Source organism: Ranitomeya imitator, chromosome 8 (assembly GCF_032444005.1).
Source record: "Ranitomeya imitator isolate aRanImi1 chromosome 8, aRanImi1.pri, whole genome shotgun sequence".
Lineage (NCBI taxonomy): Eukaryota > Metazoa > Chordata > Amphibia > Anura > Dendrobatidae > Ranitomeya > Ranitomeya imitator.
In genome coordinates this window covers 104,509,096-104,570,043 of record NC_091289.1, presented here as the reverse complement: position 1 = coordinate 104,570,043, position 60,948 = coordinate 104,509,096, and the positions used below count along the sequence as shown (strand labels likewise).

Below are 60,948 nucleotides of genomic sequence, written 5' to 3'. Positions count from 1 at the left end.
TCTAGCTAGTAAATTAAGGGGTTAAATGGCGGAAAAAATTGGCGTGGGCTCCCGTACAATTTTCTCCGCCAGAGTAGTAAAGCCAGTGACTGAGGGCAGATATTAATAGCCTGGAGAGGGTCCATGGTTATTGGCCCCCCCCTGGCTAAAAACATCTGCCCCCAGCCACCCCAGAAAAGGCACATCTGGAAGATGCGCCTATTCTGGCACTTGGCCACTCTCTTCCCATTCCCGTGTAGTGGTGGGATATGGGGTAATGAAGGGTTAATGCCACCTTGCTATTGTAAGGTGACATTAAGCCAAATTAATAATGGAGAGGCGTCAATTATGACACCTATCCATTATTAATCCAATACTAGTAAAGGGTTAAAAAAAAACCACACACACATTATTAAAAATTAATTTAATGAAAAAAACACAAAGGTTGTTGTGTTAATTTATTCTACTCTCAATCCACTCACTGAAGACCCTCGATCTGTAAATAAAAAAAAAAAAAATAAACCAAGAATATACATACCTTCCGAGGATCTGTAAGGTCCAACGATGTAAATCCATCTGAAGGGGTTAAAATATTTTGCAGGCAGGAGTTCTGTTAATGCAGCGCTACTACTGCCTGCAAAACCCCGCAGAATGTAGGTAAAGTAGGTCATTGACCTATATTTACCTGCATTTGCGGTGAGGCGCCCTCTGCTGGCTGTTCCTAGATCGTGGGAACTTTCCTAGAAAGCTCCCTGGCTCGAGTTCATATGAGGACAACCAGCAGAGGGCGCCCTCTTATGATCTCGAGCCAGGGAGCTTTCTAGGAAAGTTCCCACGATCTAGGAACAGCCAGCAGAGGGCGCCTCACCGCAAATGCAGGTAAATATAGGTCACATCCTGCTCACCTCCCCCTTCGTTTGTATCCCGATGCCATGAAGATACGATGGTTGTAATCTTCGAAATAAAGACTCAGACCGCACAGGACCGGTGAGTGTTGCCGCTTCTTTCTACACAGTACAAATATAGGTCATTGACCTACTTTACCTTCATTCGCTGGGGTTTTGCAGGCAGGAGTAGCGCTGCATTAACAGAACTCCTCCCTGCAAAATATTTTAACCCCTTCAGATGGATTTACATCGTTGGACCTTACAGATCCTCGGAAGGTATGTATATTCTTGGTTTATTATTTTTTTTTTATTTACAGATTGAGGGTCTTCAGTGAGTGGATTGAGAGTAGAATAAATTAATACAACAACCTTTGTGTTTTTTTCATTAAATTAATTTTTAGTAATGTGTGTGTGTTTTTTTTTAACCCTTTACTAGTATTGGATTAATAATGGATAGTTGTCATAATTGACGCCTCTCCATTATTAATTTGGCTTAATGTCACCTTACAATAGCAAGGTGGCATTAACCCTTCATTACCCCATATCCCACTGCTACACGGGAATGGGAAGAGAGTGGCCAAGTGCCAGAATAGGCGCATCTTCCAGATGTGCCTTTTCTGGGGTGGCTGGGGGCAGATGTTTTTAGCCAGGGGGGGGGCCAATAACCATGGACCCTCTCCAGGCTATTAATATCTGCCCTCAGTCACTGGCTTTACTACTCTGGCGGAGAAAATTGTGCGGGAGCCCAAGCCAATTTTTTCCGCAATTTAACCCCTTAATTTTAGTAAATTATTTACTAAATTTTATTTTACTTATTTTACTAACTTATTTTACTAAGTTTAGCTAGAACGGCCAAATTTTGCATATACACACTACTAACATTAGTAGTGTGGAATATGCAAAAAAAATGGGGATATGAGATGGTTTACTGTATGTAAACCAGGTCTCATATCATGTCGGGTTTTAGGAAGGAGAAAGCAAAAGACGGTAATTGAATTACCGGCTTTCTGCTATATCGCGCTGGATGAAATATTAATATATATACATATATGTGTCTCACTGACATATATATATATATATATATATATATATATATATATATATATACCTATTCTATGTGTACACATTTATTCTACCTATTCTACTGTAAGCTGTCAGTGTGATTTTACTGTACACCGCACTGAATTGCCGGCTTTTCTCTCTAAAGGTATGTGCACAAGATGCAGATTTAGTGCAGAAAAATCTGCTGCAGTTCTGCACTAAATCTGCATCTCCTGGCAGAATCTGCAGGTGCGTTTTTGATGCGTTTTTTATGCGTTTTTCGGTGCAGTTTTTGGTGCAGATTTGAAGTGCGTTTTTTGTGCGTTTTTTGTGCGTTTTTTGAGCGTTTTTTGAGCGTTTTTTCATGCAGTTTTGTAAGCGTTTTTTAAAGCTAAATTAATAAAGTTAAAAAAAAAAAAAAATTGTCCATGTCATGATGTCATTTCCTAGTCCAACCTCCGTTTTGTTAAAGCCATAACCAATTTCTGACAGGCTTCACCATGAGTGCTGGTAATGAAGAACGTAGCCCACCGCATACAGAACAGCATGTTGAAACGTCTGTCCGGATACGCAGGCCACAGCGCCTCCAGATGCTTGGGGTTTTACTGGAGTATCTGAATCAGCAAAGATTGCAGGTAAGGCTTCAGTTGTTTGGCGTCAGTCAGCTCCGACATAGTGACGGATCGACGGATCCGTCACAATTGTTGAGAAAACGGTTTTAAGGCTACGTTCACATTAGCGTTTTGCGTGTTTGCGTCGGGCGACGCAGCGGCGACGCATGCGTCATGCGCCCCAATATTTAACATGGGGGACGCATGGACATGCGTTGTGCTGCGTTGTGCTGCGTTGTGCGATGCATGCGTTTTTTTTGCCGCAAGCGTCGGGGGCAGAAAACGCAACAAGTTGCATTTTTCTTGCGTCCAAATTTCGGCAAAAAACGACGCATGCGTCGCAAAACGCAGCGTTTTTGCGTGCGTTTTGGTGCGTTTTTATTTGCGTTATGCGTTGTGTCACCGACGCAGCGGCGCACAACGCAAATGTGAACATAGCCTAACTGATCCGTTTTTTAGACGGATCAGATACTTGGGGGTTGTCTGGGAAAAGTATCTACTTTTTGGAGTATGGACAATTGAAAAAGCGGATTGGGGCGACGGATCTGCCGAAATGACGGTCGCGATGGATCCGTCGCCCATAGGCGGCCATTCTATTGAATGGCGGACGCGACGGATCCATCGTGAACCGCCATTTCGGCACAGACAAAAAACGTAATGTCCGTCAATGTCTAGATGACGTACGCCAAATCTCGATGGATCCGTCACATGATGGATGAAACGGACGACCATCTGCCACAATCCGTCGCTAATGTATGTCTATGGGAAAATAGTGGATCCGTCAAAAAAAATAGCGGATCCTATTTGAGGAAAATGGCGGTTTCAGACTGACGCCAAAAGACTGAAGTGTGAAAGAGGCCTAAGCTACTTTCACATTTCCGGCTTTTGGCAAGCGTTGCAATGCTTCGTTCTGTGGAAAAAACGCATCCTGCAATGTTGCTCGCAGGATACGTTTTTTCACCATAGACTTGTATTACCGACGCATCGCTACGTATGGACACATGTTCCACATGTTGTGCACTGGATGCATTGGTATTCAAGGGAACAGTTTTTCATACGTCGGGTCCTGCAATAAAGTGCACAGACGCTACTGGAACTACAGCCCCTCCTCCCTCGGACTTAAATATGGGCTGCAGATGTGTTGAAATGCTGCGTCTGCTGCCCACGTTGCACAGAGTTTGCACAACATGCGTCAGTACGTTGCGCTGACGCTTAGCGACAGCCGCGTACTGACGGATGTGTGAAAGAAGCCTTGGCTACTTGCACATTTCCTTTTTTTTTTACCCCTCACAATGCGTCCTTTTGGGAAGAAAATGCATCCTGCAAATGTGCTCGCAGGATGCGTTTCTTTACCATAGACTTGTATTGCCGATAGATCGTGATGTATGGCCACACGTTGCGTCCATCGTGCACTGGATGTGTCGGGTTTTGGCAGACCGTTTTCTTTGAAAAATGTTCAAGGGAACTATTTTCTGTCCGTTACATCCACTGTTTCACACTGCGCATGCCTAGCAGGAAATATCGCTCTCACACTATTTCCTCACACAGCAGTCTGGTGGAAATGTGAAAGCGCACACTTCCGTCCGTACATTGTGCCGATGATTTGTGACGGTCAATTACCAACGGAAATGTGAAAGTAGCAGCTACACCATGTGTACAATAATATTACAGCTCTCTTTTTTTGACTGTGTTGTGCAGTAACGCATATTTTTCCTACAGTCGCAGACCAGAAGAAGAAAAATGTGGGTACACCCAATAGTGGAAGAAAGAACTATGAAGGGACATTTTCATGTTCTATATCAAGATTTGAGGAGGTAAGTTTTTCTTATGTGAAATGATTTTCTGTAAATTTATCCATGTCTGACTGAACCTTTTTACTCCTTTTTTCCAGATATCAAGATAAATTCACAGCGTTTTGTAGGCTGAGCATACCAGCTTTTGATCAACTTCTTTCGGTAGTCCGTGCTGAGCTGACATACGAGGACACTGTGATGCGGAAGTCCATCTCTGCTGAGGAAAGGCTGCTCATCACCTTGCGGTAAGTATTTTTGAATTTTTTGTTTTGTCTGTCATAAGTCATCTTTGACACGTCAATGTCTCCGGTACGTGTGGTGAAAGTTTTCCCATGTCCTGGAGACACTGACAGATGACCATTTAAAGGGAACCTGTCCCCCCAAAATCAACGCCGAGCTAAGGCCACCGGCATCAGGGGCTTATCTACATCATTCTTGAATGCTGTAGGTAAGCCCCTGATGCTGGTGATCTTACCTCACCCTCGATTTTGGTGGGGACAAGTTCCCTTTGAAGGCTGGGATCACACATACGCGATATACGTCCGAGTCTTGCCGGTGAAATCCCACCTCTGGCACCGGCACTCATGAGCGGAGCGTGCAGCTCCATGTGTTGCTATGCGGGTGCACGCTCCGCTCTGGAGTCCAGACGCAAGAGGAGTAATTTCACCTGTGAGACTCGGTCATATCTTGCTGTGTGTGTGATCCCGGTCCAATGTTTGGGTGTACGCACAGGTCAGCTAGGTGTTATGTACATTTTTGGTTTTGTTTTTAGATTTTCCGGTCGCATGGTACACAAACACATACACACATGGATGGCCACTACGAAAGAAAAGTGATGTTTAACAGCGGAAGGTGATGAAGAGGATCGCGTAATTCTCCCCGGCTCAGCACACAAACTCTTTATCACCTGCTGCTGGTGACCAGCGCTTTTCTTCTTCCTTGGTGGCCATCCATGTGTTACAAATGTCTGACACATTGACACACCTGTACACAGATATCAGTGGTCAATTAGTACTTACCGTTAGTATTGTGACATGTGAAGCAAACCTGTCAGTAGTTTTTGCTGCTATAGAACATGTTGAACACCGACCAATCTACTGCATTGAAGTGTGACTGGGGAGGCAGCATTGGAAGATATTCTTGAAAAAACTGAAAGGCGGTGACATAGCGGCCATAACTGCTGACAGGTTTCCTTTGACAAGAGGGTGACATTACTAATAATCTTTTCTTTTCCTTTCAGATTTTTGGCCACAGGAGAGAGCTATACGTCCCTGCACCTCCAATTTAGGGTTGGTAAATCTACCATCTCTCAAATTGTGAGGTGCACATGTACCGTCATCTGGCAGAAGTTGCAGCCCATGGTGATGCCTTCCCCAACCGAGGAGACTTGGCTGCAGGTTGCAGCAGGCTTTCAGTCTGTGGCCAATTTCCCAAACTGCATAGGTGCAGTCGATGGTAAACATGTAAGGGTTCAGCAGCCACCACGATCAGGATCACGCTTCTTTAACTATAAGAAGTATTTTTCTGTGGTCCTGATGGCGGTGGCTGATGCCCATTACAAATTTGTTGCCATTGACGTTGGTGCCTATTGTAGTACTGGGGATTCTCGGGTGTTGCGAACGTCACAGATTGGGATGCAAATTCTTCAAGATGGCGGAACGCTCCCAGCCCCAAGACCTTTGCCGGGTTCCATACATCCAGTGCCCTTTGTGATGGTATCGGATGAGGCCTTTGCTTTAACGACTAACCTGCTGCGCCCATACCCACGAAGGGGACTGGATGCCCGACGGAGGATTTTTAATTATCGGCTGAGTCGTGCACGAAGATATGTGGAATGCACCTTTGGGATCATGAGTAGTCAGTGGAGGATCTTTCACACACCCATCCAGCTGGATACTGACACCGTTGACACTGTGATTAAGGCTTGCTGTGTACTCCACAACTATGCTCGTGACTACAGCATTGACATAGATGTGGAGCACCAGCAGCCTGTATTTAATCCAGTGGTCAACGTGGGTCTGGGAAGACCATCCAGCTCCGGTGTGTGTGTGAGAGAAACCTTCACTGACTACTTTATGAGTCCAGAAGGTGCCGTGCACTGGCAATACTCCTGTGTCGGTGATGTGCAGCCGGACCAGCAGAGGATGGACGAAAACTAACTAACCCGAACACTGAAAATTAAATTGAAGACAAAGAAACATTTTACACTTTTTATGGGAAAAAAATTTGTATTTTCTTTTAAATTATTAAAAAACGTAATAATATTACTATTTTGTGCTTCGAATTATACGTTATTTTTTTCATTTCAGACTAATTATGAGTAATGGGGAAAAGAGATAATGTAATACTGAGGGACAATTGCTGTGTGTGTGTGGTCCCGTGAACAGATTGCTACCATAGTGACTTCATCAGGGCCCAGTCATTAATTGTAGGCAAAGAAAGATATGTTTTTCGTCGTATATTCTATAGGTCAAAGAAATGTCATTGTAGAATAAAGAAAAGGCAAATTGTAGGGAGTTTAGTAAATACAGTTTTAAAAATACGCTATGGGATGGTGAAAATTCTTAAATAAATCATAAAAAAGGTATGAAAAAAGTAGTCATTGCTTTGTTAAACTTCATTCTTTTATTAATTATTTTTTAACAAAATCACAATTTTATAGAACGAGCTGATTTTCAGACAAAACTTGTCGGGTATGGGTATTAAAACAAAAAAATTGTGTGACAGAATATAATGGAACATCATTATTGTAACATACAATACAGTCCAGCAAGAAAAAAAATGAGCGGTACTGCCCCTACCACTCGGGTCTCTACTGGACCAATTTCAGGTGAAAAAAATGTATAACTAGAGGCCACTCTCCAAAAACCGTATTCACATGGGACTTTGGGTGCTCTTCCGAAAAAATAGTACCACAACTTCTTGAGAAGAGAAAAATGGAGGCACTCACCAGTCTTCCACAAAGATTCCTTTATTATTATTATTGTGAGCAGCTCACACGAGCTTCGGCTCCCGCTCCCCCCGCCATGAATTTTATCTGGAGTTGGTGTTAATAAAGGAATCTTTGTGGAAGACTCTTGAGTGCCTCCATTTTTATCTTCTCAAGAAATTATTGTAACATAGTATACTCTGGGCCAAATAGAAAGTGGTCAGAGTTGGTATCAGCATAGTACTGGCTGGTAGGCCGGTGATACCGTTGGTCATGCTGCAGTGGCGGTGTTGGTGTTGGTGGTGGTGGTGGTGGTGGAGGTGGAGGTCTCACACTCCGTGTGATACCTGTTACAATGTCCGCTAGGGGGGCAATTGGTGCAGGTTCCTCGAACGCGTCCAAAAGGGCATGGACAGAGCTCATAAATTTGCTCAGTCTTTCCGGTGCCAATAACCGTGCCTTGTTGGCTATAGTAGACCCAAAAAGATCAAGATAATCCTCTTTGGCAGATTTGTTCAGAAGATCAATGGTCTCATTGACCCTTTTTGTGGTTTTATCTTCTTTTTTTTTGTTTAATTTTTTTTTGGGGGGTGGGACGGTTATTGGCACCGGAACAACAGAGGTTCCTTGGGTTATTGGCACATCACTTTGGTCAGCCGAAGATGCTGAACTGGAACATATTCCCGAAGTGCCTGCGACAACAGGGATAGAGTCTGTTGAACCCAAAACAGATGTGTCATCTGCTGACTCTGATGTATCTTGTGTTGAGTCCTCTACGGGGTCAGGAGCTTGAATGTTCCCTTCAGTGCTGTGAAAAAAAAGGAATTTTTAAGTTTGATACATTGCATTATATTCATCATTACTGCATTCACGTTATTGTTAACAAATTACCTCCTCAAAGTCCTGCTGGTGATCAAGAAACTTAGCTCCTCATACAGGCTCAAGTTCCCTTTGACCGGGGAAGACCCGCTTTTGGACTGGCTGCTCAGAATTTTTTGGAAGCGGTCTCGCACTGAGCGCCACCGCTGTTTGACCTCTTTACCTAAAACAATAAAATAACATGATCATTACATTCCCTTGAAAAAATTTTTTTATGCAAGGTGTAAAAATAATACTTACTAATTTGCTGCTGCAGGGTACTGTTGTAGCCATCATAATGCGGATAGAGGTCACGTACAATCCTCATCCAGCAGTTATCCCGTGCATATTTATCTTTGTATGCCTCATCGGCCGGGTCCCATATGGCGGGCATGTCCCTTATCTATAATGGATAACAAAATGTAATTAAAAACCTTCCTCAGATTAAAAAAAAGGACTAATCAAAAAAATATTTTTAGACATTGTAGACACACCGACATGTGAGATATATATATATATATATATATATATATATATATATATATATATTATAAATACATGTGTAGACCCATAGAGAGAGCGTAGGGCGGATATTAACCACAAGATGTAGCATGGTTTAGGAAACCCCCCGGAATCATAACCCAAAAAAAACGATCCGGTGGAAAAAAACGGATCCTGCAAATGTGCTCGCAGGATTTGTTTTTTACCCATAAACTTGTAGGCTACTTTCACACAAGCATTTTTTTCAATACATTGCAATGCGTCGTTTACGGGAAAAAACGCATCCTGCAAAGTTGTCTGCAGGATGCGTTTTTGCCCCATAGACTAACATTGGCGACGCATTGACACACAATGTTGTGGCGGTCCGTGGCTGGAATCAATGGTGGCGCCATGTTGCGTTTGGAGACCCCTGATGTGCCTAAACAGTGGAAACCCCTCAATTCTACCTCCAACACTAACCCCCCCCACACCCCTAACCCTAATCCCAACTGTAGCCATAACCCTAATCACAACCCTAATTCCAACCCTAACCCTAAGGCTATGTGCCCACGTTGCGAATTTGTGTGAGATTTTTCAGCATCATTTTTGAAAAATCCGCGGGTAAAAGGCACTGCGTTTTACCTGTGGATTTACCGTGGATTTCCAGTATTTTTTGTGCGGATTTCACCTGCGGATTCCTATTGAGGAACAGGTGTAAAACGCTGATGAATACGCACAAAGAATTGTCATGCTGCGGAAAATACAACGCAGCGTTTCCGCACGGTATTTTCAGCACCATGGGCACAGCGGATTTGGTTTTCCATAGGTTTACATGGAACTGTAAATCTGATGTAACTCTGCTGCGCAGCCAAATCCGCACCGTGTGCATATAGCGTAAAGGTATGTGCACACACTGCGGAAAACGCTGCGGATCCGCAGCAGTTTCCCATGAGTTTACAGTTCAATGTAAACCTATGGAAAACAAATATCGCTGTACACATGCTGCAGAAAAACTGCACGGAAACGCAGCAGTTTACATTCCGCAGCATGTCACTTCTTTCTGCGGATTCCGCAGCGGTTTTACAACTGCTCCAATAGAAAATCGCAGTTGTAAAACTGCAGTGAAATGTGCAGAAAAACCGCGGTAAATCCGCCATAAATCCGCAGCGGTTTAGCACTACGGATTTATCAAATCCGCAGCGGAAAAATCCGCAGAGGACCAGAATATGTGTGCACATACCCTAACCCTAACCTGAGCCATACCCCTAGCCCTAACCCTAGCCCTAACCCTAGCCCTAACCCTAGCCCTAATCCTAGCCCTAACCCTAGCGCTAACCCTAGCCATAACCCTAGCCCTAACCCTAGCCCTAACCCTAGCCATAACCCTAGCCCTAACCCTAGCCCTAACCCTAGCCCTAACCCTAGCCCTACCCCTAACCCTACCCCTAACCCTAGCCCTAACCCTAGCCATAACCCTAACCCTAATCCTAGCCCTAACCCTAGCCATAACCCTAGCCCTAACCCTAGCCCTAGCCCTAACCCTAGCCCTAACCCTAGCCCTAACCCTAGCCCTAACCCTAACCCTAGCCCTAACCCTAGCCCTAACCCTAGCCCTAACCCTAACCCTAATCCTAGCCCTAATCCTAGCCCTAACCCTAGCCCTAACCCTAGCCATAACCCTAGCCCTAACCCTAGCCCTAACCCTAGCCCTAACCCTAGCCATAACCCTAACCCTAATCCTAGCCCTAATCCTAGCCCTAGCCCTAACCCTAGCCCTAACCCTAGCCCTAATCCTAGCCCTAACCCTAGCCCTAACCCTAACCCTAGCCATAACCCTAGCCCTAACCCTACCCCTAACCCTAGCCATAACCCTAGCCCTAGCCCTAACCTTAACCCTAGCCATAACCCTAACCCTAACCCTAGTGGGAAAAAAAAAAAATTCTTTATTTTTTTTATTGTTCCTACCTATGGGGGTGACAAAGGGGGGGGTCATTTACTATTTTTTTATTTTGATCACTGAGATATTTTATATCTCAGTGATCAAAATGCACTTTGGAACGAATCTGCCGGCCGGCAGATTCGGCGGGCGCACTGCGCATGCGCCCGCCATTTTGGAAGATGGCGGCGCCCAGGGAGAAGACGGACGGACCCCGGGAGGAAGGAACGGTAAGCATGATGAGGTGGGGGGGGGCATGGGGGGGGAGCGGAGCGCGGGGGGGTGGATCGGAGCGCGGGGGGGGGTGGTGGATCGGAGCGCGGGGGGGGGGGGGTGATCGGGCACCGGGGGGTGGATCGGAGCACGGGGGGGGGTGGATCGGATCATGGGGGGGTGATTGGAGCACGGGGGGGGGGTGGATTGGATCACGGGGGGGTGATTGGAGCACGGGGGTGAACGGACAAGAGCACGGGGGGAGCGGAGCACAGGACGGAGGGGAGCCGGAGCAGTGTACCGGTGGCTTGGGGGGGATCGGTGGGGTGGGGGCACATGTTATATGTTGTGTTTGTGTTTTTAACCCATTGTAGTCAGTCGCCTGACGATGGGACAACTCTCCCATCATCACATTTCGATGGGAGAAGTAGTCCCACCCGACGAATGACTACAATGAGTCACTACTGACAGAGAGACAGACACACAGACCGACACACACACACAGACCGACACACACACACACAGACACTACATACCATTTCCACCATGCGCTTCACATCGATCCCCATCCGACGGTACGACTCCATTTTCACTACACTCCGCCCACACACTTCCTCCACATCACTGACGTCACTTCCGTCTGCTGCGGTTTTGACACCCAAATCCGCATAAAATCTGCAGATGGTTATTACATCTACAGTTTTTATGCGGATTTGACCCACAAAATGGGAGCCTATGGGTGCAGAAACGCTGCAGAACTGCACAAAAGAAGTGACATGCACTTCTTTGAAATCTGCAGCGTTTCTGCACGGATTTTTCTGCACCATGTGCACAGCTTTTTTTTTTTTCTATTGATTTTCATTGAATTGTCACTCACAGTGCAGTTCTGCAGCGTTTCTGCTGCAGAAAAAAACGCTGCAGAACTGCACTAAATCTGCATCGTGTGCACATACCCTAACAGCGCTGCGTATTCCTCGCAAGTCACACTGCTGGTCTGTGTGTAATCCGTATTTTTGGGGCTTCCATAGACTTTCATTGACGTTTTATTTGCGCAATACGATGACAAACGCAGCATGCTGCGATTTTCTACGGCCGTAGAAAGCCGTATAATACTGATCAGTTTAATACGGCAGATAGGAGCAGGGGCATAGAGAATAATTGTGCCGTATTTTTTGCGAGTTTTACGGACATAGTTTCTGCGCTCTTACGTCCGTAAAACTCGCAAGTGTGACGCCGGCCTTAGACAATTATATAGTAGATAATTTGGCAGATAGTAGCACTACTACGACGTGCCTGTACTTGAAGAGCAAATACAACAATAATTTAAACATACATATATATTATTGTGGCTGCAAGGCAGACAAAAAGGAAATGCAATGATAGAGTATAAAATCATATAAAGTATTCTATTCTATAACCATCAGAAGAAAGGAAGGATATGGTGTGCACAAAAATCTGTACTACAAAGTATATCTTGCTAACATAGTACATATGCATGTGCAATAACCACTAATCAATATAAACTAATTGTGCTAAAAAAAGTGCATGTGTGCAATATAAAATATATATAAGTTAAATAGGAAAAAGATCAAACATATAGTAACAATATAGTCAAAAAGGTGCAAAGAACCAAAGTGTGGGTGATATAGCATATATACATATATCTCCCATGCATATATTCCATGCGCACACCAAATTTGTATGTAATAATCTAAAGATGATATACACCTTTAAGGCCCACTCCTCCAAGTACAGCGCATCACATCACGCTTTTCGTTTGGGTTTCTTTTTCTTTTTAGTGCCCCAAATGGTCTGCCGTTCATTTTTTCAGCAGTCATATTTTTCTTTCTCTGACCCTATTGATAGTACAAGTTTAGAGATTTTATATTTCATATTTATCATTGTTGTCTGGCTGGGAAATTGGGCTGCTATTTTAATTGTCGATTTTCCAAACGGTAAGTGTGACCCTGGCCTAACAGTGTAAATTTGGTGTGCCCTGTAAATAACACAACACACAGCCGTTAGAGGAAGCAGTTGTGAATGGGGAGCAGATGTGTTAAATTTGGTGTTATCGCTTTCACACTCTCATACTGGTCACTGGAAGTTCATGATGACACCTCATGGCAAAGAACTATCTGAAGATCTGAAAAAAATATTTTTTTCTCTACATTAAGATGGCCTAGGCTATAAGAAGATTGTCAAAACCCTGAAACTGAGCTGCAGAATGGTGGCCGAGAACATACAGCAGTTTAGCAAGACAGGTTTCACTCAGAATGAGCCTTGCATTGGTTGACCAAAGAAGTTGAGTGCACGTGAGATTATCTTTTCAAAATAGGAGTATGAATGCTGCCAGCATTGATGCAGAAGTTAAATTGGTGGGGTGGGGGGTCAACCTGTCAGTGCTCAGACCGCATACAGCATCACATTGGTCTGCATGGCTGTTGTCCCAGAAAGAAGTGCCTTCTAAAGTTGATGCACAAGAAAAACTACAAACACTTTTGCTGAAGACAAGCAGTCTATGGCATGGATTATTGGAACCATGTCTTGTGGTCTGATGAAAGCAAGATAAACTTATTTGGTTCAGATGCTGTCAAGTGTGTGTGGCACAACCATGTGAGGAGTACAAAGACAAGTATGTCTTGTGTACAGTCAAGCATGGCAGTGGGAGTGTCATGCCTTGGGGCTGCATGAGTGCAGCCAACTGTATGCAGCTAGAGTTCACTGAGAGACCCATGAATGCCCAAATGTACTGTGACATACTGAATCAGAGCATGATCCCCTCCCTTTGGAAACTGGGCCGCAGGGCAGTATTCCAACATGATAACGACCTCAAACACACCTCCAAGACGAAAACTGCCTTGCTTAAAAAACTGAATGTAAGGACGCTGGACTAGCCAAGCTTGTCTCCAGTCCTAAATTGTATTGAGCATCTGTGGGGTGTCCTCAAACTGAAGGTTGAGGAGTGCAGGGTCTCTAACATCTAACTGCTCTGTGGTGTCATCATGGAGGAGTGGAAGAGGATTACAGTGGCAACCTGCTAAGCTCTAGTGAACTCCATGCTAAGAGAGATAAGGTAGTGCTTGAAAATAATGTGGCCAAAATATTGACACTTCCGGCACAATTTGTTTATTTTCACTTAGGGGTATACTCACTTTTGTTGCCAGCGGTTTAGACATTAATAGCTGTGTGTTGAGTTAATTAGAGGGCACACCCAATTTACACTGTTATACAAGCTGTACACAGACTACTTTACATTGCATGAATGTCTCATATCTTCAGTGTTGTCCCATGAAAAGATCAAATAAAATATTTACAAAAACGTGAGGGGTGTACTCACGTTTGTGAAATACTGTATGCACGCCTCTGGCACTTAGGGATTGGCAGTGTTAGTTCTTACTGACTGGTTCTGGAGTTGGAGGTGTGGTTTGTAGTTTGTGGTTGGCGTTGGCATTTGGAGATTGTTCAGGAGATTGTTTCTGGGAGTTTTGTCTGTATGTATATCCTCATGCTGTCCTACTTGGTTCCTTCTTCCTTAAACTCTCCTGTGTCCAACTCTGTTATTTGGTGTGTGTATTTTGTATGGTTGGCATTTTCATTTATCCATGTCTGTCTTTCTTGTTTATCTGGTTAGTGTGTTCCTATACACTTCAGCTTCCCACTAACCTGGGTGGGAGATGGGACAGATAAGGGTGGATATAGGAGAATAGCAAGGCATTAGAACCTGGCATCTCTACCTTCAGGAGTAATTTGGGGGACAGTGATCAATCTAAGTAATTATTTGATGGACAAGTGTCATAACTAGAACAATATATCATTTTTTGAATGGGCCACTATTAAAGAGGCATACATGTTCAGTAAACGCAATTTAAAGTACTCTATTAGAGAATTTTACATGAAAAAGGAATCCTCGTATAGGAGAACTGATTATATACAATGGGGAAAAAGTATTTAGTCAGCCACCAATTGTGCAAGTTCTCCCACTTAAAAAGATAAGAGAGGCCTGTAATTGACATCATAGGTAGATCACAACTATGAGAGTCAAAATGAGAAAACAAATGGTGGAAAATAAGTATTTGGTCAAATAAAAACATGCAAGATTTCTGGCTCTCATAGACCTGTAACTTCTTCTTTAAGAGGCCTCCACTCATGACCTGTAGTAATGGCAGCTGTTTGAACTTGTTATCATTATAAAAGACACCTGCCCACAACTTCAGTTACACTCCAAACTCCACTATGGTGAATACTAGTGTTGAGCGATAGCTTCCGATATCCGGAAATATCGGTATCGGATTGGATCGGCCGATATCCAAAAAAAACCGGATATCGCCGATACCGATACCGGAAACCAATGCAAGTCAATGGTACAAAAATATCAGAATTAAAATAAACCCTTTCTTTCCTTGTAGGTTAATTGTACATGAAGGAAAACAACTAAGATTAAAGTAGAATGTATTGGGGGAGGTGGAGGAGACATTAAAGGCATAGAGGTTTAGGCCAATCAAATGGAAAAGCAGAAATTAATTTTTTTTTTAAGACGTTCGTAGTTACAAAGATATTGACTATGTTAAGCTTTTTAATATTTTGTCAGATATTTATGTTTCACTACTTCCATGCTCTTCCCCTTCTTTTTTACTTCTCCCACAGTTTCTCCTTCATCATCAGCATCTTTTTCATCAACTTCTTCTTCACCTTATTCATCTTCTTCTTCTTCACCTTCTTCCTATTATTCCTTTTTTTTACATTCTCCATATTCTTCTTATTCAACTATTATTCTTCTTCATATTCTACTTCTTCATCTTCTTCTTCTTCATCATATTCTCATTTGTGACAGGCATTCCCGTAGTTGTTATCTATAAAAGTTTGAAGATTACACCTTCCGTTCTGCCTGTCACAAAAGATTTACAACAGGATTTGTCCACGTTCAGTTTTGCCTGCAGCAGCAGTTTTTTTCCAGGGGCACCACGAGGAGGAATGGACTCACCCCCATACACTGCTTAGTCTTCTCCTGCTTATAATTTAGCTAATATCTTTTGCTCTGATTTTTAGTCTTATGTTTAATGTACTTCTGCTTTTTGTTCTGCAGCTTCTAGTTCTTCTGCTTCTTGGTCTTCTTTGGTGTGGTCTTCAGGGTCATCGTCTCCAGGGTCATCGTCTCCGGGGTCGTCGTCTCTGGGGTCGTCATCTTCTTCGGGGTGGTCTTCAGGGTCGTCGTCTCCAGGGTTGTCGTCTCAGGGGTCGACGTCTTCTTCGGGGTGGTCTTCAGGGTCATCGTCTTTAGGGTCATCGTCAGGGAGATTCAGAGTGATTACCAAAAATCATTTCAAAAAGCTTGAACTTGGAAATGCAGCAGAAGGTTTAAGAAGGCTGAGGAACTGCCGAGAACCAGCTGACGATACTGGAACATGGATGGGTAGCTGAAGGTACAAGAGCCAATAGAACTACCGAGGACCAGCTGACGGTGCTGGAACCCGGTTACTAAGCAGGAGGTACCCGTGCCAGAAAGCACTACCAAGGACCACCAGGCGTTGGTGGAACTTGGATACCATGAAGGAGGCACCTAAGCCAAAGGCTCTGCCTGGAGCCAGCTGACGGTACTGGAACCAGGATGGGGAGCAGAAGGTACAAGAGCCAAAGACACTGCCGAGAACCAGCTGATGGTACTGGAACCCGGATGGGGAGCAGAAGGTACAAGAGCCAATGGAACTACCGAGGACCAGCTGACGGTACTGGAACCCGGTTACTAAGCAGGAGGCACCCATGCCAGAAAGCACTACCAAGGACCACCAGACGTTGGTGGAACTCGGATACCGAGAAGGAGGCACCTAAGCCAAAGGCTCTGCCTGGAACCAGCTGACAGTACTGGAACCCAGGGGGACCTATTGAAGATTGACTTCCACAAGAACCAGCTAATGGTGCTAAAACTCAGATAGGCAGCAGAAGGTCCAAAGGAAAAAAAAATTGCAAGGCCGCGAGCCGGCCGGAGTTACCGAAAACCCACAGTCCTTCAGGGGGAGCTTGACCTATTGGCACTACGGAACCAGCCTTCATTGCCAGATCCCGAAGCCCACATAGGAAGCACCTAAACTGCAGGCACCATAGAGTTGGCTAACCCGACCGCAACCCGACAGGACAACGTATTGGAGGCAAAGTGACCTTGACACTACCCGGAAACAGCTGGCGTGCTGGAACTAGGCTGGGCAGGAGGGAGTACCCATGCCAAAGACACTGCCAAGAACCAGCTGACTGTACTGGAACCCGGATGGGTAGCAGAAGGTACAAGAGCCAATGGAATTACCGAGGACCAGCTGACGTACTGGAACCCGATTGCTAAGCAGGAGGTACCCGTGCCAGAAAGCACTACCGAGGACCACCAGACGTTGGTGGAACTCGGATACTGTGAAGGAGGCACCTAAGCCAAAGGCTCTGCCTGGAACCAGCTGACGGTACTGGAACCAGGATGGGGAGCAGAAGGTACAAGAGCCAAAGACACTGCCGAGAACCAGCTGACAACACTGGAACATGGATGGGTAGCCGAAGGTACAAGAGCCAATGGAACTACCGAGGACTAGCTGATGGTACTGGAACCCGGTTACTAAGCAGGAGGTACCCATGCCAGAAAGCACTACCAAGGACCACCAGACGTTGGTGGAACTTGGATACCTAGAAGGAGGCACTTAAGCCAAAGGCTCTGCCTGGAACCAGCTGACAGTACTGGAACCCAAGGAGGACCTATTGAAGATTGACTTCCACAAGAACCAGCTAATGGTGCTGGAACTCAGATAGGCAGCAGAAGGTCCAAAGGAAAAAAAAATTGCAAGGCCACGAGCCGGCCAGAGTTACTGAACACAGTCCTACAGGGGGAGCTTGACCTATTGGAATTACGGAACCAGCCTTCATTGCCAGATCCCGCAGCCCACATAGGAAGCACCTAAACTGCAGGCACCATAGAGTCAGCTAACTCGACTACAACCCGACAGGACAACGTATTGGAGGCAAAGTGAACGTGACACTACCCTGAAACAGCTGGCGTGCTGGAACCAGGCTGGGCAGGAGGAAGTACCCGTGCCAAAGACACTTCTGAGCAGCAACTGGCGGTGTTGGAGCCCATGGATTACAGTAGAAGCAGAGTGTAGGCTGAGGCCTAGTTGGAGCAAGTTTAAACTCTGTAGTAGTGTGAATGTGGAGGGAGCAGGAGAAATTGCCGCACAGACAGCTGGGGATCAGGAGCAACAGAGTGTATGCAGAGCCCTAATTGGAGGCAGTTTAATATCTGTTGTAGTGTGAGCGTGGACGGAGCAGGAGAAATTGCCGGATACACAGCAGGGGAGCAGCTGACGTTACTGAACCCCAATAACATGGCAGCAATTGTTGACTTGCAGACGGCACTTCTGAGCAGCAACTGGCGGTGTTGGAGCCCAGGGTCAATGCTAGAAACAGAGTGTAGGCAGAGGCCTACACTCGGGGCAGTTTAATACCTGTTGTAGCAAAATAGAAAAAGTAAGCGCGCACTTACCCTGTTGCGGTGAATATCACTTTATTAGGACATATAAACAAACAGATAGCAGGGAGGGATAGAGTCAGCCACGGACAACGATCGTTTCGTGCTCTACGGCACTTCAACGGGTCCTAACGCTGAGTGGAACAGGAAGTTTTATAGACCCATCCGGATCCCAAACTCCTCCCCCTGGAGTCCAAACATAAACAGTGTTACATTTAAAACAAAATGATGTTAATAACAACAATAATAAAATAGCACATGCTGAGAACTACAAATAAACCGAATATAACTTTTAGAAACAATGATTGAGACACTTTTATAAGAAAACCGACATGTCGACTACCTGTTGTAGTGTGAGAGTGGACGGAGCAGGAGAAATTGCCAGATACATAGCAGGGGAGCAGCTGACGTTACTGAACCCCAATAACATGGCAGCAAGTGTTGACTGTGCAGACGGCACTTCTGAGCAGCAACTGGCGGTGTTGGAGCCCAGGGATTACAGTTCAGGTGGTAGAAACATGAACACAACAGGAGACCTGGATACTGTTGCCAACCAATTATTTAATCTGGAAGAGGAATGGCAAATTCATGCGAGATCTAGGCCTTGTTCATTTTCAAAAAAGTAAGCCGGTCAATGTTATCAGAGGATAGTTGCATGCGACGGTCTGTCAGTACACCACCTGCGGCACTAACGACGCGTTCCGATAATACACTAGCAGCAGGGCAAGCTAGCACCTCCAATGCATACTGGCTAAGCTCTGGCCAGGTATCCAGCTTAGAGACCCAAAACTTGAAGGGGGAAGAGCCATCTGGGAGAACACTGAGAGGGCAAGACATGTAGTCTGTCACCATGTGACGGAAACGTTGCCTCCTGCTGACTGGAGCCGTCTGTGATGGTGTAGACATTTGAGGCGGGCACACAAAACTTTGCCACATTTGGGCCAAACTGGTCTTGCCTTGTGCTGAGGCACTGCTTCTACTCCCTCTTTGTGCAGAGCTTCCTCCACTGCCTTGACGCACTGAGCTGCTTTGTAAAGCACTAGCAGCACTGCTCTCGGTTGGAATGGAGAACATGATGGAATGCACCAGTGTGTCTTGGTACTCCCGCATTTTATGCTCCCAGTTCAACGGTGTTATGAGGCTTTGTAAGTTGTCCCCGTAGCGTGGATCTAGGAGGGTGTACACCCAATAATCAGCCATGTTGAGAATGTGGGTGATGCGGCGGTCATTTCTCAGGCACTGCAGCATGAAATCAACCATGTGCTGCAGACTGCCAACTGGCCAAGAAACGCTGTACCCTGCTTGAGGCATGATCTCTGCCTGCTCTGCATCACCCCACCCTCGCTCTACATACTGACTACTAGAGCATTGTGTAACTCCCTCCTCTGGACAGATTTCTTCCTCCTCCATTGACTCCTCCTCATCCTCCTCACAAAGTGTCCCCTGCCTAGGCCTTTGTGAGGAACCACATTGCGCAGACTGTCCAGAAGCAGATGGCATTTGTGACTCCTCATCCTCCACCTCTTCCTCAACCTCCTCCCTTAGCGCTTGCAGTGTTTTTCCAAGCAGACAGATAAGGGGGATAGTCATGCTGACTAGTGCATCATGTGCACTCGCCATCCGCGTGGAAACATCAAAGGCACGCAAAACCTGGCAGACATCCTTCATAGTGGCCCACTCAGTGGTTGTGAAGTCTGAATGGCGTGCAGTGCGACTTTTTTGTGCCTGATGCAGCTGGTACTCCATTACTGCTGCCTGCTGCTCACACAACCGCTCCAACATATGTAACGTTGAATTCCACCTGGTGGGTAGGTCACATATGATGTGGTGTTCCAGAAGGCCGAATCGGCGCTGCAGAGCTGCAATGCGCGATCTTGCCATGCTGGAACGCCGCAAGTGAGCACACTCTAGGCAGACCTTGTGCAGCAGTGCATCAAGATCCGGTTAGTCCCTCAAAAAACTCTGCACGACCAAGTTGAGCACAAGTGCCAGACAAGGGATGTGAGTGAGGTTGCCTAGGCCCAGAGCTGCCACCAGATTTCAGCCATTGACACACACTACCATGCCTGGCTGGAGATTCGCTGGCACAAACCACACGTTGCTCTCCTGCTTGATGGAATTCTAGAGCTCCTGCACTGTGTGGCTTCAAATCCCCAAAGTATGAGTATGAGAAGGAGTCAATGTGTACAGACTGGAGTCCTGCAATCTTTGGAGTTGGCAGAATACGTACAGCGTCACTCTCAAGATCTGTACCCGGCTCCAAAACATTTACCCAATGGGCAGTGAGGGAAAGGTATCATCCCTGTCCATGGTGACTGGTCCACGCATCGGTGGTGAGGTGGACATTGCTACTGATGGCATTTAGTAGCGCATGTTTAATGTTTCCCTCCACATGCTTTTGCAGGGCAGAGATGTCTTGCCTGCTGAAAAAAAAGCAGCTGGGCACGTTGTATTGTGGGACTGTCAATGCCATGAAGTTACGGAAGGTGTCAGTCTCCACCAGACTGAATGAGAGCATTTCAAGGAACAGTAGTTTTGCAATGCCAGCATTCAGAGCCTGTGCACGGGGGTGGTTTGCCGATAATGTCTGTCTTTTTTCCCATGACTGTGCTACTGATGGCTGTAGACTGGGCTGGGAGTGTGAGGATGACAGGGAACTTGGTGCTGTGGGTGGAATTACACTGGGTCCCTGTACAACAGTGCCAGAGATTTTTCCATGGCGATCCTGTGAGGAAGCTGAACCAGCTGTGCATGAGCTGGAGGAAGAGGCTACAACACGAGCTGAAGAGGTGGTAGGTGGCGCTGTAGGTTGGCCTAGGTCTTTAGTGTGTTTTTGTAACTCCACGGCGTGCTTTGTATGCACATGTTTCCACATATTTGTGGTATTGAGGTTGCTGACACTTTTCCCTCTTTTCACTTTCTGATGACAGAGCTTGCATTTGACAAAGCAAATGTCATCTGCAATTGTTTAAAAAAAGGACCAGGCAAGTCTTGGGAGCGCCCGTTTTGGGTTTTGGAAGAGGCATACTCCTAATGGGTGCCGAAGTGGAGGCTACAGGCAACCCAGTCTGCCCCTCCCTCTTCCTCTCCGTCCTTTTTGGGACGTTTGGGGAATCTCTTCCTCAGAGCTGCTCCCACCATATGCCTGTACCTCATGCCATGATGGGTCAAGGACCTCATCATCTACACTACCCTCTTCCAATGACTGCTTCTCCTGGGTAGTGTCGGCAGCACAGTACGCACCAGAAAGTGGCACCTGAGTCTCATTATCAGATGCGTACTGAGGTGTGCTGACCGTACGCACTGGCCCACCCACCTCTTCAGATTCAGAGAGACAAAGCAGTGCGCATCACTGCATACTGCCTCATCTTCCATTTCTCGAATGCTGCTTGGCTGGCCCCCTCTTTCCAAGCCAAGAGATTCAGAGAACAGAAGTAGAGATGGCTCCTGTCCAGGGCTCTCTGACTGCCTGGGCAATTTGGCAGGTGGTGAAGAGACAGATGGGTGCTCTTCGGTGCTCTGGACCTGAGAGGATGTGGCACTGATTGAAGTCGATGCGTTAGCTGCCATCCATCTGACAACGGCTTCAATTTGTTTGTCCCACAGCAGTGGGGTACAGTGAGCTCCTACAAAGCTGTGCATAAAGGACTGTTCCCTGGTAAAACTGGGGGATGCTGAGTCAATGGTGCCCGCAGCAGGCACAGAATCCCCACGTCCTCTCCCTGCAGAAACTCCACACCCACGACCATGTGCCTTACTGCCTTCTTCATCTTGGTAGACTGATAAAGATAGGCAGAAAAGTGCTAAGGGCTTAGTGTGCTTATTCCTGAACAGCTGCTAACAGGTATATGAAACACTAAGTTGATAAAGTGTGGACTAGACTTTAATATGAGCTAATGTGGCCTACACAACTGTAAAGTGGAGTGTTTGGGGAACTTTATTTAGGTTTTTAGGATGTACAACAGATAGTATCACAAACTTTTTGTAGCTATTACAATGCAGGAAGTTAACCTACAATGCAATAGACGAGGCTCCAAAATATAGGCTAATACTAATTTGGCTGGGGCTGCAGGGCACAAGGCTGCAGGAAGGCTCCTCTATGTACTCCTATATAGTGCACGCAATCTAGCTGGATACGGATGGAAACACACCACTAATAGGAGAAATCATGAAAATGGGCTGCACTAATGAAAAAAAGGAAAATGTATGAGGCAGTGATGCACGCTGAGTGTACTACAACCAGATGTGGCTGCAGAACACACTGCAGCGAGAGGTGCACTCACACACACAGAGACCTTCCAGACAGCCGTGAACAGCGCTGCAAGGCAAAAAAAAGGTTCTCACACAGCGGTTGCTACAGTAGCCTGGGTAAAGCACAATGAAGCAAATCGCTATCTCAAACTGGCCCTCACTCAGAACAGCAGCGTCCTGTCCCTAACTGAATTCACAGCAGAGTGAACCCAAAATGGTGGCGGCAGCATTTATAGTGCATCATGACATCGTTTCAGCAGCCAATCACAGCCATGCCAGTAGTTACATGCCTAACATGCATAACAGGATGTGCCCACACTTCTTAAGATTCCTCATTGGCTGAATTAAATCAAACTGGCTCACTGAATTATGGGAACTTCCGATTCCGACATCCGATATTGTGAAAGTATCGGAACTCAGTATCGGAATTCCGGTACCATGAATATCGTCCGATACCCGACATTTGCAGTATCGGAATGCTCAACACTAGTGAAGACCAAAGAGCTGTTGAAGGACACAAGAAACAAAATTATAGCCCTGCACCATCCTGGGAAGACTGAATCTACAATAGGCAAGCAGCTTGCTGTGATGAAATTAACTGTGGGAGCAATAATATGAAAATGGAAGTATGGCGCCCCTGAAGTTCCAGTGCCACAGAGGTACTGCATCTCAGCCAGAAATGTGGTATCCCAACTCTCTGGTAAGGAGGCAACATTGTACAGAACTCTAACACTCACACAAAACAGACACCAGCTTTGATGGGGCATCTGGGTGAACCCTTAGGGAGGATGGCCTCATTCCAGTCTAGATAGGAAAGGGTGTTGGGGAATGGGTGGAGAAGGTAGGAAAAAGGGGAGGAGCTAATCAGGCGGGAGGGAGTGTGAAGAGGAGAAGGAGGGAGTGGAGCTAGACGGATTTGCAGGTGTGCAGCTCCTGACAGACAGAGAGAGCAAGAGAAATTGAAATGGAGGACAACAAGCTCCCAGAAAGAAGGGGTTCCAGGGACGCGGGAAGCGCAGAGGCCACCCGTTGGACCCTTGTCCAGAAGTGGAGGGATCAGGCCGGAGTAGGAGACCGACCCCTGAATTAGTGGGAGAACTTTAGGCTCCAGCTAACAATCCGAAGGCTGCTGTGATTGCCGCTGCAGCAGCCACATTTGCACCTACTTGCCGAAAAGGTGAACGCAGAGGGTCAAGGGGACAGAGAGTATGTCACCCGACAAGACCAGTGTTCACTGGCTTGGGACACTGGGTTGCAAACGCAGGGCAGGAGAGGCAAAAGCCAGCGCAGAAAGATGGCCAGGAGAGACTCACATATAAGAGGAGTTCTGGACAGGTGCCCGACTTGCCAGAGAGTTTCCTGGACTTCATACCTGGAGGATGCAGCACCCCGGCTGGGAAACCTGAACTGTGAGTAAAACTGTGAGAACTGCAACAAACTGTGTCCTTCTATTTCTTTCCGGCATCACCCACCCTGCACCTCCACCTGTCACCCGTAACATTGCTTCCCACATCACTAACTGCCCTGGGGACTAACCTCTACCCGTGGAGAGCTATAGCAACTCAGCTGCATTATCATGTGCCCCAGAGGACTGTATCGCAGCGTCAGCTAACACTTTTATTGCTGAGTAACACAGGTGGCATCACGAACATTACTACACTAGACTTTATTTCCTTTGAAAACTTCCCCTTTAACTTGGACACCCAGGGCCATGGACCGGGTAACCGCTGCCACTGAGACCGCGCCTTTAAGTACTGCCGGACCCCGTGCCGCATTCCCCACAGCCGTGGCAGGGTGCTCGAACTTGGCGTCACAAACAGGATGGACCAACCCAGCAAACTGGGTCTTGTGCGCCTAAAAGACTGTTTAATTGAGAAATCATTGAACTGAAATATTGCTGCCATTTGCAGCAGCATGTGGCTTGCAGGAGAAGAAGGGCGTGCTGTCATGGGTGGAGCATGGAAGAACAGCGCGAAAGCCATGACTGCCCCTCACCAATACTACTATGTGAGGGGAATATGTCCGTCTATTAGAGAAATCTGACTCCTGGTCTGGGATGACAGGAGGAAGAGAAAGAGGAACCGCCACTGAAGATGGGCGTGGTACAGAAAAACAGCGGGAAACGAGACTGACGCAGGAGATCCGGGAAGCAACATGATGAGAAATGGAGGACAGGCACCGATGCATGGGGTGGAGCAGGAGGACTCCCCCCAGCCGACCTTCGGATGATCATTCCCAGCCACCAGTGTTGGATCCGGACCTCCTAGGCATAGAAGTGGAGGCGCTCACCCGTCAGCTCATGAGGACGCAGCTGGGGGCAGTGACAGGATGGAAGAAGGCCTTCCTGGGAAAGCTTACCGGGTGACTGCCAGGAACATCATCCATCCTGGAACAGGAAAGAAGATCCAGCACCCTGGAAGAGAAGATAAGGGGTGTGGACCTGACCACGGCGGAAGAACCTGCAGCTAGGCCCCAATCACCTCCACCGCTATACACTCCTGACCAGGGTTTTGGGTTCCTCGGTGAATTGCCACCGGACACCGAGGGTACTCTGGCATCAAGTCCCGATGAGGCTTCTGTGCTAGATAACACCCTGATAGGGCCCTTACCGCCCCCGCCGACTCCAAAGCCCGGAGGAGTGACTAATTGACTTCACTGGGATTAAGGGGACAGCAGCCTTGATCGTATGACAGCCCCACTAACCCCAAACAGTGGGCCACAGGTTAAATACTTCAAACCTGTAGTGTTTGTAGGGGGACCAACCGAGGCAAATATGATAGAGCTCCAGGGCGAAATCCCCACCATGACCTGGCAAGAGCACTGCAGATGGCAGAAAGTGTAGGAAAGATAACTGTACCTGGCCCAGCAGGCAGAGTATGAGGAGAGGAATCTGGAGGCAAAGGACTGAACCCGTAAAATCTCTCGGGCAGACAGGGGACCACTACAGCAGGGAGAAGTAGTCATCTTTAATTTAAAGAAAGGCTGGGGCTTCATCAAAATGTCGGGGACATTAAACAACATTTTTGTCAACCGAAGAGACATAGTCCCACCTGATGGAAGGTCACCCTGACCGAGACCTTTACCCCGGTGACAAGGTAACTTACACCCGCCATGTCAGCGACAAAGCATGGTATGTTCTTGACTGCAAAAAGTGTGTTCCAATACTGAAGCGACCAAAGATTGCAGACCCGGCTGCAGCATCAGTCCCTGCAGGTGCAGCAACAGGCCTGGCTAGGCCAGTTACTCAGCGTCATCGGTCCACACAGACCCCAGTGTAAGGGCATGACCTGACCGTGCATGACTTCTTAGACCATGACCTTTTTGGGTTACCATTACCAGGAGTAACAGTAGACCATGAACTTCCCAGGTCAGGGAATAGCAGCCACCAGTAGCTGTCTTGGAAGAGCAAATAGACAGTTTCTGAGTGTTAAAATGACTACTGAAGTTTAAGAGTTGAGAGTTGGAAAGACTGAGGAATCATGAACAATGCATGATCAAACCTGTTGGTGTACATAGTTAGCACTTCTTAAAGTGCTCCTTATTGTATTCACCTGGTGTTCTGCTTTGTTCCAGCCCGCAACGTGCTGTGTTTAATGAAGGGGGTATGTGGCACCCCTGAAGTTCCAGTCACCACAGAGGTACTGCATCTCAGCCAGAGATGTGGTATTCCAACTCTCTGGTAAGGAGGGAACATTGTACAGAACTCTAACACTCTCATCCAACAGACGCCAGTTTAGACGGGGCATCTGGGTGAACCCTTAGGCCGGCGTCACACTAGCGAGTTTTACGGATGTATGAGAGGCGCAGAAAATACGCATTGCACATGGACCAATGATTTTCTATGGGGCAGCTCCTATCTGCCGTATTTTACGCATCCGTATTATACGGTCTTGTACGGCCGTAGAAAATCGCAGCATGCTGCGTTTGTCTGCTTATTGCGCAAAAAATCCGCCAATGAAAGTCAATGAAGGCGAGAAAAATACGGATTACACACGGACCAGCCGGCAATTCAGTGGGGTGTACAGTAAAATCACACTGACAGGTTTTATTAGAATAGATAGAATAAATGTCTACACATAGTATAGGGATATACCAGTCACTGGCTTTCCCACTCTGGCGGACAAAATTGCGCGGGAGCCCACGCCAATTGTTTCTGTGATTTAAACCTTTATTTTAACAGCTAGATTCCCCAAATTTTACACACATACAATTGTAACATTACTAATGAGGAATATGTAAAAAATAAGGGATATGAAATGGTTTACTGTATGTAAACCATGTCTTATATCATGCCGGGTTTGGGAAGGAGATAGCAAAAGCCGGCAATTGAATTACCGGCTTTTCTGCTATCTAGCGCTGTATGAAATATACATCTATATATATATATATATATATATATATATATATATATATATATAAATATACATCTATATATATACAGTATATATATATATATATATATATATACTAGCTGAAGAGCCCGTCGTTGCCTGGGCATAGTAAATATCTGTGGTTAGTTATAGCACCTCACTTCTCTTATTTTCCCATCACGCCTCTCATTTTCCCAATCACATCTTTCATTTTCCCCCTCACATCTCTCATTTTCTCCCTCACACCTCTCATTTTCTCCCTCACTCCTCTCATTCCCCCCTAACACTTGTCATTTCAACCTCACATCTGTCATTTTCTGATCACTCCACTATTTTTCCTCACTCCTCTCATTTTGCACTCAAACCTTTTCATTTTCACCTCACACCTCTCATTTTCACCTCATCACCTCAGTATATACATGTTTGTCATCTCCCTTATATATAGTATACATCTGTATGTCATCTCCTGTATATAGTATATACCTGTATGTCATGTCCCCTATATATAGTATATACCTGAATGTCATCTCCTTCTATATATAGTATATACCTGTATGTCATCTCCTCCTGTATATAGTATATACCTGTGTGTCATCTCCCCTGTATATAGTATATATCTGAGTGTCATCTCCTCCTGCATATAGTATATACTTGCATGTCATCTTCTATATATAGCATATACCTGTATGTCATCTCCTCCTGTATATAGTATATACCTGTGTGTCATCTCCTCCTGCATATAGTATATACCTGCATGTCATCTTCTATATATAGCATATACCTGTATGTCATCTCCTCCTGTATATAGTATATACCTGTATGTCATCTCCTCCTGTATATATATGTACCTATATGTCATCTCCTCCTCTATATAGTATATACCTGTGTGTCATCTCTCCTGTATATAGTATATATCTGTGTGTCATCTCCCCTGTATATAGTATATACCTGTGTGTCATCTCCTCCTGTATTAGACCTCGTTCACACGTTATTTGCTCAGTATTTTTACCTCAGTATTTGTAAGCTAAATTGGCAGCCTGATAAATCCCCAGCCAACAGGAAGCCCTCCCCCTGGCAGTATATATTAGCTCACACATACACATAATAGACAGGTCATGTGACTGACAGCTGCTGTATTTCCTATATGGTACATTTGTTGCTCTTGTAGTTTGTCTGCTTATTAATCAGATTTTTATTTTTGAAGGATAATACCAGACTTGTGTGTGTTTTAGGGCGAGGTTCGCTTGTCAAGTTGTGTGTGTTGAGCTGCGTGTGGCGACATGCATGTAGCGACTTTTGTGAGATGAGTTTTGTGTAGCAACATGCGTGTAGCAACTTTTTGTGTGTCGAGTTGCATGTGACAGGTTAGTGTAGCAAGTTGTGTGCAGAAAGTTTTGCGCATGGCGAGTTTTGCGCGTTGCGAGTATTATGTGTGGTGCCTTTTGAGTATGTGCAAGTTTTGTGTGAGGCAACTTTTGCATGTGTTGCAACTTTTGTGCATGTGGCAATTTTTCCCGCTTGTGCAAGTTTTGCGTGTGGCGAGTTTTTCATGAGGAGAATTTTGCACTTGTGGCGAGTTTTGCAAGAGCCTAGTTTTTGCATGTGGCGAGTTCTGCGCGTGGCGAGTTTTGAGTGGCGACTTTTGTGTTTTGACTTTTATGTGGCGAGGTTGGTGTATGTGTGGTGAAATGTGTGCTGAGGGTGGTATATGTGTTCAAGCACATGGTATTGTGTGGCGCATTTTGTGTGTGTGTTCATATCCCCGTGTGTGGTGAGTATCCCATGTCGAGGCCCCACCTTAGCAACTGTACGGTATATACTCTTTGGCGCCATCGCTCTCATTCTTTAAGTCCCCCTTGTTCACATCTGGCAGCTGTCAATTTGCCTCCTACACTTTTCCTTTCATTTTTTCCCATTATGTAGATAGGGGCAAAATTGTTTGGTGAATTGGAAAGCGCGGGGTTAAAATTTCACCTCACAACGAAGCCTATGACGCTCTCGGGGTCCAGACGTGTGACTGTGCAAAATTTTGTTGCTGTAGCTGCGACGCCTCCAACACTTTTCCTTTCACTTTTTTCCCCATTATGTAGATAGTGGCAAAATTGTTTGGTGAATTGGAAAGCGCGGGGTTAATATTTCACCTCACAACATAGCCTATGACGCTCTCGGGGTCCAGACGTGTGACTGTGCAAAATTTTGTTGCTGTAGCTGCGACGCTTCCAACACTTTTCCTTTCACTTTTTTCCCCATTATGTAGATAGGGGCAAAATTGTTTGGTGAATTGCAACGCGCGGGGTTAAAATTTCACCTCACATCGAAGCCTATGACGCTCTCAGGGTCCAGACGTGTGACTGTGCAAAATTTTGTTTCTGTAGCTGCGACGCCTCCAACACTTTTCCTTTCACTTTTTTCCCCATTATGTAGATAGGGGCAAAATTGTTTGGTGAATTGGAACGCGCGGGGTTAAAATTTCGCCTCACAATATTGCCTATGACGCTCTCGGGGTCCAGACATGTGACTTTGCAAAATTTTGTGGCTGTAGCTGCGACGCCTCCAACACTTTTCCTTTCACTTTTTCCCCATTATGTAGATGGGGGCAAAATTGTTTGGTGAATTGGAACGCGCGGGGTTAAAATTTCACCTCACAACGTAGCCTATGACGCTCTCAGGGTCCAGACGTGTGACTGTGCAAAATTTTGTTTCTGTAGCTGCGACGCCTCCAACACTTTTCCTTTCACTTTTTTTCCCCATTATGTAGATAGGGGCAAAATTGTTTGGTGAATTGGAAAGCGCGGGGTTAATATTTCACCTCACAACGTAGCCTATGACGCTCTCAGGGTCCAGACGTGTGACTGTGCAAAATTTTGTTGCTGTAGCTGCGACGCTTCCAACACTTTTCCTTTCACTTTTTTCCCCATTATGTAGATAGGGGCAAAATTGTTTGGTGAATTGGAACGCGCGGGGTTAAAATTTCGCCTCACAATATAGCCTATGACGCTCTCGGGGTCCAGACGTGTGACTGTGCAAAATTTTGTGGCTGTAGCTGCGACGGTGCAGATGCCAATCCCGGACATACACACACACATACACACACACATTCAGCTTTATATAGTAGATGTGTCTCCCTGACACACATATATACAGGTCCTTCTCAAAAAATTAGCATATAGTGTTAAATTTCATTATTTACCATAATGTAATGATTACAATTAAACTTTCATATATTATAGATTCATTATCCACCAACTGAAATTTGTCACGTCTTTTATTGTTTTAATACTGATGATTTTGGCATACAACTCCTGATAACGCAAAAAACCTGTCTCAATAAATTAGCATATTTCACCCATCCAATCAAATAAAAGTGTTTTTTTAATAACAAACAAAAAAACCATCAAATAATAATGTTCAGTTATGCACTCAATACTTGGTCGGGAATCCTTTGGCAGAAATGACTGCTTCAATGCGGCGTGGCATGGAGGCAATCAGCCTGTGACACTGCTGAGATGTTATGGAGGCCCAGGATGCTTCAATAGCGGCCTTAAGCTCATCCAGAGTGTTGGGTCTTGCGTCTCTCAACTTTCTCTTCACAATATCCCACAGATTCTCTATGGGGTTCAGGTCAGGAGAGTTGGCAGGCCAATTGAGCACAGTAATACCATGGTCAGTAAACCATTTACCAGTGGTTTTGGCACTGTGAGCAGGTGCCAGGTCGTGCTGAAAAATGAAATCTTCATCTCCATAAAGCATTTCAGCCGATGGAAGCATGAAGTGCTCCAAAATCTCCAGATAGCTAGCTGCATTGACCCTGCCCTTGATGAAACACAGTGGACCAACACCAGCAGCTGACATGGCACCCCACACCATCACTGACTGTGGGTACTTGACACTGGACTTCAGGCATTTTGGCATTTCCTTCTCCCCAGTCTTCCTCCAGACTCTGGCACCTTGATTTCCGAATGACATGCAAAATTTGCTTTCATCAGAAAAAAGTACTTGGGACCACTTAGCAACAGTCCAGTGCTGCTTCTCTGTAGCCCATTTCGGCACCTGTAGCCCATTTCCTGCACACGCCTGTGCACTGTGGCTCTGGATGTTTCCACACCAGACTCAGTCCACTGCTTCCTCAGGTTCCCCAAGGTCTGGAATCGGTCCTTCTCCACAATCTTCCTCAGGGTCCGGTCTCCTCTTCTCGTTGTACAGCGTTTTCTGCCACATTGTTTCCTTCCAACAGACTTACCATTGAGGTGCCTTGATACAGCACTCTGGGAACAGCCTATTTGTTGAGAAATTTCTTTCTGGGTCTTACCCTCTTGCTTGAGGGTGTCAATGATGGCCTTCTTGACATCTGTCAGGTCGCTAGTCTTACCCATGATGGGGGTTTTGAGTAATGAACCAGGCAGGGAGTTTATAAAAGCCTCAGGTATCTTTTGCATGTGTTTAGAGTTAATTAGTTGATTCAGAAGATTAGGGTAATAGGTCGTTTAGAGAACCTTTTCTTGATATGCTAATTTATTGAGACAGGTTTTTTGGGTTATCAGGAGTTGTATGCCAAAATCATCAGTATTAAAACAATAAAAGACGTGACAAATTTCAGTTGGTGGATAATGAATCTATAATATATGAAAGTTTAATTGTAATCATTACATTATGGTAAATAATGAAATTTAACACTATATGCTAATTTTTTGAGAAGGACCTGTATATATATATATATATATATATATATATATATATATATATATATACAGTGGGGCAAAAAAGTATTTAGTCAGTCAGCAATAGTGCAAGTTCCACCACTTAAAAAGATGAGAGGCGTCTGTAATTTACATCATAGGTAGACCTCAACTATGGGAGACAAACTGAGAAAAAAAAATCCAGAAAATCACATTGTCTGTTTTTTTAACAATTTATTTGCATATTATGGTGGAAAATAAGTATTTGGTCAGAAACAAACAATCAAGATTTCTGGCTCTCACAGACCTGTAACTTCTTCTTTAAGAGTCTCCTCTTTCCTCCACTCATTACCTGTAGTAATGGCACCTGTTTAAACTTGTTATCAGTATAAAAAGACACCTGTGCACACCCTCAAACAGTCTGACTCCAAACTCCACTATGGTGAAGACCAAAGAGCTGTCAAAGGACACCAGAAACAAAATTGTAGCCCTGCACCAGGCTGGGAAGACTGAATCTGCAATAGCCAACCAGCTTGGAGTGAAGAAATCAACAGTGGGAGCAATAATTAGAAAATGGAAGACATACAAGACCACTGATAATCTCCCTCGATCTGGGGCTCCACGCAAAATCCCACCCCGTGGGGTCAGAATGATCACAAGAACGGTGAGCAAAAATCCCAGAACCACGCGGGGGGACCTAGTGAATGAACTGCAGAGAGCTGGGACCAATGTAACAAGGCCTACCATAAGTAAAACAATACGCCACCATGGACTCAGATCCTGCAGTGCCAGACGTGTCCCACTGCTTAAGCCAGTACATGTCCGGGCCCGTCTGAAGTTTGCTAGAGAGCATTTGGATGATCCAGAGGAGTTTTGGGAGAATGTCCTATGGTCTGATGAAACCAAACTGGAACTGTTTGGTAGAAACACAACTTGTCGTGTTTGGAGGAAAAAGAATACTGAGTTGCATCCATCAAACACCATACCTACTGTAAAGCATGGTGGTGGAAACATCATGCTTTGGGGCTGTTTCTCTGCAAAGGGGCCAGGACGACTGATCAGGGTACATGAAAGAATGAATTGGGCCATGTATCGTGAGATTTTGAGTGCAAACCTCCTTCCATCAGCAAGGGCATTGAAGATGAAACGTGGCTGGGTCTTTCAACATGACAATGATCCAAAGCACACCGCCAGGGCAACGAAGGAGTGGCTTCGTAAGAAGCATTTCAAGGTCCTGGAGTGGCCTAGCCAGTCTCCAGATCTCAACCCTATAGAAAACCTTTGGAGGGAGTTGAAAGTTCGTGTTGCCAAGCGAAAAGCCAAAAACATCACTGCTCTAGAGGAGATCTGCCTGGAGCAATGGGCCAACATACCAACAACAGTGTGTGGCAACCTTGTGAAGACTTACAGAAAACGTTTGACCTCTGTCATTGCCAACAAAGGATATTTTACAAAGTATTGAGATGAAATTTTGTTTCTGACCAAATACTTATTTTCCACCATAATATGCAAATAAAGTGTTAAAAAAACAGACAATGTGATTTTCTGGATTTTTTTTTCTCAGTTTGTCTCCCATAGTTGAGGTCTACCTATGATAGTAACATAGTAACATAGTAACATAGTTAGTAAGGCCGAAAAAAGACATTTGTCCATCCAGTTCAGCCTATATTCCATCATAATAAATACCCAGATCTACGTCCTTCTACAGAACCTAATAATTGTATGATACAATATTGTTCTGCTCCAGGAAGACATCCAGGCCTCTCTTGAACCCCTCGACTGAGTTTGCCATCACCACCTCCTCAGGCAAGCAATTCCAGATTCTCACTGCCCTAACAGTAAAGAATCCTCTTCTATGTTGGTGGAAAAACCTTCTCTTCTCCAGACGCAAAGAATGCCCCCTTGTGCCCGTCACCTTCCTTGGTATAAACAGATCCTCAGCGAGATATTTGTATTGTCCCCTTATATACTTATACATGGTTATTAGATCGCCCCTCAGTCGTCTTTTTTCTAGACTAAATAATCCTAATTTCGCAAATCTATCTGGGTATTGTAGTTCTCCCATCCCCTTTATTAATTTTGTTGCCCTCCTTTGTACTCTCTCTAGTTCCATTATATCCTTCCTGAGCACCGGTGCCCAAAACTGGACACAGTACTCCATGTGCGGTCTAACTAGGGATTTGTACAATGATGTAAATTACAGACGCCTCTCATCTTTTTAAGTGGTGGAACTTGCACTATTGCTGACTGACTAAATACTTTTTTGCCCCACTGTATATATATATATATATATATATATATATATATATATAGACTGTATATATGTTTTAACGAATATTTGAGCCCATGGATCCATTGTATGTACGTTTTGCAAGCCGGCAAGAAAATCTCGCTGTACGGATGCAATACGGATTATATATGGAGGATGACATGCGCAAAATACGCTGCCACACCCTGCTTACGGATGACATACGGTTCACTATTTTGGAACATTTCTGCGTATTACTGCCGTAAAAAACGGACCGTATTTTCATACGCCTAGTGTGACGCCGGCCTTAGGGAGGATGGCCTTATCCCAGTCTAGATAGGAAAGGGTCTTGGGGAGTGGGTGGAGAAGGTAGGAAAAAAGGGGAGGAGCTAATCAGGTGGGAGGGAGTGTGAAGAAGAGAAGGAGAAAGGGAGTGGAGCTGGACGGACATGCAGGTGTGCAGCTCCTGACAGACAGAGAGAGAGCAAGAGACTTGAAAGGGAGGAGAACAGGCTCCCAAAAAGAAGGGGTTCCAGGGACACGGGAAGTGCGGAGGCCACCCGTGGGACCCGTATCCAGAAGTGGAGGGACTAGGCCGCAGTAGGGGATCAGCCCCTGAATTAGTGGGAGAACTTCATGCTCCAGCTAACAATCCAAAGGCTGCTGTGATTGCAGGTGCAGCAGCCACATTTGCAGCTATTCGCCGAAAAGGTGAACACAGAGGGTCCAGGGGACAGAGAATACGTCGCCCAGCAAGACCTGGGTTCACTGGCTTGGGACACTGGGTGGCAAATGCAGGGCAGGAGAGGCGAAAGCCAGCGCAGAAAGATGGCCAGGAGAGACTCACATATAAGAGGAGTTCTGGACAGGTGCCCGACTTGCCGGAGAGTTTCCTGGACTTCATACTTGGAGGATGCAGCACCCCGGCTGGGGAATCTGAATTGTTAGTAAAACTGTGAGAACTGCAACAAGCTGTGTCCTTCTATTTCTTTCCGGAATCACCCACCCTGCACCTCCACCTGTCGCCAGTAACATTGCTTCCCACATCACTAACTGCCCTGGGGACAAAGCTCTACCCGTGGAGAGCTATAACAACTCAGCTGCATTATTATCTGGCTCAGAGGACTGCATCACAGCGTCAGCTAACACCTTTATCGCCGAGTACCACAGGTGGCGTCACGAACATTACTACATTAGACTTTATTTCCTTTAAAAACTTCCCCTTTAACTTGGACCCCCAGTGCCACAGACCGGGTCACCGCTGCCACTGAGATCACCCCTTTAAGTACTGCCAAACCCGGTACCGAGTTCCCCATGGCCCTGGCAGGGCCCTCCAGAAGACATACAAGACCACTGATAACCTCTCTCGATCTGGGTCTCCGCGCAAGATCTCACCCTGTGGGGTCAAAATGATCACAAGAATGGTGAGGAAAAATCCCAGAACCACAGGGAGACCTAGTGAATGACCTGCATAGAGCTGGGACCACTGTAGAAAAGTCTACCATCAGTAACACACTACGCTGCCAGGGACTCAGATCCTGCAGTGCCAAACGTGTCCCCCTGCATAAGCCAGTACATGTCTGGGCCCATCTGAAGTTTGCTAGAGAGCATTTGGATTATCCAGAAGAGTATTGGGGGAAATTTCATATGGTCTGATGAATCCAAAGTAGAACTGTTTGGTAGAAGCAAAACTTGTCGTGTTTGGAGGAGACAGAATGCTGAGTTGCATCCAAAGAACACCATACTTACTGTGAAGCATGGGGGTGGCAACATCATGCTTTGGGGCTGTTTCTCTGCAAAGGGACCAGGACCACTGATCCATGTACAGTACAACCCAAAAGTTTGGACACACCTTCTCATTTAAATATTTTTCTGTATTTTCATGACTGAAAATTGTACATTCACATTGAAGGCATCAAAACTATGAATTAACACATGTGGAATTATATACTTAACAAAAAAGTTTGAAACAACTGAAAATATCTCTTATATTCTAGGTTCTTCAAAGTAGCCACCTTTTGCTTTGATGACTGCTTTGCACATTCTTGACATTCTCTTCATGAGCTTCAAGAGGTAATCACCGGGAATGGTGTACCAACAATCTTGGAGGAGTTGCCAGAGATGCTTAGCACTTGTTGGCCCTTTTGCCTTCACTCTGCGGTCCAGCTCACCCCAAACCATCTCGATTGTGTTCAGGTCTGGTGACTGTGGAGGCCAGGCCATCTGGCGTAGCACCCCATCATTCTCCTTCTTGGTTAAATAGCCCGTACACAGCCTGGAGGTGTGCTTGGGGTCATTGTCCTATTGAAAAATAAATGATGGTCCAACTAAACGCAAATCGGATGGAATAGCATGCCGCTGCAAGATGCTTTGGAAGCCATGCTGGTTCAGTATGCCTTCAATTTTGAATAAATCCCCAACAGTGTCACTAGGAAAGCACCCCCACTGTTGTGAATTCTGTTGTCGAGCTCCCTCCTGTGGTCGTGAATGGTACTTCGGCGAGTTCTGTCTATGGACTCCCTCTGGTGGCTGTGAGTGGAGCTGCTGCTTCTGAGGTTCCTTACACAGGTGACGTGGTTTATCGTGTGGTTGGCTGCTCTATTTAACTCCACTCAGATCGTTACTCCACGCCAGCTGTCAATGTTCCTGCATTGGTTCAGTTCGCTCTTGGATCTTTCTGGTGACCTGTCTATTCCAGCAGAAGCTAAGTTCCTGCTAGTTATTATTTGTTCATTGTTTCCTTGTCCAGCTGGATATCATGATTTTGTCTTGCTAGCTGGAAGCTCTAGGATGCAGAGTGTCATCTCCGCACCATTAGTCGGTGCGGAGGTCTTTTTGCACACTCTGTGTGGTCTTTTGTAGTTTTTTTGTGCTGACCGCAAAGATACCTTTCCTATCCTCTGTCTGTTTAGTAAGTCTGTCCTCCCTTTGCTGAAATCTGTTTCATTTCTATGTTTGTGACTTCATCTTAACTCACAGTCAATATATGTGGGGGGCGTCCTTTACCTTTGGGGAATTTCTCTGAGGCAAGGTAGGCTTTATTTTCTATCTCTAGGGCTAGCTAGCTCTTAGGCTGTGAAGAGGCGTCTAGGGAGAGTCAGGAACGCTCCACGGCTATTTCTAGTGTGTGTGATAGGATTAGGGGTTGCGGTCAGCAGAGCTCCCACATCCCAGAGCTTGTCTTGTGTCAGTTTAACTATCAGGTCGTGCCGGGTGCTCCTAACCACCAGGTCATAACAGTACAGCTGGCCCAAAGTATTAATGCATCTCAATAGAGGGATAAGAGAAGTTCTGAGACCATTTTTTTTCTTTGCACTGTGTTTTGTCTTTCTTTTCCCCTAGACCTTTGGGTGGTTCAGGACACAGGTGTAGATATGGACATTCAAGGTCTGTCCTCTTGTGTGGATCATCTCACTGCAAGGGTACAAAACATTCAAGATTTTGTGGTTCAGAATCCGATGTTAGAGCCTAGAATTCCTATTCCTGATTTGTTTTCTGGGGATAGATCTAAGTTCTTGAATTTCAAAAATAATTGTAAACTGTTTCTAGCTTTGAAACCCCGTTCCTCTGGTGACCCCGTCCAACAAGTAAAAATCATTATTTCTTTGTTGCGTGGTGATCCTCAAGACTTGGCATTTTCCCTTGCGCCAGGAGATCCTGCATTGCGTGATGTTGATGCGTTTTTTCTGGCGCTTGGATTGCTTTATGATGAACCAAATTCAGTGGATCAGGCAGAGAAAATCTTGCTGGCTTTGTGTCAGGGTCAAGATGAAGCGGAGGTGTACTGTCAGAAGTTTAGAAAGTGGTCTGTGCTTACTCAGTGGAATGACTGTGCCCTGGCGGCAATTTTCAGAAAGGGTCTTTCTGAAGCCCTTAAGGATGTCATGGTGGGATTTCCCACGCCTGCTGGTCTGAATGAGTCTATGTCCTTGGCCATTCAGATCGATCGGCGCTTGCGTGAGAGTAAAGCTGTGCACCATTTGGCGGTACTATCTGAGCATGGGCCTGAGCCTATGCAATGTGATAGGACTTTGACCAGAGCTGAACGGCAAGAACACAGACGTCGGAATGGGCTGTGTTTTTACTGTGGTGAATCCACTCATGCTATCTCCGATTGTCCTAAGCGCACTAAGCGGTTCGCTAGGTTTGCCACCATTGGTACGGTACAGTCTAAATTTCTTTTGTCCGTTACTCTGATTTGCTCTCTGTCGTCCTATTCTGTTATGGCATTTGTGGATTCAGGCGCTGCCCTGAATTTGATGGACTTGTAGTTTGCCAGGCGCTGTGATTTTTTCTTGGAGCCCTTGCAGTATCCTATTCCATTGAGAGGAATTGATGCTACGCCTTTGGCCAAGAATAAGCCTCAGTACTGGACTCAATTGACCATGTGCATGGCTCCTGCACATCAGGAGGATATTCGCTTTTTGGTGTTGCATAATCTGCATGATGTGGTCGTTTTGGGGTTGCCATGGCTACAGGTCCATAATCCAGTGTTGGATTGGAAATCTATGTCTGTGTCCGGCTGGGGTTGTCAGGGGGTACATGGTGATGTTCCATTGTTGTCAATTTTGCCTTCCACTCCTTCTGAAGTCCCTGAGTTTTTATCAGATTACCGGGATGTATTTGAAGAGCCCAAATCCGGTGCCCTACCTCCTCATAGGGATTGCGATTGTGCTATTAATTTGATTCCTGGTAGTAAGTTTCCTAAGGGCCGACTGTTTAATTTATCTGTGCCAGAGCACGCCGCTATGCGGAGTTATATAAAGGAATCCTTGGAGAAGGGTCATATTCGCCCGTCGTCCTCACCATTGGGAGCAGGGTTCTTTTTTGTGGCCAAGAAGGATGGCTCTTTGAGACCTTGTATTGATTACCGCCTTCTTAATAAGATCACAGTCAAATTTCAGTATCCTTTGCCGCTGCTGTCTGATTTGTTTGCTTGGATTAAGGGGGCTAGTTGGTTCACCAAGATAGATCTTCGAGGGGCGTATAATCTTGTGCGAATTAAACAGGGCGATGAATGGAAAACAGCATTTAATACGCCCGAGGGCCATTTTGAGCACCTGGTTATGCCATTCGGGCTTTCTAATGCTCCATCTGTGTTTCAGTCCTTTATGCATGACATCTTCCGAGAGTACCTGGATAGATTCATGATTGTATATTTGGATGACATTTTGGTCTTTTTGGATGATTGGGAGTCTCATGTGAAGCAGGTCAGAATGGTGTTCCAGGTCCTTCGTGCGAATTCCTTGTTTGTGAAGGGGTCAAAGTGTCTCTTTGGAGTTCAGAAGGTTTCATTTTTGGGTTTCATTTTTTCCCCTTCTACTATCGAGATGGACCCTGTTAAAGTTCAGGCCATTTATGATTGGACTCAGCCGACATCTGTGAAGAGCCTGCAGAAGTTTCTGGGCTTTGCTAATTTTTACCATCGCTTCATCGCTAATTTTTCTAGTATTGCTAAACCGTTGACTGATTTGACCAAGAAAGGTGCTGATGTGGTCAATTGGTCCTCTGCGGCTGTAGAGGCTTTTCAGGAGTTCAAGCGTCGTTTTTCTTCTGCCCCTGTGTTGTGCCAGCCAGATGTTTCGCTCCCGTTTCAGGTCGAGGTTGATGCTTCTGAGATTGGAGCAGGGGCTGTTTTGTCGCAAAGAAGTTCTGATGGTTCGGTGATGAAACCATGTGCCTTCTTTTCTAGAAAATTCTTGCCTGCTGAGCGCAATTATGATGTTGGCAATCGAGAGCTGTTGGCCATGAAGTGGGCATTCGAGGAGTGGCGACTGTTGTGAATTCTGTGGCAGAGCTCCCTCCTGTGGTCACAAGTGGTACTTCAGCTGATTCTCTGTGGGAGCTTCCGTTTGTGGAGGAAACTGGTACTGCTGCTTCTGAGTTTCCTCCCTCAGATGATCTGGTGAGGTCGTTAGGTGCTTCTCTACTTAACCCCACCTAATGCTTTGATTCATGCTTCCTGTCTATGTTCCAGTGTTGGACTTGTGTTTCTCTGGATCATTCCTGTGGCCTGCTGCTCTGCATAGCTAAGTGCTTCTTTGCTATTTGTTGCTATTTTTTCTGTCCAGCTTGTCTATTTGTTTTGCTAGAAGCTCTGGGACGCAAAGGGTGTACCTCCGTGCCGTTAGTTCGGTACGGAGGGTCTTTTTGCCCCTTTGCGTGGTTTTCTTTAGGGTTTTGTGTAGACCGCAAAGTTATCTTTCCTATCCTCGTTCTGTCTAGAATATCGGGCCTCACTTTGCTGAATCTATTTCATCCCTACGTTTGTCTTTTCATCTTACTCACAGTCATTATATGTGGGGGGCTGCCTTTTCCTTTGGGGTATTTCTCTGAGGCAAGGTAGGCTTATTTTTCTATCTTCAGGCTAGTTAGTTTCTCAGGCTGTGCCGAGTTGCATAGGGAGCGTTAGGCGCAATCCACGGCTGCCTCTAGTTGTGTTTGGAGAGGATCAGGGATTGCGGTCTGCAGAGTTTCCACGTCTCAGAGCTCGTTCTGTTATTTTGGGTTATTGTCAGATCACTGTGTGTGCTCTGACCTCCATGTCCATTGTTATACTGAATTGCCTTTCATAACAGTACAGGAAGCCAAAAGTACTAATGATTCTCAATAGATGGAAAAAAGACGTTCTGAGACCATTTTTTTTTTCTTGGCATTATGTTTTGTCTTTTTTTTCCCCTAGACATTTGGGTGGTTCAGTACACAGGTGTAGCGATGGACATTAGAAGTCTGTCTTCATTTGTGGATCAGCTCTCGGCAAGAGTACAAAAGATTCAAGACACTATTGATCAGAAATCTATGTTAGAACCAAGAATTCCTATTCCTGATTTGTTTTTTGGAGATAGAACTAAGTTTCTGAGTTTCAAAAATAATTGTAAGTTATTTCTGGCCTTGAAACCTCGTTCCTCTGGTGATCCAGTTCAACAGGTTTTGATTATTATTTCTTTTTTGCGCGGCGACCCTCAGGACTGGGCATTTTCTCTTGCGCCAGGAGATCCTGCATTAAGTAATATCAATGCGTTTTTCCTGGCGCTCGGATTGCTGTACGATGAGCCTAATTTAGTGGATCAGGCAGAAAAGAATTTGCTGGCTCTTTGTCAGGGTCAGGATGAGATAGAGGTATATTGCCAGAAATATAGAAAATGGTCAGTGCCCACTCAATGGAATGAATCTGCGCTGGCAGCTATGTTCAGAAAGGGTCTCTCTGAAGCCCTTAAGGATGTCATGGTGGGATTTCTTATGCCTGCTGGTCTGAATGAGTCTATGTCTTTGGCTATTCAGATCGGTCGACGCTTGCGTGAGCGTAAATCTGTGCACCATTTGGCGGTATTACCTGAGCTTAAACCTGAGCCTATGCAGTGCGATAGGACTTTGACCAGAGTTGAACGGCAAGAACACAGACGTCTGAATGGGCTGTGTTTCTACTGTGGTGATTCCACTCATGCTATCTCTGATTGTCCTAAGCGCACTAAGCGGTTCGCTAGGTCTGCCACCATTGGTACGGTACAGTCAAAATTTCTTCTGTCCGTTACCTTGATCTGCTCTTTGTCATCATATTCTGTCATGGCGTTTGTGGATTCAGGCGCTGCTCTGAATTTGATGGACTTGGAATATGCTAAGCGTTGTGGGTTTTTCTTGGAGCCCTTGCAGTGTCCTATTCCATTGAGAGGAATTGATGCTACGCCTTTGGCCAAGAATAAGCCTCAATACTGGACCCAGCTGACCATGTGCATGGCTCCTGCACATCAGGAGGTTATTCGCTTTCTGGTGTTGCATAATCTGCATGATGTGGTCGTGTTGGGGTTGCCATGGCTACAAGCCCATAATCCAGTATTGGATTGGAAATCCATGTCGGTGTCCAGCTGGGGTTGTCAGGGGGTACATGGTGATGTTCCATTTTTGTCAATTTCGTCATCCACCCCTTCTGAAGTTCCAGAGTTCTTGTCTGATTACCGGGATGTATTTGATGAGCCCAAGTCCGATGCCCTACCTCCGCATAGGGATTGTGATTGTGCTATCAATTTGATTCCTGGTGGTAAATTCCCAAAAGGTCGACTGTTTAATTTATCCGTGCCTGAGCACACCGCTATGCGCAGTTATGTGAAGGAATCCCTGGAGAAGGGGCATATTCGCCCGTCATCGTCGCCATTAGGAGCAGGGTTCTTTTTTGTAGCCAAAAAGGATGGTTCGCTGAGACCTTGTATAGATTATCGCCTTCTTAATAAGATCACTGTTAAATTTCAGTACCCCTTGCCTTTGTTGTCTGATTTGTTTGCTCGGATTAAGGGGGCTAGTTGGTTCACCAAGATTGATCTTCGTGGTGCGTATAATCTGGTGCGAATCAGGCGAGGCGATGAATGGAAAACTGCATTTAATACGCCCGAGGGTCATTTTGAGTATCTAGTGATGCCATTCGGACTTGCCAATGCTCCATCAGTGTTTCAGTCCTTTATGCATGACATCTTCCAAGAGTACCTGGATAAATTCCTGATTGTGTACTTGGATGACATTTTGATCTTCTCGGATGATTGGGAGTCTCATGTGAAACAGGTCAGAACGGTTTTTCAGGTCCTGCGTGCTAATTCTTTGTTTGTGAAGGGATCAAAGTGTTTCTTTGGTGTGCAGAAGGTTTCATTTTTGGGGTTCATCTTTTCCCCTTCTACTATCGAGATGGATCCTGTTAAGGTCCAAGCCATCCATGATTGGACTCAGCCGACATCTGTGAAAAGTCTGCAAAAGTTCCTGGGCTTTGCTAATTTTTATCGTCGCTTCATCTGCAATTTTTCTAGTATTGCCAAACCATTGACCGATTTGACCAAGAAGGGTGCTGATTTGGTCAATTGGTCTTCTGCTGCTGTGGAAGCTTTTCAAGAGTTGAAGCGTCGTTTTTCTTCTGCCCCTGTGTTGTGTCAACCAGATGTTTCTCTTCCGTTCCAGGTCGAGGTTGATGCTTCTGAGATTGGAGCAGGGGCTGTTTTGTCGCAGAGAGGTTCTGATTGTTCAGTGATGAAACCATGCGCTTTTTTTTCCAGGAAGTTTTCGCCTGCTGAGCGGAATTATGATGTGGGCAACCGAGAGTTGCTGGCCATGAAGTGGGCATTCGAGGAGTGGCGTCATTGGCTTGAAGGAGCTAAGCATCGCGTGGTGGTATTGACTGATCATAAGAACCTGACTTATCTCGAGTCTGCTAAGCGTTTGAATCCTAGACAGGCTCGTTGGTCGCTGTTTTTCGCCCGTTTTGACTTTGTGATTTCGTACCTTCCGGGCTCTAAAAATGTGAAGGCGGATGCTCTGTCTAGGAGTTTTGTGCCCGACTCTCCGGGTTTATCTGAGCCGGCGGGTATCCTCAAGGAAGGAGGAATTGTGTCTGCCATCTCCCCTGATTTGCGGCGGGTGCTGCAAAAATTTCAGGCTAATAAACCTGATCGTTGTCCAGTGGAGAAACTGTTTGTCCCGGATAGGTGGACAAATAAAGTGATCTCTGAGGTTCATTGTTCGGTGTTGGCTGGTCATCCTGGAATCTTTGGTACCAGAGAGTTAGTGGCTAGATCCTTTTGGTGGCCATCTCTGTCGCGGGATGTGCATTCTTTTGTGCTGTCCTGTGGGATTTGTGCTCGGGCTAAGCCCTGCTGTTCTCGTGCCAGTGGGTTGCTTTTGCCCTTGCCGGTCCCGAAAATACCTTGGACACATATCTCTATGGATTTTATTTCAGATCTTCCCGTCTCTCAAAGGATGTCAGTCATTTGGGTGGTCTGTGATCGCTTTTCTAAGATGGTCCATCTGGTACCCTTGTCCTAGTTGCCTTCCTCCTCTGATTTGGTGCCGTTGTTCTTCCAGCATGTGGTTCGTTTGCATGGCATTCCAGAGAATATCGTTTCTGACAGAGGTTCCCAGTTTGTTTCGAGGTTTTGGCGAGCCTTTTGTGGTAGGATGGGCATTGACTTGTCTTTTTCCTCGGCTTTTCATCCTCAGACTAATGGCCAGACCGAACGAACCAATCAGACCTTGGAAACCTATCTGAGATGCTTTGTTTCTGCCGATCAGGATGACTGGGTGTCCTTTTTGCCTTTGGCTGAGTTCGCCCTTAATAATCGGGCCAGCTCGGCTACCTTGGTTTCGCCATTTTTCTGCAATTCTGGGTTCCATCCTCGTTTCTCTTCAGGACAGGTTGAGTCTTCGGACTGTCCTGGTGTGGATACTGTGGTGGACAGGTTGCAGCAGATTTGGACTCATGTAGTGGACAATTTGACCTTGTCCCAGGAGAAGGCTCAACGTTTCGCTAATCGCAGACGCCGTGTGGGTCCCCGACTTCGTGTTGGGGATCTGGTTTGGTTATCTTCTCGTCATATTCCTATGAAGGTTTCCTCTCCGAAGTTTAAACCTCGTTTCATTGGTCCTTATAGGATTTCTGAGGTTATTAATCCTGTGTCTTTTCGTCTGACCCTCCCAGATTCTTTTTTCATACATAACGTCTTCCATAGGTCATTGTTGCGGAGATACGTGGCACCTATAGTTCCATCTGTTGACCCTCCTGCCCCGGTTTTGATGGAGGGGGAATTGGAGTATATTGTGGAGAAGATTTTGGATTCTCGTGTTTCAAGACGGAAACTCCAGTATCTGGTTAAATGGAAGGGTTATGCTCAGGAGGATAATTCCTGGGTTTTTGCCTCTGATGTCCATGCTCCCGTCTTGTTCGTGCCTTTCATGTGGCTCATCCTGGTCGGCCTGGGGGCTCTGGTGAGGGTTCGGTGACCCCTCCTCAAGGGGGGGTACTGTTGTGAATTCTGTGGCAGAGCTCCCTCCTGTGGTCACAAGTGGTACTTCGGCTGATTCTCTCTGGGAGCTTCCGTTTGTGGAGGAAACTGGTACTGCTGCTTCTGAGTTTCCTCCCTCAGGTGATCTGGTGAGGTCGTTAGGTGCTTCTCTACTTAACCCCACCTAATGCTTTGATTCATGCTTCCTGTCTATGTTCCAGTGTTGGACTTGTGTTTCTCTGGATCATTCCTGTGGCCTGCTGCTCTGCATAGCTAAGTGCTTCTTTGCTATTTGTTGCTATTTTTTCTGTCCAGCTTGTCTATTTGTTTTGCTGGAAGCTCTGGGACGCAAAGGGTGTACCTCCGTGCCGTTAGTTCGGTACGGAGGGTCTTTTTGCCCCTTTGCGTGGTTTTCTTTAGGGTTTTGTGTAGACCGCAAAGTTATCTTTCCTATCCTCGTTCTGTCTAGAATATCGGGCCTCACTTTGCTGAATCTATTTCATCCCTACGTTTGTCTTTTCATCTTACTCACAGTCATTATATGTGGGGGGCTGCCTTTTCCTTTGGGGTATTTCTCTGAGGCAAGGTAGGTTTATTTTTCTATCTTCAGGCTAGTTAGTTTCTCAGGCTGTGCCGAGTTGCATAGGGAGCGTTAGGCGCAATCCACGGCTGCCTCTAGTTGTGTTTGGAGAGGATCAGGGATTGCGGTCTGCAGAGTTTCCACGTCTCAGAGCTCGTTCTGTTATTTTGGGTTATTGTCAGATCACTGTGTGTGCTCTGACCTCCATGTCCATTGTTATACTGAATTGCCTTTCATAACAGGTGACATTGGCTTGAAGGAGCTAAACATCGCATGGTGGTCTTGACGGATCACAAGAATTTGACTTATCTCGAGTCTGCCAAACGGTTGAATCCTAGACAGGCTCGATGGTCGCTCTTTTTCTCCCATTTTGATTTTGTGGTTTCATACCTTCCGGGATCTAAGAATGTGAAGGCTGATGCCCTGTCAAGGAGTTTTGTGCCTGACTCTCCGAGAGTTCCGGAGCCGGCGGGTATTCTTAAAGAGGGGGTAATTTTGTCTGCTATCTCCCCTGATTTGCGGCGCGTGCTGCAGAAGTTTCAGGCTGATAGACCTGACCGTTGTCCAACGGAGAAACTGTTTGTTCCTGATAGATCAACTAGTAGAGTTATCTCTGAGGTTCATTGTTCGGTGTTGGCTGGTCATCCTGGAATCTTTGGTACCAGAGATTTGGTGGCTAGATCCTTTTGGTGGCCTTCTTTGTCGCGGGATGTGCGTTCTTTTGTGCAGTCCTGTGGGACTTGTGCTCGGGCTAAGCCCTGCTGTTCTCGTGCCAGTGGGTTGCTTTTGCCCTTGCCGGTCCCGAAGAGGCCCTGGACGCATATTTCCATGGATTTTATTTCTGATCTCCCTGTTTCTCAAAGGATGTCGGTCATTTGGGTGGTTTGTGATCGCTTCTCTAAGATGGTCCATTTGGTACCCTTGTCTAAATTGCCTTCCTCCTCTGATTTGGTGCCATTGTTTTTCCAGCATGTGGTTCGTTTGCATGGCATTCCGGAGAACATCATCTCAGACAGAGGTTCCCAGTTTGTTTCGAGGTTTTGGCGGTCCTTTTGTGCTAAGATGGGCATTGATTTGTCTTTTTCTTCGGCTTTCCATCCTCAGACTAATGGCCAAACCGAACAAACTAATCAGACTTGGAAACATATCTGAGATGCTTTGTTTCTGCTGATCAGGATGATTGGGTGTCCTTCTTGCCTTTGGCTGAGTTCACCCTTAATAATCGGGCCAGCTCGGCTACTTTGGTTTCTCCTTATTTCTGTAATTCTGGTTTCCATCCTCGTTTCTCTTCAGGGCAGGTTGAGCCTTCGGACTGTCCTGGTGTGGATACTGTGGTGGACAGGTTGCAGCAAATTTGAACTCATGTGGTGGACAATTTGACATTGTCCCAGGAGAAGGCTCAACGTTTCGCTAACCGCCGGCGTTGTGTTGGTCCCCGACTTCGTGTTGGGGATTTGGTTTGGTTGTCATCTCGTCATGTTCCTATGAAGGTTTCCTCTCCTAAGTTTAAGCCTCGTTTCATTGGGCCATATAAGATTTCTGAAGTTCTTAATCCTGTGTCATTTCGTTTGGACCTTCCAGCTTCTTTTGCCATCCATAATGTGTTCCATAGGTCGTTGTTGCGGAGATACGTGGCACCTATGGTTCCCTCCGTTGATCCTCCTGCCCCGGTGTTGGTCGAGGGGGAGTTGGAGTATGTGGTGGAGAAGATTTTGGATTCTCGTGTTTCGAGACAGAAACTCCAGTACCTGGTCAAGTGGAAGGGTTATGGTCAGGAAGATAATTCCTGGGTTTTTGCCTCTGATGTTCATGCTGCCGATCTAGTTCGTGCCTTTCATTTGGCTCATCCTGATCGTCCTGGGGGCTCTGGTGAGGGTTCGGTGACCCCTCCTCAAGGGGGGGTACTGTTGTGAATTCTGTTGTCGAGCTCCCTCCTGTGGTCGTGAATGGTACTTCGGCGAGTTCTGTCTATGGACTCCCTCTGGTGGCTGTGAGTGGAGCTGCTGCTTCTGAGGTTCCTTACACAGGTGACGTGGTTTATCCTGTGGTTGGCTTCTCTATTTAACTCCACTCAGATCGTTACTCCATGCCAGCTGTCAATGTTCTTGCATTGGTTCAGTTCGCTTTTGGATCTTTCTGGTGACCTGTCTATTCCAGCAGAAGCTAAGTTCCTGCTAGTTATTATTTGTTCATTGTTTCCTTGTCCAGCTGGATATCATGATTTTGTCTTGCTAGTTGGAAGCTCTGGGATGCAGAGTGGCATCTCCGCACCGTTAGTCGGTGCGGAGGTCTTTTTGCACACTCTGCGTTGTCTTTTGTAGTTTTTTTGTACTGACCGCAAAGATACCTTTCCTATCCTCTGTCTGTTTAGTAAGTCTGGCCTCCCTTTGCTGAAATCTGTTTCATTTCTATGTTTGTGACTTCATCTTAACTCACAGTCAATATATGTGGGGGGCTTCCTTTACCTTTGGGGAATTTCTCTGAGGCAAGGTAGGCTTTATTTTCTATCTCTAGGGCTAGCTAGCTCTTAGGCTGTGAAGAGGCGTGTAGGGAGAGTCAGGAACGCTCCACGGCTATTTCTAGTGTGTGTGTGATAGGATTAGGGGTTGCGGTCAGCAGAGCTCCCACATCCCAGAGCTTGTCTTGTGTTAGTTTAACTATCAGGTCGTGCCGGGTGCTCCTAACCACCAGGTCATAACGCCCCACACCATCACACCTTCTCCATGCTTCACGGTGGGAACCAGGCATGTAGAGTCCATCCGTTCACCTTTTCTGCGTCGCACAAAGACACGGTGGTTGGAATCAAAGATCTCAAATTTGGACTCATCAGACCAAAGCACAGATTTTCACTGGTGTTATGTCCATTCCTTGTGTTCTTTAGCCCAAACAAGTCTCTTCTGCTTGTTGCCTGTCCTTAGCAGTGATTTCCTAGCAGCTATTTTACCATGAAGGCCTGCTGCACAAAGTCTCCTCTTAACAGATGTTGTAGAGATGTATTTGCTGCTAGAACTCTGTGTGGCATTGACCTGGTCTCTATTCTGAGCTGCTGTTAACCTGCGATTTCTGAGGCTGGGGACTAAGATAAACTTATCCTTAGAAGCAGAGGTTACTGTTGGTCTTCCTTTCCTGGGGCGGTCCTCAGGTGAGCCAGTTTCTTTGTAGCGCTTGATGGTTTTTGCCACTGCACTTGAGGACACTTTCAAAGTTTTCCCAATTTTTCAGACTGACTGACCTTCATTTCTTAAAGTAAAGATGGCCACTCGTTTTTCTTTACTTAGCTGCTTTTTTCTTGCCATAATACAAATTCTAACAGTCTATTCAGTAGGACCATCAGCTGTGTATCCACCAGACTTCTGCACAACACAATTGATGGTCCCAACCCCATTTAGAAGGCAAAAAATCCTACTTATTAAACCTTACAGGGCACACCTGTGAAGTGAAAACCATTCCCGGTGACTACCTATTGAAGCTCATCAAGAGAATGCCAAGAGTGTGCAAAGCAGTCATCAAAGCAAAAGGTGGCTACTTTGAAGAACCTAGAATATAAGACATTTTCAGTTGTTTCACACTTTTTTGTTAAGTATATAATTCCACATGTGTTAATTCATAGTTTTGATGGCTTCAATGTGAATGTACAATTTTCATAGTCATGAAAATACAGAAAAATCTTTAAATGAGAAGGTGTGTCCAAACTTTTGGTCTGTACTGTACATGAATGAATGAATGGGGCCTTGTATCGTGAGATTTCAGCATGATAATGATCCCAAGCACACTGCCAGGGCAACGAAGGAGTGGCTTCGTAAGAAGCATATGAAGGTCTTGGAGTTGCCTAGCCAGTCTTCAGATCTCAACCCTATGGAAAACCTTTGGAGGGAGTTAAAAGTCTGTGTTGCCGAGCGACAGGCCCAAAACATCACTGCTCTAGAAGAGATCTGCATGGAAGAATGGGCCAACATACTACCAACAGTGTGTGCCAACCTTGTGAAGACTTACTAAAAACGTTTGACCACTGTCATTGCCAACAAAGGATATATAACAAAATATTGAGATGAACTTTTGTTAATGACCAAATACTTATTTTCCACCATAATTTGCAAAATAAATCTTGCCAAATCAGATAAGATGATTTTCTGGATTTGTTTTCTTAATTTTGACTCTCATAGTTGTGGTCTACTTATGATGTCAATTACAGGCCTCACTCATCTTTTAAGTGGGAGAACTTGCACAATTGGTGGCTGACTAAATACTTTTTTCCCAACTGTATCTCACTTACATCAACAGTTGTGTGAAAAAGTGTTTGCCCTCTTAGTGATTTCCTACTCTTTGGCATGTTTATCACACCTAAATGATTCAGATCACCAAACAAAGTCTAATTTAAAAAGGAGTCCTCATATTGGTGCCCTATCTTTTAGGTAAATGAGAGCAGCTACAACGATGCCTTATGTTCAACCATTACTAGGACAATGGGAAATATATATCATTCACGGAGTTCCAAATTATTATGCAAATACTATTTTTCTCTGATTTTCCTAAATGGTTGATGCAAATGAGTCAGGACAATGGTCAAATCATCAACTGTTAAAATGTTATTGCACAAACCTCCCAATGATAACAGGATTTTTCTTCAAAACTAAAATAACTCAAAATGCACGGTTCCAAATTATAATGCACAACAAAGTTTCCGAACATTTTATAGATTGTAAATACCGTATATACTCGAGTATAAGCCGACCCGAGTATAAGCCGACCCCCCTAATTTTGCCACAAAAAACTGGGAAAACTTATTGACTCGAGTATAAGCCTAGGGTGGAAATGCAGCATTTACCGGTGAATTTCAAAAATAAAAATAGATCATTATTTCCCCATAGCTGTGCCATATAGTGCTCTGCACCGTTCATATTTCCCCATAGGTGTGAACCATATAGTGCTCTGCACCGTTCATTGTGCCCCCTAGCTGTGCCATATACGGTGCTCTGCACCGTTCATTGTGCCCCATAGATGTGCCATATACGGTGCTCTGCACCGTTCACTGTGCCCCATAGCTGTGCTGTGCCATATACGGTGCTCTGCACCGTTCACTGTGCCCCATAGCTGTGCTGTGCCATATACGGTGCTCTGCACCGTTCACTGTGCCCCATAGCTGTGCTGTGCCATATACGGTGCCCTGCACCGTTCACTGTGCCCCATAGCTGTGCTGTGCCATATACGGTGCTCTGCACCGTTCACTGTGCCCCATAGCTGTGCTGTGCCATATACGGTGCTCTGCACCGTTCACTGTGCCCCATAGCTGTGCTGTGCCATATACGGTGCCCTGCACCGTTCACTGTGCCCCATAGCTGTGCTGTGCCATATACGGTGCTCTGCACCGTTCACTGTGCCCCATAGCTGTGCTGTGCCATATACGGTGCTCTGCACCGTTCACTGTGCCCCATAGCTGTGCTGTGCCATATACGGTGCTCTGCACCGTTCACTGTGCCACATAGATGCTCCACATAAATCTCTGCCGCCGCTGCCGCAATAAAGAAAAAAAAAAACCACATACTCACCTCCCTTGATTGCAGCTCCCGGCGTCTCGTTCCGGCGCCTCCATCTTCCCGGCGTCTCTGCTCTGACTGATCAGGCAGAGGGCGCCGCGCACACTGTATGCGTCATCGCGCCCTCTGCCTGATCAGTCAGAGAGCGCAGACGCCGGGAAGATGGAGGCGCCGGCCGGGAAGATGGATCGGCGCCCGGCGGCTGGAACGAGGACAGGTGAATATGCTATACTCACCTAGTCCTGGCGATCCTCGCGCTGTCCCCTCCTGTCTTCGGTGCCGCAGCTTCTTTCTCTATCAGCGGTCACCGGCACCGCTGATTAGAGAAATGAATAAGCGGCTCCGCCCCTATGGGAGGTGGAGCCGCTTATTCATTTCTGTAATGAGCGGTCCCACGTGACCGCTGAAGAGAGGAAGAAACTGCAGCACAGAAGCCCGTGGGGCGGCAGGGACAGCGCGAGGATCGCTGGGACTAGGTAAGTATACCTCAGCGCCCTCACCCCCTCACCCGCCGACCCCACCGCTACCGTGACTCGAGTATAAGCCGAGGGGGGCACTTTCAGCCCAAAAATTTGGGCTGAAAATCTCGGCTTATACTCGAGTATATACGGTAACTCAAAATGGTCATTTGTTGAATTTACAGCATTAAGGGGTCACATTTACTGAAATAAAAAACTTTTTCAATAAAAATTATCTTATCAAGCCAAGATACATATTAACATAGGACCCTTCAAAATTCTTGCATCCATGAAACTTGTGAGTTTTTGGATACTTTCTTCTTGAATTTCTTTGCAGGATGTCAAAATAGCCTCCCAGAGCTGTTGTTTCGATATGAACTGCTTCACCATCTCATAGATGTTTGCTTGAGGATACTTCACAGGTTTTCAATACGGTTAAGGTCAGGAGAGGATGGAGGCTACACCATGACTTTCTCTCCTTTTATGCCCAAAGCAGCCAATGACACAGAGGTATTCTTTGCCGCATGAGATGGTGCATTGTCATGCATGAAAATGATTTTCATGCATTTTCAAATGGCACAATTCTTTTTGTACCATAAAAGAAAGTAAGTCGTCAGTCAAAAACTTTGTATACTTTGCTGATGCCATTTTCACATCTTCATGGATCCTAAATGGGTCTTCCAGCTCTCTCCCCATTATTCTGGCCCAAAACGTAACTCCACCACCTTTTTTTCTGACATTGCAGCTTTGTTAACACATGGTGACCACCCACCAACCATCCACTACTCCATGCATCTGGACCATCCAGAATTGCACAGCACTCATTTGTAAACAAGATTGTTTTAAAATTAGTTTTCATGTACATCTGGGCACACTGCAATCATTTCTGCTTATAAGCAGTGTTTATGCAGCGCCCCAGAGACCTGGTCATTGCAGTAATGTCGCTCTGCCACTAAGGGGAGTGATGGTACGTCTGATGGCACTAAAGGAGTTCACCTGACCAGGTATCATCAGCACACATTACACTTCACACTCCGGCCACTAGGGGGAGCAAAAGGTTCTATTTATTAGGCCACTCCTCACACTGGTAAAACTAGGGGTTGGATAGGAAGTTAGTCAGAAGCTGAATGGGTTTTGCCCAGGCAACATCCCGTGGCAGGGGGTGTTGTGGGGGAGACTTCAGGGGAGTCCCTGTCAGGCGTGGGAACCTGGCAGAGACTTAGCGACAAGAACAGAACGAAACAGAACCGCGCCTGCACTACCTTCCGGCGGTATCCTTAAAAAGGACATGAAGCGAAGGATATTGTGGACAGTGAGAAACGAGATCAAGCATAAAGGAGAGCCAGTAAGAGTCGTGCCCGGAGAACGGCAACATCCTACTGAGGCTCGTAGCCGGTGCCCGGAACACTGAGGAAGTAACTGACTTTATGCCTTACTTCAAATACCGCAGGACAGTTAATTATAGGTTGGCTGTCTACCTTACATCACCTAAGCAGACATAGGGGGCAACCGTGGAGAGGGGCGTCTCTAGGGTCCCGGAAGAGCTCCGAGCCTACCCGTCAAACGGGTGCGTCCTAGCCATAACAAACCTGGGGGACGGAGAATAGAAAGAACTAGAAAGAACTGGAACGAACGAGAATAGAAGTTGTGAGGACTATCCCGAATGCTCAGCAGGGAAGCATTACAACACACAGGCGCTAGTGGTAGGCAATGATTTCCACCTGCAAAGGGAACTCTGGATGTGTCTTTGGACCGGCCGGTCTCAGACAGCCCTGTTAACTGTGCTCTGGATTGAGGATCCTGAAGTCACCAGTAAAGAGGTAAAGAGACTGCAACCCTGTGTCCTCGTTATTGTCTGCACCTCACACCATCACCATCCACCTTACTGGGAAGCCCTGGGGACATACTTCACCTGTGGGAAGGTTTACCATCTAGCTGCCATCACATCACCTGTTGTGAATTCTGTTGTCGAACTCCCTCCTGTGGTCGTGAATGGTACTTCGGCGAGTTCTGTCTATGGGCTCCCTCTGGTGGCTATGAGTGAAGCTGCTGCTTATGAGGTTCCTTACACAGGTGACGTGGTTTATCCTTTGGTTGGCTTCTCTATTTAACTCCACTCAGATCGTTACTCCATGCCAGCTGTCAATGTTTTAGCATTGGTTCAGTTCGCTCCTGGATCTGCCTGGTGACCTGTCTTCTCCTGTAGAAGCTAAGTTCCTTATTGTTATTTTTGCTCATTGTTTCTTTGTCCAGCTGGTTATCCTGATTTTGTCTTGCTAGCTGTAAGCTCTGGGATGCAGAGTGGCACCCCGCACCGTGAGTCGGTGCAGAGGACCCTTTTGCACACTCTGCGTGGTCTTTTGTAGGTTTTTGTGCTGACCGCAAAGATTCCTTTCCTATCCTCTGTCTATTTAGTAAGTCTGGCCTCCCTTTGCTGAAACCTATTTCATTTCTGCGTTTGTGACTTTCATCTTTACTCACAGTCATTATATGTGGGGGGCTGCCTATTCCTTTGGGGAATTTCTCTGAGGCAAGGTAGGCTTTATTTTCTATCTCTAGGGCTAGCTAGCTCTGAGGCTGTGACGAGGCGCCTAGGGAGCGTCAGGAGCGCTCCACGGCTATTTTTAGTGTGTGCGATAGGATTAGGGCTTGCGGTCAGCAGAGCTCCCACATCCCAGAGCTCGTCCTGTATGAGTTTAACTATCAGGTCGGGTGCTCCTAACCACCAGGTCATAACAGTACAGCTGGCCCAAAGTATTAATGCATCTCAATAGAGGGATAAGAGGACTTCTGAGACCATTTTTTTTTCTTTGCACTGTGTTTTGTCTTTCTTTTCCCCTAGACCTTTGGGTGGTTCAGGACACAGGTGTAGAGATGGACATTCAGGGTCTATCCTCTTGTGTGGATCATCTCACTGCAAGGGTACAAAACATTCAAGATTTTGTGGTTCAGAATCCGATGTTAGAGCCTAGAATTCCTATTCCTGATTTAATTTCTGGGGATAGATCTAGATTCTTGAATTTCAAAAATAATTGTAAACTGTTTCTAGCTTTGAAACCCCGCTCCTCTGGTGACCCCGTTCAACAAGTAAAAATCATAATTTCTTTGTTGCGTGGTGACCCTCAAGACTGGGCATTTTCCCTTGCGCCAGGAGATCCTGCATTGCGAGATGTAGATGCGTTTTTTCTGGCGTTTGGATTGCTTTATGATGAACCAAATTCAGTGGATAAGGCAGAGAAAATCTTGCTGGCTTTGTGTCAGGGTCAGGATGAAGCGGAGGTGTACTGTCAGAAGTTTAGAAAGTGGTCTGTGCTTACTCAGTGGAATGAATGTGCCCTGGCGGCAATTTTCAGAAAGGGTCTTTCTGAAGCCCTTAAGGATGTCATGGTGGAATTTCCCACGCCTGCTGGTCTGAATGAGTCTATGTCCTTGGCCATTCAGATCGATCTGCTCATGCGTGAGTGCTAAGCTGTGCACCATCTGGCGGTATTCTCTGAGCATAGGTGTCATGCCGTTGCTGCCGCCGCCTCTCCCCACTGCAGCTCGCCGGGTACGCGTGCACGTCGCATTCAGCTCTGCGCGTGAGCACATCTGATTCCTCTGTTGGCGCTCTTTCCTGTCCTCTCCGTCATCCTTGAGGACTGTAACCCGGAAGTAGCTCCCATGCTGCTATGTAAACTGCTTCCTGCTGCTTCTCTGTGCCTGATGTTCATTTGTGTTTACAAGTGCTTCTGGTCACCTGTGGTCTCTGTGCGCTCCTAGCTCTCTGACTTTGGGTTTCCTCTGCCCTCTGCAGTGCCTGCCTGTTTCCTGTGTTCCTGCCTTGTTCCTTCAGTTCCTTTTCCTCACGGGCCTGCCCCTAACTCTCCCTGTATAGGGGGCGGTCCACCTGGTCAGCTCGTCCGAGAGGGGTTCGTCATCACGGTCCAGTGGGTCCACTCTCCGTTTTTCACTGTTTGAATCTACTTGCTCTATAGGACTGCACTCGGGTGACATCCGAGTGCAGCCAGATTCTTACATCGTCACAGTAACTACCTTCTGGGCTTTTACATCCTTTGCCAGTACCTTCCACTCCGTGGCAACATTTATCTATGGATTTCATCACTGATCTGCCTCATTCTTCTGGTTCCACCGTCATCTTCGTGGTCATGGACCGTTTCTCCAAGATGGCTCATTTCATTGCTCTCCCAGGTTTACCTTCTGCTCCCGAATTGGCAAAGATTTTTATTCACCATATTTTTCGTCTTCATGGTCTTCCTTTACATATTGTTTCTGACCGAGGTGTTCAATTCACCGCCCGCTTCTGGAGATCCCTCTGCAAATCTATGAACATTTCGCTAGATTTTTCTTCGGCCTACCATCCACAGTCCAATGGCCAGGTGGAACGTATTAATCAGACCTTGGTAACTTATCTCCGTCATTTTTCCAATTCTCATCAGAATGATTGGTCTGACTTACTGCCATGGGCTGAGTTTTCTTACAATAACCATCCCAGCGAAGCCACTAACAAATCTCCATTTTTTATCATCTACGGTCAACATCCTGGTCTTCCTCTTCCGGTTCCTCCTGTCTCTACTGTACCAGCGGCTGATCTTCTGTCTAGAGAGTTCTCCAGGGTCTGGCAGGAGACCACGTCCGCCCTTGAGTTGGCTCAAGTTAGGATGAAGAGACATGCAGACAAAAGACGTCTTGATTCTCCTATATTCCATCCTGGGGACAAGGTTTGGGTTTCTTCTAAATTTATCCATCTCAAAATCCCTTCACATAAGCTGGGTCCTCGCTATATCGATCCATTCGAAGTTTTGTCCCGTATTAATGACGTTTCTTACAAACTTAAGTTGCCTGCCTCTCTGCGTATTTCTAATTCTTTTCATGTGTCTCTCCTTAAACCTGTAGTTTTTAATCAGTTTCATTCTTCTAACCTTTGTTCTCCTTCGCCTGTTTCCGAGGATGATGTCTTTGAAGTTAGGGACATTTTAGCCATGAAAAAACTTAGAGGGAGAACTTTGTTTTTGGTTGACTGGAAGGGTTTTGGTCCTGAGGAGAGGTCCTGGGAGCCTCGAGAGAACATTCGGGCTCCTCGTAGTTTGTCCCGGTTTCTTTCTAGTCTTAAAAAGGAGGGGCGTAAAGATGGGGGTACTGTCATGCCGTTGCTGCCGCCGCCTCTCCCCACTGCAGCTCGCCGGGTGCGCGCGCGCGTCGCATTCAGCTCTGCGCGTGCGCACATCTGATTCCTCTGTTGGCGCTCTTTCCTGTCCTCTCCGTCATCCTGGAGGACTGTAACCCGGAAGTAGCTCCCATGCTGCTATGTAAACTGCTTCCTGCTGCTTCTCTGTGCCTGATGTTCATTTGTGTTTACAAGTGCTTCTGGTCACCTGTGGTCTCTGTGCGTTCCTAGCTCTCTGACTTTGGGTTTCCTCTGCCCTCTGCAGTGCCTGCCTGTTTCCTGTGTTCCTGCCTTGTTCCTTCAGTTCCTTTTCCTCTGCGGTACCTGCCCGGCTCCTATATCTTTTCCTTGCTCCCGTCAGCCTCAGTGTCTCCATATTGTCCTGCCAGCCTCCGTGCCTCCGTAGCGTTCCCATCTTCTCCCTTGTCTCAGTAGTTCCTTTCTGTTCCCTCTTTCCCTTTGTGCCTACTGTGTACCCATCTGATCTCAGTCGACCCTCCAGCTTCCGTGGCGATAGTCCCTCATGGGCCTGCCCCTAACTCTCCCTGTATAGGGGGCGGTCCACCTGGTCAGCTCGTCCGAGAGGGGTTCGTCATCACGGTCCAGTGGGTCCACTCTCCGTTTTTCACTGTTTGAATCTACTTGCTCTATAGGACTGCACTCGGGTGACATCCGAGTGCAGCCAGATTCTTACAGCGTCACAATAGGCCTGAGCCTATGCAGTGTGATAGGACTTTGACTAGAGCTGAACGGCAAGAACACAGACGTCGGAATGGGCTGTGTTTTTACTGTGGTGAATCCACTCATGCTATCTCCGATTGTCCTAAGCGCACTAAGCGGTTCGCTAGGTCTGCCACCATTGGTACGGTACAGTCTAAATTTCTTTTGTCCGTTACTCTGATTTGCTCTCTGTCGTCCTATTCTGTTATGGCATTTGTGGATTCAGGCGCTGCCCTGAATTTGATGGACTTGTAGTTTGCCAGGCGCTGTGGTTTTTTCTTGGAGCCCTTGCAGTATCCTATTCCATTGAGAGGAATTGATGCTACGCCTTTGGCCAAGAATAAGCCTCAGTACTGGACTCAATTGACCATGTGCATGGCTCCTGCACATCAGGAGGATATTCGCTTTTTGGTGTTGCATAATCTGCATGATGTGGTCGTTTTGGGGTTGCCATGGCTACAGGTCCATAATCCAGTGTTGGATTGGAAATCTATGTCTGTGTCCGGCTGGGGTTGTCAGGGGGTACATGGTGATGTTCCATTGCTGTCAATTTCGCCTTCCACTCCTTCTGAAGTCCGAATTACCGGGATGTATTTGAAGAGCCCAAATCCGGTGCCCTACCTCCTCATAGGGATTGCGATTGTGCTATTAATTTGATTCCGGGTAGTAAGTTTCCTAAGGACCGTCTGTTTAATTTATCTGTGCCAGAGCACGCCGCTATGCGGAGTTATATAAAAGAATCCTTGGAGAAGGGTCATATTCGTCCGTCGTCGTCACCATTGGGAGCAGGGTTCTTTTTTGTGGCCAAGAAGGATGGTTCTTTGAGACCTTGTATTGATTACCGCCTTCTTAATAAGATCACAGTCAAATTTCAGTATCCTTTGCCACTGCTGTCTGATTTATTTGCTCGGATTAAGGGGGCTAGTTGGTTCACCAAGATAGATCTTCGAGGGGCATATAATCTTGTGCGAATTAAACAGGGTGATGAATGGAAAACAGCATTTAATACGCCCGAGGGCCATTTTGAGTACCTGGTTATGCCATTCGGGCTTTCTAATGCTCCATCGGTGTTTCAGTCCTTTATGCATGACATCTTCCGAGAGTACCTGGATAGATTTATGATTGTATATTTGGATGACATTTTGGTCTTTTCGGATGATTGGGAGTCTCATGTGAAGCAGGTCAGAATGGTGTTCCAGGTCCTTCGTGAGAATTCCTTGTTTGTGAAGGGGTCAAAGTGTCTCTTTGGAGTTCAGAAGGTTTCATTTTTGGGTTTCATTTTTTCCCCTTCTACTATCGAGATGGACCCTGTTAAAGTTCAGGCCATTTACGATTGGACTCAGCCGACATCTGTGAAGAGCTTGCAGAAGTTCCTGGGCTTTGCTAATTTTTATCGTCGCTTCATCGCTAACTTTTCCAGTATTGCTAAACCGTTGACTGATTTGACCAAGAAAGGTGCTGATGTGGTCAATTGGTCCTCTGCGGCTGTAGCGGCTTTTCAGGAGTTGAAGCGTCGATTTGCTTCTGCCCCTGTGTTGTGCCAGCCAGATGTTTCGCTCCCTTTTCAGGTGGAGGTTGATGCTTCTGAAATTGGAGCAGGGGCTGTTTTGTCGCAAAGAAGTTCTGATGGCTCAGTGATGAAGCCCTGTGCCTTCTTTTCTAGAAAATTCTCGCCTGCTGAGCGCAATTATGATGTGGGCAATCGGGAGTTGTTGGCCATGAAGTGGTCATTCGAGGAGTGGCGACATTGGCTTGAAGGAGCTAAACATCGCGTGGTGGTCTTGACGGATCACAAGAATTTGACTTATCTCGAGTCTGCCAAACGGTTGAATCCTAGACAGGCTCGATGGTCGCTCTTTTTCTCCCATTTTGATTTTGTGGTTTCATACCTTCCGGGATATAAGAATGTGAAGGCTGATGCCCTGTCAAGGAGTTTTGTGCCTGACTCTCCGAGTGTTCCGGGGCCGGCGGGTATTCTTAAAGAAGGGGTAATTTTGTCTGCCATTTCCCCTGATTTGCGGCGTGTGCTGCAAAAGTTTCAGGCTGATAGACCTGACCGTTGTCCTACGGAGAAACTGTTTGTCCCTGATAGATGGACTGGTAGAGTTATCTCGGATATTCATTGTTCAGTATTGGCTGGTCATCCTGGAATCTTTGGTACCAGAGATTTGGTGGCTAGATCTTTTTGGTGGCCTTCTTTGTCACGGGATGTGCGTTCTTTTGTGCAGTGCTGTGGGATTTGTGCTCGGGCTAAGCCCTGCTGTTCTCGTGCCAGTGGGTTGCTTTTGCCCTTGCCGATTCCGAAGAGGCCCTGGACGCATATTTCCATGGATTTTATTTCTGATCTCCCTGTTTCTCAAAAGATGTCGGTCATTTGGGTGGTTTGTGATCGCTTCTCTAAGATGGTCCATTTGGTACCCTTATCTAAACTGCCTTCCTCCTCTGATTTGGTGCCATTGTTTTTCCAGCATGTGGTTCGTTTGCATGGCATTCCGGAGAACATCGTCTCGGACAGAGGTTCCCAGTTTGTTTCGAGGTTTTGGCGGTCCTTTTGCGCTAAGATGGGCATTGATTTGTCTTTTTCTTCGGCTTTCCATCCTCAGACTAATGGCCAAACCGAACGAACTAATCAGACTTTGGAGACATATCTGAGATGCTTTGTTTCTGCTGATCAGGATGATTGGGTGTCCTTCTTGCCTTTGGCTGAGTTCGCCCTTAATAATCGGGCCAGCTCGGCTACTTTAGTTTCTCCTTTTTTCTGCAATTCTGGTTTCCATCCTCGTTTCTCTTCAGGGCAGGTTGAGCCTTTGGGCTGTCCTGGTGTGGATGCGGTGGTGGACAGGTTGCAGCAGATATGGACTCATGTGGTGGACAATTTGACATTGTCCCAGGAGAAGGCTCAATGTTTCGCTAACCGCCGGCGTTGTGTTGGTCCCCGACTTCGTGTTGGGGATTTGGTTTGGTTGTCATCTCGTCACGTTCCTATGAAGGTTTCCTCTCCTAAGTTTAAGCCTCGTTTCATTGGACCATATAAGATTTCTGAGGTTCTTAATCCTGTGTCATTTCGTTTGGACCTTCCAGCTTCTTTTGCCATCCATAATGTGTTCCATAGGTCGTTGTTGCGGGGATACGTGGCGCCTATGGTTCCCTCCATTGATCCTCCTGCCCCGGTGTTGGTCGAGGTTGAGTTGGAGTATGTGGTGGAGAAGATATTGGATTCTCGTGTTTCGAGACGGAAACTCCAGTACCTGGTCAAGTGGAAGGGTTACGGTCAAGAAGATAATTCCTGGGTTTTTGCCTCTGATGTTCATGCTGCCGATCTTGTTCGTGCCTTTCATTTGGCTCATCCTGATCGGCCTGGGGGCTCTGGTGAGGGTTCGGTAACCCCTCCTCAAGGGGGGGGTACTGTTGTGAATTCTGTTGTCGAACTCCCTCCTATGGTCGTGAATGGTACTTCGGCGAGTTCTGTCTATGGGCTCCCTCTGGTGGCTATGAGTGAAGCTGCTGCTTATGAGGTTCCTTACACAGGTGACGTGGTTTATCCTTTGGTTGGCTTCTCTATTTAACTCCACTCAGATCGTTACTCCATGCCAGCTGTCAATGTTTTAGCATTGGTTCAGTTCGCTCCTGGATCTGCCTGGTGACCTGTCTTCTCCTGTAGAAGCTAAGTTCCTTATTGTTATTTTTGCTCATTGTTTCTTTGTCCAGCTGGTTATCCTGATTTTGTCTTGCTAGCTGGAAGCTCTGGGATGCAGAGTGGCACCCCGCACCGTGAGTCGGTGCGGAGGACCCTTTTGCACACTCTGCGTGGTCTTTTGTAGGTTTTTGTGCTGACCGCAAAGATTCTTTTCCTATCCTCTGTCTATTTGGTAAGTCTGGCCTCCCTTTGCTGAAACCTATTTCATTTCTGCGTTTGTGACTTTCATCTTTACTCACAGTCATTATATGTGGGGGGCTGCCTATTC

At 46.2% G+C, this 60,948-nt stretch overlaps 2 protein-coding genes across 2 annotated transcripts; one reads left to right on the top strand and one right to left on the bottom strand.

The window, feature by feature from the left end:
• Window positions 1-2,262: 2,262 nt before the first annotated feature.
• Window positions 2,263-6,570, top strand: LOC138647899 (uncharacterized). The gene is made up of 4 exons (XM_069737239.1): window positions 2,263-2,542; window positions 4,238-4,332; window positions 4,410-4,556; window positions 5,552-6,570. Exons 1-4 carry the CDS (start codon window positions 2,408-2,410, stop codon window positions 6,468-6,470), a joined length of 1,296 nt encoding a protein of 431 aa, XP_069593340.1. The 5' UTR covers window positions 2,263-2,407; the 3' UTR covers window positions 6,471-6,570.
• A 377-nt stretch (window positions 6,571-6,947) lies between these two features.
• Window positions 6,948-8,530, bottom strand: LOC138647147 (son of sevenless homolog 1-like). Its single transcript, XM_069735937.1, has 3 exons — window positions 8,360-8,530; window positions 8,132-8,282; window positions 6,948-8,048 (listed from the first exon to the last, which is right to left on the bottom strand). The coding sequence occupies exons 1-3, from the start codon at window positions 8,490-8,492 to the stop codon at window positions 7,421-7,423; spliced, it is 912 nt and encodes a 303-aa protein (XP_069592038.1). The 5' UTR covers window positions 8,493-8,530; the 3' UTR covers window positions 6,948-7,420.
• Between the last annotated feature and the right edge of the window lie 52,418 nt (window positions 8,531-60,948).

Coding starts and splice junctions, on each gene's coding strand:
- LOC138647899 (XM_069737239.1), top strand. CDS start 2,408: ATGAGTGCTGGTAATGAAGAACGTAGCCCACCGCATACAGAACAGCAT. Junction 2,543..4,237: donor TGAATCAGCAAAGATTGCAG/GTAAGGCTTCAG, acceptor TTTTTCCTACAG/TCGCAGACCAGAAGAAGAAA. Junction 4,557..5,551: donor AGGCTGCTCATCACCTTGCG/GTAAGTATTTTT, acceptor TTTTCCTTTCAG/ATTTTTGGCCACAGGAGAGA.
- LOC138647147 (XM_069735937.1), bottom strand. CDS start 8,492: ATGCCCGCCATATGGGACCCGGCCGATGAGGCATACAAAGATAAATAT. Junction 8,283..8,359: donor TACCCTGCAGCAGCAAATTA/GTAAGTATTATT, acceptor TTATTGTTTTAG/GTAAAGAGGTCAAACAGCGG. Junction 8,049..8,131: donor ACCAGCAGGACTTTGAGGAG/GTAATTTGTTAA, acceptor TTTTTTTCACAG/CACTGAAGGGAACATTCAAG.